This window comes from Pyrus communis, chromosome 9 (assembly GCF_041283825.1).
Source record: "Pyrus communis isolate YQ-2024b chromosome 9, ASM4128382v1, whole genome shotgun sequence".
Taxonomy (NCBI): domain Eukaryota; kingdom Viridiplantae; phylum Streptophyta; class Magnoliopsida; order Rosales; family Rosaceae; genus Pyrus; species Pyrus communis.
The window spans coordinates 25,909,734-25,981,601 of record NC_142573.1 but is presented as its reverse complement, the minus strand read 5'-3'; the positions used below and the strand labels follow the sequence as shown (position 1 = coordinate 25,981,601).

General features: G+C 37.0%; 5 protein-coding genes and 1 pseudogene across 9 annotated transcripts in view; 3 read left to right on the top strand and 3 right to left on the bottom strand.

Moving 5' to 3' along the window:
* LOC137741139 (uncharacterized) overlaps window positions 1–663 on the bottom strand; it is a 1,942-nt gene extending 1,279 nt beyond the window's left edge. The window contains exon 1 of one of the 2 annotated variants that reach the window (XM_088700585.1): window positions 1–663. This exon is cut by the window's left edge and continues 522 nt beyond it. In XM_088700585.1, the coding sequence (XP_088556711.1) occupies window positions 1–522 (522 nt within the window). In that variant the 5' untranslated portion in view covers window positions 523–663. The other variant, XM_088700586.1, reaches the window with a different exon arrangement.
* Window positions 664–2,123: 1,460 nt separating this feature from the next.
* LOC137739819 (Pentatricopeptide repeat (PPR) superfamily protein) lies at window positions 2,124–3,928 on the bottom strand. Its single transcript, XM_068479534.2, has one exon. The coding sequence runs from the start codon at window positions 3,795–3,797 to the stop codon at window positions 2,292–2,294; it is 1,506 nt and encodes a 501-aa protein (XP_068335635.2). The 5' UTR covers window positions 3,798–3,928; the 3' UTR covers window positions 2,124–2,291.
* Window positions 3,929–4,085: 157 nt separating this feature from the next.
* Window positions 4,086–11,947, bottom strand: LOC137739820 (NAD(P)-binding Rossmann-fold superfamily protein). 2 transcript variants are annotated; one of them, XM_068479536.2, is made up of 11 exons: window positions 11,747–11,947; window positions 11,527–11,567; window positions 10,803–10,920; window positions 10,027–10,174; window positions 8,511–8,723; window positions 7,467–7,601; window positions 6,803–6,937; window positions 6,468–6,683; window positions 5,490–5,614; window positions 5,243–5,300; window positions 4,086–4,496 (listed from the first exon to the last, which is right to left on the bottom strand). In XM_068479536.2, exons 1-11 carry the CDS (start codon window positions 11,836–11,838, stop codon window positions 4,386–4,388), a joined length of 1,392 nt encoding a protein of 463 aa, XP_068335637.2. In that variant the 5' UTR covers window positions 11,839–11,947; the 3' UTR covers window positions 4,086–4,385. The 2 variants fall into 2 exon arrangements, with proteins under 2 accessions (XP_068335637.2, XP_068335638.2); XM_068479537.2 differs by having other exon boundaries at window positions 11,539–11,567; window positions 11,747–11,943.
* Window positions 11,948–29,078: 17,131 nt separating this feature from the next.
* Window positions 29,079–38,628, top strand: LOC137740156 (potassium channel SKOR). Of its 2 annotated transcripts, XM_088700787.1 has the most exons (15): window positions 29,104–29,294; window positions 29,420–29,711; window positions 30,487–30,569; window positions 33,463–33,687; window positions 33,902–33,965; window positions 34,204–34,543; window positions 34,618–34,913; window positions 35,277–35,357; window positions 35,820–35,918; window positions 36,254–36,475; window positions 36,586–36,768; window positions 36,897–36,972; window positions 37,061–37,355; window positions 37,611–37,732; window positions 38,202–38,628. In XM_088700787.1, exons 3-15 carry the CDS (start codon window positions 30,538–30,540, stop codon window positions 38,453–38,455), a joined length of 2,289 nt encoding a protein of 762 aa, XP_088556913.1. In that variant the 5' UTR covers window positions 29,104–29,294; window positions 29,420–29,711; window positions 30,487–30,537; the 3' UTR covers window positions 38,456–38,628. The 2 variants fall into 2 exon arrangements, with proteins under 2 accessions (XP_088556912.1, XP_088556913.1); XM_088700786.1 differs by lacking the exon at window positions 30,487–30,569 and having other exon boundaries at window positions 29,079–29,294.
* A 967-nt stretch (window positions 38,629–39,595) lies between these two features.
* On the top strand, window positions 39,596–46,454 carry LOC137740751 (potassium channel SKOR-like; annotated as a pseudogene). Its single transcript, XR_015966192.1, has 12 exons — window positions 39,596–39,861; window positions 41,351–41,578; window positions 41,793–41,875; window positions 42,095–42,695; window positions 43,068–43,148; window positions 43,613–43,711; window positions 44,036–44,257; window positions 44,369–44,551; window positions 44,677–44,752; window positions 44,841–45,135; window positions 45,363–45,484; window positions 46,016–46,454. The product of XR_015966192.1 is annotated as a potassium channel SKOR-like (transcript).
* Window positions 46,455–55,393: 8,939 nt separating this feature from the next.
* MMD1 (RING/FYVE/PHD zinc finger superfamily protein) lies at window positions 55,394–59,630 on the top strand. Its single transcript, XM_068480564.2, has 3 exons — window positions 55,394–55,815; window positions 57,616–57,859; window positions 57,939–59,630. The coding sequence occupies exons 1-3, from the start codon at window positions 55,521–55,523 to the stop codon at window positions 59,434–59,436; spliced, it is 2,037 nt and encodes a 678-aa protein (XP_068336665.1). The 5' UTR covers window positions 55,394–55,520; the 3' UTR covers window positions 59,437–59,630.
* Window positions 59,631–71,868: the final 12,238 nt, after the last annotated feature.

Here is a 71,868-nt window from a genome sequence, read left to right as displayed (position 1 = left end):
GCTGTCCTTTGTCTCCTTCGCTTTTTGAGCAGCCTCGTTCGCCTTCTGAGCAGCGGTGTCCTTAGTTTCCTTCGCCTTTTCAGCTGTGTAATCCGCATACTCACCCACCTTCCCCTTAGCTGCTTCCTTCGTCTCCCTTGCCTTCTCCGCGGCCTGCTTCGCCTTCTCCTCAGCGGTTTCAGTATACTCGTTTATCTTCTCCCCGGCTGCATCGGTGGTCTCTTTCGCCTTCTGGGTGGTGTAGTTTTTATACTCCTTGCCCTTCTCTTGAACCTGACTTTCTTCGTGGGGTTTCCCCACCACAGCTTCCTTGGCATGTTCTAAAGTCCCCGTCACTGCCTTCATCATCGACCCGAAAACACCGGGCTTCTCCTCGCGCTGTGCAAATTCTATTGGCCTCCCCTGGTCATCAGTCACATAAGTAGTCTCCACCACGACAGTCTCTTCCGCCGGTTCATCGGCAGCGAGCCTCGCTGCTGCCTTGGCAGCTGTCTCCTCTTTCATTTGCTTCGACGACGCCATTGAAAACCCACAAACGCACTTCGAAATTAGACACGATTTTTTTTCTTTTCAAACAAACACTTGGAATGCTTTTCGAGTTTCTGACTTCTTTCTTCTTTTCTGTATCTTCTTTTGGTACACCAGAAGGTAAGGTGGCCGTATATATAACCGGTGGAGTTATGAGAATGTGACACGTGGAGATGGGGTGCGTTTGCAGCTGCTACGTGGTTCTGTGGGTCGAGACTTTGACACGTCGATTTGCATGCGGAGTGATGAATGGCAATGAGGGTCTCGATTCAACTATGTGGGGAAAATGGGAAGTGCACTGTCGGTGGATTAAGTTGGGAGGGATTAGGGGGGTCCTTACTGTTTTGTTCTGGTTGCATTCCACGTGTCATGCCAGGTGGCGAATTGGGCTTGATTTTGGCTCTTGGTCGGTTGGTTCGAGTCGATAACGTTTTGGCCAAGAAAAATGCAACTGGTGGTTTTAAGAATCTGGAAAAATAAGTGCAGCACTAGTCGGCCTTGAATAAAGTAGGAATTCAATATAATTTCTAGGCAAGCGTCTAAAGGCTTTAAACACACCTAGAACACTATCTCCGAAATCCACAAGATCGATAAAATACTAAGTTTTATTGATAAAAATCTAAGTCCGCATAAAATGAAAATTTGTAAAAATATTGATGGACATACAGTATTTTCGGGAAAATGATAAAAGTTTGTTAAAAATTTGAAAATTTAAAATATAACTTTATAAACTGTTTGTTTTTCCAAATATTTAATCGATATGTCGAGAATATCGATTAAATCTGATGATTTTAGCCAGTTCTATGAACCTAATCTAGGATTTAGCAATGTGTAGCAATTGATTGAAATCCTTGTACTAAGAATGGGATTGCATTCAATGTATATGGGCCGGCATCGCAGTTGTACTTTCGCCTTCTCATGAGTCCTTGTACTGTAGCTTAACTTAAGCAAGCTATTTACTTTTTCTTTTTAAAGAAACCGTCTTGTTATACGGACAAAACACCTAAAATCTTTTGTAATTGAGACCGATTCCAATATGCCCGAACCGGTTCTTGCCGCACATCAGTGGAGTATGTTCATTTAAGAGTTTCTTAAGCATAGGTTGAAGTTTAAACATCACTCCTCATTTTCATATCTTTCTTTAATTTTCTAATATCCCACAAATATATTAGCCATATTGACGTAATTTCAAACACTAAAAATATAAGTTTTATATACCCCATCAACTCATAATCCTACTGGGGAAAATAACATCCAAGTCCCAAATAACAAAGGAAAATGAACCTAAAACGGTAAAGATAATTAAATTCTATAGAGCTATAAATAATTCATAATAAATTCTATAACGTTAAGTTTTCAACAAGTTATTGCAAGTAATGCAAAAACAGGCACTGGTTAAATAAATTTTATCATCTGTCTGTCTCTGTATATACAGAATCATCATCTTCTACCTCAAACAATAGTTACTCGGATTTGGGGAAGGCTAATCCTAGATACCCTCCATCACATAGATCGTCCGTGATTGGTCAGGGAACTTGTAGTGATCGGACAAACGGAGAGATTTTTCGGCACATGAGATAATACATCACGTATCATTATACAAATGATGAAATACGTGTATTAAAAAATTAATAATTTAAAAAATAAAATTTTTTATCGCTTACATAAAAACACGTAATATACAGCTAGCGTTGCGATCACAATCAAAAATTTCTCGGACAGATGCCCCAAAAGTCTAGGGACTCACAATTCACAACCTCTCTTCACGTCTCTACTGCCCTATTTCTTCTTCTATCTCTTGTCGCCATTTTCTCCCCGTACCTCTGAAAAATATCCGCCAAATCCACCAACCCGACCTCCCTGAACTTCTTCCCCACCTCCTCAAACATCTCCACCCCTTCTTCATTTGAGTAATAGTGCAAAAACTTGTTGTAATCAAATCTAGGGACCTCGAGTCCTCTTTTAATCACCCTCTCCACATACTTGGTGGCTTCCAACGACTTCCCTGCCTTCACCAAACCCCCAACAAAAATGGTGTCGAAATTCACCAGAGGATCCGATCCCTTCCTCCCTCTCTTCCCCAGATGCCCTTGCAATAGCATGATATAAGTGTGCATGTTAGGCTCACACCGTCTTCTGATCATCTCCCTAAACACTTCCGTCGCGTCGCGCGCCTTTCTCAACCTCAAAAGCCCCTTGATCAACCCATGGTACAAGCTAATATCCGGCTTTTCGATCCCTTCCACAACCTTGAACGCCATTGTAACTCGTCCTCTTGCTAAAAGCCCGTAAACCAGTGACGCCAATGTCGAATTATCTGCCTCAATCCTTCTCTTGTGCATTTCCTCAAACACCTCATGTGCTTCCTCTATCTTGCCCCTTTTACACATCCACTCAATCACAAGCCTGTAAGTTGAGAGACCCAAATCCTCCATTCTGTTCACCCTCATCATCTGGAAAACCTTCAGCGCCTCGCCGTATCGATTCGTCTTGAAAAGGGTCTCCATCATCTTCTCAACGGCATCGATATCCGGGTCGAACCCTTCATCCACCATCAAATTCCAAATCTTTGAAGCCTCGATCAAATCACCCACATCGCAAAAACCTTGAATCAAACACCTGTAAGTAAACCCATCGGGCCGAATCGATTCCTTCAGCTTCAAAACCAGAAATCTCGCCTCAACGACGAGCTTCGACCCACACAAATCCTCAACCACCATATTCAAATTCCCCAAATCGTACCCAAATCCAAACCCATTCATGGCGTGAAAGAAATCGACACACTTGTTCAACTCCCTGGCCTGGGCCAGCGTCCTGAGAGCAATCAGAAAAGTCTTGCGATTCACCAAATGACGACGTCCCATCTCATGGAGGGTTTCCCAGAAGAGCTGGATGTTCCTGGACTTGCCGATGACGTCGAGCATTTTGTTGAAGGAGACGGCGGTGTGGGTGAAATCGGGGTGGTGGGACTGAGTGTAGCGGAAGAAGAGGTAGACGGGCCGCCATGAAAGGGGGAAGGAGTTGCAGACCTGGAGGAAGAACTCGTGGGTGAGTTGGAAGGCGGAGGAGTTGAGGTTCGAGTGGAGACGTGACTCGGGCGAATTCTGTTGCTGGTAGAGAATGGTACAGACCCGGAGGAGGTGGGCCGGGTCGACCGGGGATGGAACGGCGGCGGCGGCGGCGAGTTGGGGCTGAGTCGACTCGGTTGTCGTGAACCGGCGGAAGAAATTTAGGATTAGGAGGCGCCTTGTTCTTTGTCTGATTAGCATCCTGCCATTTCTCTCAGGTAGTTTTTTTTTCCCGCGGCCGCATGTTTGTCCTGAATGAAATTCTCAAAAGACCTAAATAACCCTAGATAACTTGTAAATTACAACACCTACCCCTTACTTTAGTCTCATTTCGTCGGGGGAATTTTGATAAAATAACCAAATTTAATACCCTAAATTTATGATAATATTGATATAAAATCCAAATTGTGCGAACATCGCACCCTTGCACAGAATGTTGCTTCATACGTACGGCTGTGATTAGTTGTTCTTAAAGGAAAACAATCAATCTTAAAATCAAATCTCGCGACGAATAATAATTTTTATCGTTCAAAGAAAACACAAATAATCCCTAGAATATGCAAAAAACGCTCTTTGTTTCGAAGCCCAGTTTCAAGTTCCAATAGTAATATAACAACCATGTTCATGTAAAATACATATTTGGTGAAGATTGAAACGCTGCTGAAACGGGTCCAAACTTTATATCGATCGAGTTTAGACGTACATGTATCAAGGGATGTCAGTTACAGAGACCTTCTCAGATCACGAGTTGTTACTCCGTCTCAGCTCACGAGTCACGAGCCTCGTTGGTTACAAGCCAAATTCTAGCTCAGCGCGCTTCAGAACAGAGGTCACTCTATCGAAAAATTCTGATTCTCTTTCTTTAATATCCTCCAGAGTAGTCGATTCATGTTCATCTGCCTGAACAGAAGAAGCAGACCATGTTAGGAAACCGTAAAAAACGAAGAAACAAAATAAAGTTCTAAAGCAACTAACACAACACCTATAAAAACTTGCATCGACATCAGACTCCTTCGTTACACCAGCAAATCACATTACCATGCAGATCATACCATATTATCACATACAGGTAAGAGGATTTCTATTTTACTTTGGTTGCCGTCGGCTAAGAGGTTAACATTCCTAACAAAAGTGGCTCTAGTCTACTGTCAGATGAATGAACCGCCAGCAGCTCGTATGAGAGTAGGTTTAACCGCACTTAAATTCATCCCATGGTGTCCCAGCAAGTCCCTCGTTCGAATTAAGGGTAAATGGGAATGATTTAGGATACATCTCCTTGTGATTCTGAGGAAACTATTACTAACCCAATGAAAATCGAAATTAACATGTCACTTGCAAAAGGGAAGGGTGAACAATTTCAAGCTTATACGTACTAATCGAAACCAAAAACGATTTTGATAGTTAAAGCTTCCACTAGTTTAGATGCCGATCCATTTGACGATTAATTGGGGAACTCAACATCTACCATACAGAAAGAAAAGAACTTCAACAATTTAACATGAATAGGAAAGGCAAAAAATATTGCAGGCAAATGAGAACTAGCATGTACTTGCATTTTATGAACACCAAATTCAATCGAAATAGCTGGCTTCCAGGTTTAACGAAGCACCGATAATGTGCCAAAAGTTGAATATACTCTCACATACCTCTTTAAATTTTAAGAGAATTAGGTTGGATACAGATGCCGGCTTTTCCCTGTCCCACCTGGAAGAAAGGAACAAGAAGTTGAACACTTCAGTGATAAATAAACCTTTAATCCTTCAAATGTTTGTGCTTAAAGAACGAAAGATTCTCTACCAAGTTCATTGTTTCACACAGGTATTCATTTATGAGATTTAAACATGAAATATTATAATCTTGCTGATCAATGGTAATACAAAAGTGAATCCGTACCTCACAAGCATTAACTCATTTACCGATCGCCACATCCCACGTCCTACATCTTTAGCGAATGGCTCTCTTGCACTTCTTCCATGCCACAACTCTTTTGCAATATACATCACTTCCTCAACATCCACCTATTAAAAAGGGCAAATGAGTATTGAAGCATTACTTAGATGCATATTTTAAGAGAATAAGAACACTGAACAGCCACAAAACAATTAATTCTGATGAATAAGCCCATGTTTCTTCTTTCCTCTGCATACCAGTAAAAATCGGTAGAAAGTTGTGCTCACATTGACTATAACTATCCTATCCTACTGACTAATAATTGGCACTTAGAACGGAACATTAAAACATTCGCAGATCAAAAAACCAAAAACAGTGTTTTGGCATAAAATATGTCAGTTGTGACTTCAAAAATGACATGAAATACAAATCCTAGTCCATCGCAGAATTGACTAAAGTATTGATGAGGAATATAGAGAATAATTTCAGAGGACTAAATCAAATTAACGGAGCATTCCATTGATTAGAAGCCCCACAACCATTTGGAGTGGATTCTTGAAATGATCTTTGAAGGCAGCTCATCAATGTCAAGGAACCTTACAAAAGAGAGAACGCTTTATGTCACCATAGAACCACTCTTGGATTCGACATGAGGGTATGCATTATGTAATTTCCATGCTATCAGATTCAACATGAGAGTATGCATTATGTAATTTCCATGCTATTATTACAGGAAGCTTTTAAATGCTAATTCAATAACAAAAACAATAAAGAACAAAGAAAATACTATTAGCCATTCAGAGTCCAACAGCTCCACAGTCCCAACTACACATGACCCAGTTAAGAACAAACCTATATCATCCCATTAAAGTAATCAAAAGAAATCCTAAAAGAAGTTAGAAAAGCCATAGCCATTCCCAAACATTCAACGGTACGGTAACCTCAAAGGAGCGAAATTTAAGGGAGGAGACCTTTCCATACCTGGACATGCAAGGCAGTTCCATACAATGACTCCTCATGTTCAATAAGGCGTTGGTGAAGCATCCGGTAATGGTCAATGTCCAAGTTTACTATAGGCTCTGTTTGAACTTGCAATCCAGCCAGTTGTGTCAAAACAAAGGAGGCCATGACCTGTCCAAATATTGCAGGGATGGTGCCAAGAACAGGTATTATGCGAACCCTGAACCCCGGTAGGATCTGATGTCATAGTAAGAAGACAGTGAATTTTTTTACAACACCTTAAGAAATTTACGACACCTGGGATCTATACAATTCAATGGAAGTAAATAACCAAATAAATTAAACTAAATCATTACCTGATAATCTGAAGGATTTTCTTCCTCTCCAGCTGGTCCTTTGAATGGAAGAAGCTTTGCCTTAGGCTTCTCTAATGAAAATACAACAGTTACGCCACCCTCAATGCCATAATCTCTCCTTAAACGGTGTCGTACCTGTAATTACCAATTTGATAAAGAGATATAAGAGCAATGCAAGAATCCCAACAAAACATCATTATCTGGCAACATAGCATACTAGATTGTCTGACAAGAAAACATTCCCAGGCATTGTTCTGTGGGATAAAGGAAACCCTTATTAATTAAAATAAAGATGAACTGAAAAAGTTGAGGAACCAGATGTCCCTAATATGCTCAAAAGATTGACCAGAAATACATCAACATATTTTAAAGGTATCTTAATAGAAAATTGTCAATAAACAATTGACTAATGCTACATGAATTTTACATGCAATAATTCTGAAAGCCAACAAAAAATGAGAAGCTCTGGCAAAATACAGGTACTTAAGTGTTGGAACAATTTACTGCACAAAGCTAAAAACTATTTCCACTATAAAAAATATAAAAATATATAAAATAAAATCATAGCAAGGTTTAGCAATAGAAAATTGTCAAATAGATCCTGGCGACAAATCATTATTTGTGTTACAAAAACTATTAATTAAATTAAAGTCAAGATCCTTACAGATCGGGATAATGGATCATTTGTTGATTGTCTTAAATCAGCAACGCGTATTCTAGTTGGGTCAGCTCTAGCACCAGCTCCTGTTGCTGATAATACATTCAAACCCCTACGTACACACGCAGCAAGAAGTGCCACCTATTACATATGATAAATCAAGAATTGAAAAATGAACTTTCAGTATTTCCAGAACAAAAAACAGTACTGCTTGTAAAACAACTACTGAAAGATATTTGTTGAGGCTTTCGACAATGTGGGATGCATGCAGTGGGATGAGCTTTGCTCTCCTAAGCATCAAAAGACACTGATGAGCGGTTGAGATTTATCTAAATAAGATTTAGTCAAATCTCAACCACTCGTTCGTGCAAAATGATGTGCAGGAGAAAATCATGTGCAGTGGTATTATAGCAGGAGAGTAGTTATAGATGTGCTTCAACATTTGCATTATTTTAGAAGCAGCTTTGCATTTCCTCGCAAGTACAGCCCTTTAACGGACTATAGGATGCTTATTCATTGATCATAGAGAAAGGTACAAAACAACAAAAGCATATGGCCAGAATGGAAGCATATTAAATGATTTGTCACCTGCGGCATAAATCAATTAATTCATCTGATTAATGCAGTTCCCATATTTTCACATAAAGTGATACATACATGTCTAATTACATAGTATATGCAGAGAAGGGATAGAATCTGCATCCATAAATTAAATGACCAAGCATTTATTTGCAACTTATCACAGGCCCCAAAATCAAATATGTTCCCCAAATACCATATCTGATGGATGAAGCAATTAAGTCATGGTCACCGAAGAATTATTATGAGACTGTAATCGTTGCATATACGATATCAAACTAAGAACTAATGGACCTTCTCTCTAACTGATCTATAGACCTACGAAGATATTCAAATAAAAAAGGAAGACAGTACAGATATTATTAAATTTACCTTACAGATTGTTAGTGACTTATTAAACGAGAAATCAGAATAAAAGGCTAGCTAAAATAAAACATTCAGACTACTTTCAGTTCCAGGCAATAGTGGTACCTTTGTATCAATGTTATCAATGCAATCTAAAACAAAATCAGGATGACCCGCTAGGATTTCTTCTTCAGATGATTCATTGTATAATAAAACTTTTGCATCTATGTGGCACTCTGGGAAGATTGACAAGAAATGCTCTTTCAGACATTGAGCTTTTGGGATGCCAACATCTGCTCTTGTTGCAACAGCATGTCGATTGAGTGATGAAACTGATACCTTGTAATGAAATGAACATACAAGTAAAGATGTTAGAAAGAATTTAGAATAGAAGATTTTAGGAGATGGAGATAGGGGAGAATGTGGAGAAGGATGCTCTCCTAAAGCTAGGCATCCAACACTTCTATGACATTTATATAGATGCTTTTCAAAGACGAAAATAAACCAGTTACAAACACAAGTTGTGGATCTCAGACAGTAATAAAAACACTTCTTACAATCCTCTTCAAGCCAGAGAAAACAAGTAAAAGATGTCTAGCTTGCAATACCTCCAAAAGTGAACCCAATCAAAATAAGAATATGTATGAAAATGAATAAAACAAGATTCTGTGATTAGATTGGAGATAAATTTATTGCAAATTACTTGATTGCATATGTTGAAATGGAACTGCATGAGAGTATCAGATCTCACTTGATAATAAATAATCTCTATTGCCTAGTATCGCCAACAACTGTACAAAATTTGACATAGTTTGTTTGTTTTTTTAGTTTATATCTATATACATTTAGCAGGTAAATGATAAGATAATTGATAGCTGTTACAATTAGAGGACCAAAACCAATTGGATGTGGACAGGCCCAAGATTTTTGTAATGCAAGGTTTCCAACTCCCGATGTGGGATTTTATATCCATAACTCGTGCAGGCTGCAACCACATCAATAATTTTAAGTAGTATAGATCACTAGACAACCACTAGAGCCCAATAGCTTAAGCTACTAGGGAATGGGCCAACAATGGATGTAAAGCTAACACCCCACCGTGCATGCACCTCCTGCTGCAAATTGAAAATTAGGGAAATGCAGACAAACCTACAACTTGAAAATGAACAAAGAAGTTGGGAATTGGGATTGGAGGTTTTGAATGCAAAACCTCCTATGACCAGGTATTCCCAGATTTCTGGAGCCAACATTTTTGCAGAACCTCTTGGGCAATAACCTCATTATATTCCTTAGTCAGTTCATGCTCCAAATTGATAAGGAAGGGAACAACGTTCTTGCAGAACCTCTTGGGCAATAACATCTTTATATTCCATAGTCAGTTCCAATTCATGCTCCAAATTGACAAGGAAGGGAACACATCTCTTACACAAAATCCTTTTCAATACCCTCCTCTTTTTCCTTCTAATTCCCAAACACATCAACATTCTGTTCTGAGCAGCAGTAGTGAATTCAGAAACTTTTTGAGAGATAGGAACCTTTGCAAGGCTTTATTATCATGTTAAAACTAGAGAATCAACCCAAGAAATTTGAAATAGGTGGAGAAGCCCAAGACATGAGTAACGCTTAGGCTTCACAGAGATACCTGATCAAAGTCCACAAGGAGGAGCCTTCCAACCCCTGATCGCAAAAGCATTGATGCAGCATGACTTCCAACTCCTCCAAGACCAATTACCACAACATAGGATGCAGTAACTTTTTGTTGAGGCTCAAGTCCGAAAAATTGAATGTTCCTGTTGAAAACAAAAGGCAGCATGTATAGCTACGTAAACCATTTCGGAAGATCCCACCATGGCTCAAGTCCTATCTTTGCAAAAATCCTTGTTATGTGGAAATGTCATAAAGGATTCTTATGCATATTTAATAATATGCTCTCTTATAGGAAGAATATTCATATTAAGAAATAAATCTAAAAATAGAGTCCAATATTCCCTCTTTTCAGTCCTGTACAGGTTTCGTAAGTAAAGAACGCGAAGAAGACCATACTAGCCCTTTTCATTGAGTATTTTGCCAGCTTTATCACATCTTTGATGAAGACTTAAGATCTATGCTTTTTAAGGATTGCTGATTCCATTTTCTTGCACTTTGTGAAGAAACCCTTTTGTATGTTGAAATAATGCTCTATGGAAACTGTCAAAAATTCAGAACCTAATGACATTTAATATTTAAAATGCATTGAATAAATGGCTACAGAATTTTCCTGGTTTAAATGAATGCTATGAAAGTAAATGTCTTTAAAGAAGAAAGAAATGTGGTAGGTATTCAATAAATCAAAGGATAGATTATGAAACAACTAATCATGTATGATCACTACAGGAGAGAGTGCCAAACAAATGGTTTGCAGGAATAAAGATAATATACCTTGTTAGTTGTTCAGAAACTATTTCATCACTTAGAAGATCTACACCAGCCATCTTGTTATTCCCATTCCCAGGAACTGCACAACAATTTGTTCGTGTCTTGGAAACAGGCCGTATACCTGGAATAACAATAAAAACGACAAAAGAAGGAGAAAAACAAACATCATAGCTACGAACTTAATGGAAGACAGATGGGGTAAGTCAAAATAGAAGGTGAACACAAAAAACCCATGAATTTGGTATCAAAACAGCTGCAATATACATAGACTGCTTTCCAAGCAAGCATTTTTCATCTATTTATGCAGGTGGTTAGGCTCACTTGTGAGCAATAGGGCATTGTTGTAGACTCGAAGAGACCTTTTACAGATTCAATTTTACTCGGCACAAGGTACACATAGCAACGGTAAGTTCTTCAAGCATTTCACTTCTATTATATGTCCTCGAATCATAAGTTGGTGCTGAATTAAGCAAACCAAAATGTCACATGAACCCAACAAAACATTTCAGTCCTACACTCCTACCATAACGTAGAATGAAACATCTTACGAAAAATTGAGACATGGTGCACTGGTGAAACTCCTGCATAAGCCATCACTTAACGATAAAGTGAGAAACTTCACATATTTTTTACTTGAAACCCAATTCAGGCAAAGACCAATTATAACTTAACACCAAGTAAATAAACAGCCTTTCTCTACAAATTAAATAACAATTGGGTAACTTACTATGCAACTCACCTCCCTTTTCATCGCATCCGTTGACAGTCCTGCGGAGAAAGAAGTAGATAAATCAACCCCAGCACACCAAAACCCCCTTTACCAGTGAGTATAATCATATTTGTATCGAAAAATCAATAGAATTTATACCAATATCATCATATTCGTATCGAAAATCAACTCAATCAGCTACTGATAACGGAAAAAAAAACTCTAGTGACCGACTGACCTTGGTCGAAACTTCAAGAGAAGGATGGTGGAAACAGAGCCTACCAGAGCTCCAAATCCGAGCAATGCCAAGCATCTTGCTCTCTCCTCCATCTTCTGCCGCCCTCCCTCCAACCTCTGGTTTTTTCTTATTTTCTTTCGTTTTTCTGGGTTGCCAAACACCCCAATCTCCGGAACATTGGCGGGGAAGGGGGACAGACAGGGTTTTAGGCATCGCAACTCCGGTAACCGGGTTGACAGTGGCACCCGACTTCAAATGGGCTTAGTCTAAAATGGGCCTCGCACTATATAAAGCCAATAGTTTGGTTTCGAACCACACTGTCTTATGGTATGAATTTTGACATTATCTTTTATTGCAGCTCTCTAGCAGAGGCGGAGCCTTTAGATTTTGCTGTTATACTTATGATTTTTAAGATTTTTTTTGTAGCCTCAGGGTCCAACATTTTTACTTTAATTTTGTTCGTTGGGTTTAGATTTGAGATTGATAGCTCCTATGCAGTTCAAGTAATCTATTACTTGTGAGCTTTGAGGAGAATTTTTATTTAGGATCACTGGAAAGAGAGAGGAAGAAATTCAGAGAGACGTGGAGTTTAGATTTAAGGAAAATGATGATAAGGACGACACCATACCAAACCCACAAAACGTCGATTGCTTACCACACAGCACAATAATTTTTGTAAGATCAAGAAAGCGTTTCAGATTGAGACTTTTGAGCCTCTTCTAAGCTAAAATCTTAGCTCTGCCACTGCTCACTAGTACATTGTTGTGGCTAGCCTTTATACAATCATAGGGGAACATTTTAGCAGAAAAGTTAGGAAGAGTATCCTTGGATCATTTTTATTCTGGCATTCGCAGCATTAGTGAGTATACTCGAGGACATCAAAATCTTCACTTACCTTATCATGGTGTGCTCTTACGCAAGATTTTTAGTGTGCTCAAAACACAGGATGGTACATTATGTGTCTCTATACAAGTGGTGAGATTCTTGTGTTAAAAAATTAATAACATAAAAAATAAAATTTTCTACCATTTATATAATAACATATGGTGTACCACTTGTGTTACAGCCAAAGAAAAATTCTCATGCTCATACATGCCACATCAAGGAAATCAAGATTCAATTCAGCCTCTTCAGGTTCCAAGTAGACCTAGCATTTGTGTCGTGTTTTCTATGTTTGTATCATTTTTGTGACATACTCGATATCTTAATGGATCATGTCGTGTAACATCCGTTAAAGTAAACGGGTAATATGACCCAACCCGTTATCCGTTAAAGAAAATATATTTTAAATCAATAAATAATGAAAATTTAAAAATTGAAATTCCGTGAGTAGAATAATTCATAAAAGACAATCGACGGTTAAATTTAAATCTAAAATTTATTGATTATGGTGTCAGATTTCGGAGTTGACACCTTATCGAAAGTTGTAAAGTTTGTCACTACGAGTGATTGTATATTTTTTTTTTTTTACATTTTTCACACTCCTACAATAATTAATATTATTTTGCACTCAAATAAAAAACACTATTCATGAGATTTGGAGGGTTTAAAAAATATAAATGACCACGTAATTATCATCTAAGCATAGAGAATGCAATTACGAGCATTTATATATGCTTTCACATTTTTCAGACTTTTACATTAATGATTATGAATTTTATTTATTTTGAACTCCTCTAAAAATACTATTCATGAGGGTTTGTATGGTTTTGAAAATTCAAACGACGATGTACCCATCCTCAAAGCGTAGAGGATGCAATCACCGCATATTTTTTCACATTTTTCGCACTTGTAAATTAATTATTATAATTTTTTTAATGTGTTTGGTATTTTTAAATTACTTGATATTTTAATTTTTAATGTGCTTATAATTTTTTTTAATATCACTCTTTGCCTATAGTATACTATAAAAATAAATAAATAGATAATTTTTTTAAAGTTATATACAATAATAATACAATATATACATATACATTATGACTATTGTATTATATAGTAAGTTTTTTTAGTAGTTTAAAAAATTAAAATCGTCAATAACTTTTTTCCTTAATATGTCGAAACTGGTTTACCGTATATTACCCTCGTATAAACCTATTAAGGATCCGTTATTAACGGGTTCTTATCATATGACCCAATAACAACTCGATTAGTTATCGTGTTGACCCGAAATTTGTTATTTTCGTGTCGTTTCGTGTCAAAAATTGCCAGATTTAGTTCCAAGGACGGACAAGAAGCGAGAACATGTGCAATGACCTGTCCTTTCACTGTTTTTGCGGACCATACTTGAGAGTTGAGATTAAATTCGAAACGAGCTAACATTCACATTTCGATATGACCCCAAAGGAGGTTGTAAACGTTTAATTGAATGTTTGATGTTGGATACTTGGATATTGAATTTGGAATTTTGGAGGTTGAATTGAATAAATCCCAATATTCTATTTCATTATACAATAAAGAGAAATTTTATTTGAAATCATATAACTTCTTTCTACACCTAACTTACTCTCTACTCCCGCATTATTTTTAATTAAAGAATTAATCTCTCTTTAAATCTAAATTTATTACCTAAAATGTCCTCCCATACCCAATTCAAAATGTTAATTTCTCTTTACACCCATTTATAAAACAAAATTTCAAACTAAGTAGTTTTGTTTTCAAAGAAATTCGAAAGTCAAAAATCTTCTAGGTCCTATGTACCTGCTTGCAAATGCAATTGAAGTATCTAAGGCAAGAAAGAGGAGGAAAAAAATTGACGAAGCTATAGAGCGTTCATGGCCGGCAATGTTGAACACAGTGCTGAACTTCGATTCGTGTTGACTATAAATTATCTCCTAGTTTTCATGCAGGTCCTTTTATTTTGAGGGGACTCCTTGAAGATTTGAGTCCAAAGCACATCACCTAACCATGATTATAGAAGGTTGTTGACAATTGACATAAAAGATGTGGCCTGTAACTTAGGTACTTCTTCAAGGCTTTTGCTTGTTTTATATGTTGTTTATTTAATTCGAATGCTTTGAGAGTGAGATGTTGGTTCATCCAACTCCTCCATCCTTGCTGGAAATACGGTTTTAGCCATCGATAAAAAAAATTGTTTTTCTGTATAAGAGTTATTAGGGTTTTAGTCAGAATGAACGTAAGATAAACAAGGAGTGATGGTAACATTTAATTATAATGTGTGGGTTTATTGATAAATTGTAGTTTTATTATTAATTTCATTTTGTACTTGATGGTACTTATGCAAGATGATAAAACAGACAATTAACATTTAAAATTTAAGTTTGGTGTAGAAAGATGTTATATGGGTTTAAATAAAAATTTCCTACAATAAAACTTCTGTAAAGTCATAAAGTTGGGAACAAACCAATTTTATAATTATAGGAGGTTATTACTTAATAGAGGTGCAGTTAAAAATATTATTTATTAACTTATTTAGCCTTAATAAATGTTATGTTTCCTAGTAGGAATTTTTGGACACCAAATATTTTATTTCTTGCACCTACATATCACAAGCTCAAAAACGTGGTATCAATTAACCACATGGTCCACTAGATGGGACAAATTTCAAGTTCATATTCCATACGGCACGTCCTGGGTAGCTGGTACTCTTTTTGAAAAAAAAAAAAAAAACATGGCATCAATTCTAAAAATTAAAGCATTGTCTCAAATAATTTTAGATAAATATTTTAATTCATCATAAACTTTTATTTGTGCTATTGTATACTTTTGTACTCATTGATAATTATTATTGTATGGAGGTGGTGTTTACTTAATATGGGACCCAAAAAATAAAAACTTATTACAATGTGAAATTTATTCTTATACATAACTGGTGTCAAATTGGAATCAGAATTTTTATGACTTGGGAGTTATTCCTTTATATAATTTACTTTAGAGAGATCTACTGCAGTATAAGACCAAGACCGAAATGTTTCGGTTCAGTATAAATTTGGTACACGCAATGAAATCTAACCGAACCATATAAAAAATATTTGCTTCAGTTTTGGTTCCACCTTTATATTGTACCAAACTGAACAATGCCAATTCTATAACGTCAAGCATGTGAGCTCTAGAATTATATTTAACGAGTTTAACCCTGGAATTTGGGAGTTTTTTTACAAGAAGCAATAGAGTGGTATTCCGTTGAACTTCACAAACAGTTACAGAGGTTGTCAGTCGGGTACATAGCTCCACTTACCAAGAAATTGATCGGAAATAAATTTGTGCAACCAAACAAATTATAGTAAACCCCTATACAGCTACCACAAGCATTGCCCTAACCTACAAAACGTCGCCAACACAAATTTGTCACAAAAACACGACAGATGCAACAAACCTATACCTGCAACCGCATAGGTCATCGTAGAAGTGCAAGGCCACATAAAATTGTCCATGGTGCAAGACCACATAAAGTGTGAAATCATTTAAGTTATTGCTGTTTTGTGGGCTTTTTTTTGGCCCAAACAGAACCACCTACTCAAAGAGACCAAAATTGTACCATTATCAAATGGTACAATATCAATTCAGTGCATGCCCAAACTGATCCGAAACATACCGAATATAATTTTGTTTCAGTTATAGTCTCTAACTGAATCGTACTGTATTGTGCTCACTCCTACAATCAAGAGAAAAAAAACTTTGCATATTTTAAACCATTGGATCTTGAATTTTTTTATTTTTGACCAAAGATCTAACATTTTAAAAACATGTAGTACCTAATACTCTGAGTGTAAAACACCACAAGCGTTTTCTACATAGCAATCCAAGACTAAACAAATAATGTAGTGAAATTTTTTAGTTGTTGAGAGAAAAAAGAGTATAAATCCAAAGCCTTTCCAGTTTTACAATTTATTAACTGCTATAGTAGCATATCCATACATGCATATGATATAATTCTGAACACCAAGTTGGTTCTTGGCAATGAGCTAGGTTAATATACAGTTGCTTAATAACATCGATCTAACGGTTAGTGGTTTGGGCCAACGTGGCTTTCCATTGACAAATTAATGTGTGGTGATCGCACAGCTGTTTCGCGTAGTATTAGGTTGTAATGGTATAGTGCTCCGTCCACCAAATCACTTGGCTTTCAAGCGTCGACCACGCTATACAATGTTATCTATGCAGCCTGTGCTTCAACTCCTATCCTAATTTCCATTGGGAATCACGACCTACAGTCATGTTTTTTGGGTCCAATCCATCTTCTCCTACGATGATTGTAGAAATTCCTATCGAATTTCATTGGTTTGGGGATTCCAATTCGAATCCCCATGGTTTTCACACCCAACGTTGAAAAATTAAATTTTTCGATCCAAAATAAGATTTCAGTTCGAACTTTGCTTCACCCTGACCAAAATTGACCCAGAACGCAGCCGCCAAAAGCGGCGGCACTGACCTCAACTCCAGCGACCTTACCTAGCAACGCTAGGATTTTCTTCAGTTTGAACCCGAGCCCATATAGGCCTGGCTTCACCCTGGTCCACATACCAGCCCTTTGGGCTTTGGTGTCTCTGTGCCTGCAACACACTGGATCCCAACCCTTGGTTGATGCATCCGTGTACCCACCCGCACACGATCCCAACCGTACACCGCGCCGAACCCAGGTCCATTGGGCATGCAGCCCACCCGTGCCTACCCCAGCCCAATTTTGGGCTTGGACCTCACGACACAAATTTGCTCAGCTCACTCGTGGGCTTTGGCCCATTGTTTGGGCCCCGAGTTTAACCGCCTACAATTTTTAGGCATTTTTGGGTTTTATAATTTTTCACCCACACTTTAATCTTGGCCCAAAATCCAAACAAATAATTCAATTATAACTCTAGACATGAAGATCTATTTGCATATTTTCTTGTAGCATATTTCTGTGTGTGCATATATGTATTTGTGTTTGCCTGCAAGAACATATGAACCTGAAGTTCATATTTCTTTCGAAACCCGAAGTTCTAAAAACATGCATTGTTTGAAAACCTGAAGTTTTTCTTTAAAAACATCACCGATAAAAACCCGAAGTTTTTTTCATGTAACTTTAAACCAATAAATGTCTATTAGAACCTGAATGTTCTACTCCTATGTGAATGGATCGATTTTTCTCCATTACACTAATCACATTCTTGACCATTTATTTTTTGATAGGGACATTTTGAATTTGAACAAACTCGACTTCACTGCTTTAGAGGTCTCTGGAAGAAACTTCCTCAAATAGGTCCAAGATGTGATATTCCACCTCACCGCAAAGAATTTGCATCCCACCATTGAAGATGAGACGAAAAACTTAGTTGGCAAAGCTGAGAAAGCCAATACCATGATCTTTATCCGAAAACACATGATGCACTGCAAAATGTGTGGGGCGTGTGTGTGTGTGAAGCCGTCAGGTGCATTAGCATATACTAATTTTTTTGAGTTGACATCCACGTCCTGCTAACCTCATCAAACCAATCTTGATCGAAAACCACAATCGTATTTTATTGGCTGTTTAATTACCAGCCGCCATCAGCACCCATCTTGCTTTGCTCTTAACCATCACCAATTCAAAGTATCACCAATTGGCCAAAGAAACAATATACAGTATATACCTTTTAGCCTATTTATGTTCTTTTCGATGTTTAGCCTTTAATATTATAATAAAACTGAGACCGTTTCGCCTGAAAAAATATATGACATGTACGTACAAAATTATCCCTTTTTGATATAATTAGGTCACCGCCACAGAATATTATTATTTCACGTAAATTATAATATAATACACACGAAAATTTTTGCTATTATTCGAAATTTAAAAAATTGAAATTAGATTTAATCACCACTGGAAGAATCTTTAACACTGGGAAATCATGAAATTACGTATCTCTATGGGGATTTTGATATGGAAATTTATATAAAAGTTCCCGAATGACTTACATTGATTTGATTAAATATTTCCAAACCTCAGAATTGAAGGAAATATTTGTAAAAACTAGTTCATTTGAACAACATCTATGCATGCAATTAATAATTAAAAGGCGGAATCATGCTTGTATGAACTCAAAACAAAACTTTACCCATAAAATTCAAAGTCTAGTAGTTATGGTGAACCAAGACTTAACTCAAGATCTAAGAGAAAGAGTTGAGATTTCTTTATACCTTTGAAGCACCTCTTTGCTTAGTAAAGGTTAATCACCCATGTGAGGGTCTTCTTTCCTTTGTCACCTTGCTCCTTGGCTCCATGGATGTGGATGGAGGAACTTTGCTTCTTGGCTCCATGTCTTCTTGGATATGGATGGAAGAATTGGTTTCTCCAAAAGTCCCCAAAGTTGGAGACCTCTAAGTTCCGACACCAAGGATGGTTGAGGAAGAAGATGAATGACCATGGAAGAATTAGATGCTAGTAAATGCCCCAATGGTGGCCGGCCTCTCTAGAGAGAAAGAGTGAGCCAAAGTTCTCTCATCTTTCCTCAAAGAAAACCCTAATGAAGAAAAGGCTATAAAGTCACATTTATACCTACCTTCATTGGAGTGGCAAACTTGTAATAAGTCCAAAACCCACTCCCTCTCTAAGCATGGTTGGCCACCCTATTGTTAGTGGGTTAATTGCCCAATTTGTTTTAGTTGTCACACAACTTAAACCTTATGTGCCTTGTGGACCAAAACCCTTTTGTCACTACTACAAAAAGGCCTTATAGTGTCAGTAGGTGGTGTCGGTTTAATATAATATAGTGTCAGACTAGACAGTTGCGACACTTATTGAACATGACGTCGGATTTATTGTCGCTTATAAGTGTCATAAACATTTAATGTCGCTTTTAAACCGATGTAAAGAGGCGGATCCACAGAGGGACCTAGAAGGTCCCAGGACCCCTCAGCGATCCTAAAATGCTGCTAGAAATTTTCTGGGAAACCCGTGGACGAGAACACAAGGTCTATGCTGCAGCTTGCAGCTTGCAACATAGAAGAAGGCAACGGGGCTGCAGGGAAGAAGAAAGAAAACATGGTTTTTTAAAAAGTTGGTCCAAAATGCAGTGTTTTGGCCAATTTATTTTATTTTATTTTTTGTTTAAAACTAATGAGACAAATGGTGTCGTTTGTCAATTGTCCCTGATTCCATATGCCTAGCCCTACATAGGCCATCTTTCCCAAGAGTCCCTTTCCTTTCCCTGTTCTGTTCCTCTGTTTTTCCCCTTAATCCCCATCTTTCTTATATTCACCCAAAACCCTAAATTTCTAATCCCACCCAATCCCATATTATAATTACATTACTCTAATATCATACCTCCACTTGTTTCAATTCTCTGAGCCACCACTATTTGGTTCAAAACTCAAGTAAGTTTTTTGGTATTCTAATCTAATCTCAATTAAATTATATTAAATATTGGTGGAGATTTTTAGTCTATTATTGATATGATTGTTGATATGTTTTATGTTTGTATACTCATTTTATAAAGGGTTGCATCGAACATTTGCATATGTATATTTGCTTATTCAGTTGACTATGGTTTTACCGGTTGCAACTATTTCAGTGGAGATGGCATTTTCCGCTATGAATATCATTAAGGGTCCACTTCGCAACAAAATGGGAGATCAATGGTTGAGTGACAACTTAGTTGTTTACATTGAGAAAGATGTTTTTTCATGTATTGGTAATGAAGCTATCATGGAACATTTTCAAACTATGAAACCTCGTCGTGGATGTTTGAATTAGAATTTTATAGCTTGTAATGTTGTTTTGCACATGATTTTTGAATGAAATGTATTATATTTAACTTTTCAATGTTATTTTTATTTATAAATTTTTTGACCTTTATTATTGGGACCCCCCCCCCCCCGAGTTTAAAATCTTGGATCCGTCACTACCAATGTAAACATTTAATGTCACTTAAAACCGACATACATTTTAATAATTTTTAAATACTAGTGTCGGTTTAAATAAAACAATGTCGCTTTAAATAATACAGTGTGTCACATCTCGGCCCGGGGCGGACCACTTCTCGGGCCCGACTCCACTACCGTAACACGATATTGTCCGCTTTGGGCTTACCATTCCCTCACGGTTTTGTTTTTGGGAACTCACGAGCAACTTCCCAATGGGTCACCCATCATGGGATTGCTCTAGCCCCCTTCTCGCTTAACTTCGGAGTTCCTACGGAACCCGAAGCCAGTGAGCTCCCAAAAGGCCTCGTGCTAGGTAGGGATGGGAATATACATTTAAGGATCACTTCCCTGGCCGATGTGGGATGTCACACAGTGTTTCTTTTAAGCGACATAAAATATTGGTGTCGCTTCTAGCCGACACTAATTATTGTTTTTAAAATATTTTAAAGCCTACATCGGTTCTTAGGGACATAGATTTTAGTTTTTTTAAATATTTTGAAACCCAATGTTGGTTGTAAGCGACAGATTGATGATACACTCTCCCCCATGTATTCTTCCTCCTCTCTTGCGTTTTTCTTATTTGTTCTTCCCATTTACAAACCCTCCCCGTGTGTTCTCTCTTGCACCTTTCTTATTTGTTCTTCCAACTTCATTTGTTCCTTCTTCACAACAGTAAGTTTTTCTTACTTGTAATATTTTTATTTTCTCCTCTTATGTTTTATTTTTATTTACAATTTATTTTTGTAGGGAATTTATTTGAGCTGGTTGAGTACATAAAGAATTGATCGACGACGGAATTCTTCCATAATTCAGGTTTTTATCACTAAATTCTTTAAATTTTAAATTGTATGATACACAAGTTTATTTATTTAAAAATTCTAATTTAAGTACTTAGATAAATTTCTACTATTTTTGTTAAATTAATAAATATTTAGTCAAATTAATTAATTTTGTCACTTGAATTGTTATGAGAAAATGGAAATGAATAATATTTATAAGCATTTATGTTAAATTAACAATTATAAATATAACATGAACTTATAATATTTAGTAATATAAGAATATATTATGTTAAATTAATAATTAGAATTTATTTATACTTTCATTAAGTATAACATAAGATTTTGTGGTATCTACTAGTATAAATATTTTAAATTGAAGATCAAGTTCATTCATTGTATTCATATAGGGTCAATGAGTGTAGCTGTAAAAAATCATCTAAATCGGAGTTAAAATAACCGTTAAATCGTGATTTTACGTTTATAACCGTCGAAAAGTTTTGTCTCATTACTTGATCTCTGAGTGTTTGTTTTTTGCCATTTTTGGCGTATGCGATCTCGAAGCATATATAAACAAGTTTGATGGTTGGATTTAGAATACGTATCCCATCAAAACGATAGATTCACTAACACTTAAAATTTATTTATACTTTCATTAAGTATAACATAAGATTTTGTGGTATCCACTAGTGTAAATATTTTAAATTGAAGATCAAATTTATTCATTGTATGCATATAGGGTCAAGGAGTGTAGCTGTAAAAAATCATCTAAATCGGAGTTAAAATAACCGTTAAATCGTGATTTTACGTTTATAACCGTCGAAAAGTTTTGTCCCATTACTTGATCTCTGAGTGTTTTTTTTTTGCCATTTTTGGCGTATGCGATCTCGAAGTATATATAAACAAGTTTGATGGTTGGATCATTGAAATTAGTTTCGTAGAATGCGTATCCCATCAAAACGATAGATTCACTAACACTTAAAATTTATTTATACTTTCATTAAGTATAACTTAAGATTTTGTGGTATCTACTAGTGTAAATATTTTAAATTGAAGATTGAACTCATTCATTGTATTCATATAGGATCAAGGAGTGTAGCTATAAAAAATAATCAAAATCAGAGTTAAAATCACCGTTAAATCGGGATTTTTTGTTTATAACCGTTGAAAAGTTTTGTCACGTTACTTGATCTCTGAATGTTTGTTTTTTGCCATTTTTGAAGTATGCGATCTCGAAACATATATAAACAAGTTTGACGGTTGGATCATCGAAATTAGTTTCGAAGGATGCGTATCCCATCAAAACGATATATTCACTAACACTTAGAGTTTATTTATACTTCCATTAAGTATAACATAAGATTTTGTGGTATCCACTAGTGTAAATATTTTAAATTGAAGATCGAATTCATTCATTGTATTCATATAGGATCAAGGAGTGTAGCTATAAAATGTCACATCCTGGTTTAAACCAACGCAAAATTCAATTATTCCGATGCAAAGTTCAATTATTCCGACGCAAAGTTCAATTATTCAGAGATAGTGTCGGTTTTGACCGAAGTAACGTGTTCATATTTCGACGCTAAGTTTTAATCCATATTCAAACCTCCTTCTTTCCCATTTCTTCCGTGCTTCCATTTCTATCTTTCATTTATGCCTCGTTTACTCCCTCTCCTTCTCCCATTTCAACCTTACTCTTTCCCCCATTTCTGCTATACTCCTGCTCCTTCCACTAACTTGTGCAATGGATAATTCTAGTGAAGATCAACATTCTGACGAACTTCATTTGGAAGAGGAGGAGTTCGCAGCCGGTTCTTTTCTGAATTATTATTAAATTCAATTTTTGTTTTGTGTTTAAACTTATATTTTGCTTAAACTGAAAATTTACATTGCTTTCCTGGTTTTTTTAATTGTTTTTTATTTTTTATTTTTTTTGTATTAATAAGGAACATCTCAACGGAGGCGTGGATCCTCAATTCCTAAATGGATGAAACAGCTTTGTTCATTTGATTCTTCCGGAAAATGCATTAGTGATAATTCTAGTGCTTTTGCAAAATATATAGCAGGGGAGGTTAGAGACCACAGAAATCTCCCGTTTTTGAGTGATTGGCATAAGATTAAGGAAGAAGATAAAGGAAGTTTTTTGGAAGAGCATAAAGGTATAGATATTTATATTTTTACTTGAAAATAGAAGAACAAGTCAATGATAGTAATAATAATTGATTAGCTTGGTTTTTTTTTTTTTTTTTTTTTTAATGGATGTAGGGAAATATTTTTTTTGAAGACGCAGAAATAGTAAAAATGCCTATGATCCGCCTCCGCCATATGACGCTTAAGGTTGTGGAGCATGCGCACAAAGAGTTTAGAAATAAGTTAAAAAAATTTTTTTATACTAACAGAGCAGCGGAGGTGCGCAACCACCTTCTTCGTGAAATGAATCCTGCACAGTGGGTTGCATTGGTGATTTACTAGAATAGGGAAAAACAAGGGTAATTGTGACATCCCACATCGCCCAGGGGAGTGATCCTTATATGTATATTCCCATCCTTACCTAGCACGAGGCCTTTTGGGAGCTCACTGGCTTCGGGTTCCGTAGGAACTCCGAAGTTAAGCGAGAGGGGGGCTAGAGCAATCCCATGATGGGTGACTCACTGGGAAGTTGCTCGTGAGTTCCCAAAAACAAAACCATGTGGGCGTGGTTGGAGCCCAAAGCGGACAATATCGTGCTACGATAGTGGAGTCGGGCCCAGGAAGTGGTCCCACCCGGGCCGGGATGTGACAATTTGGTATCAGAGCCTAACCTTGGTCGCGTGTGTGCCGATGAGGACGTCGGGCCCCTAAGGGGGGTGGATTGTGACATCCCACATCGCCCAGGGGAGTGATCCTTATATGTATATTCTCATCTCTACCTAGCACGAGGCATTTTGGGAGCTCACTGGCTTCGGGTTCCGTAGGAACTCCGAAGTTAAGTGAGAGGGGGGCTAGAACAATCTCATGATGGGTGACCCACTGGGAAGTTGCTCGTGAGTTCCCAAAAACAAAACCGTGAGGGCGTGGTTGGAGCTCAAAGCGGACAATATCGTGCTACGGTAGTGGAGTCGGGCCCGGGAAGTGGTCCCACCCGGGTCGGGATGTGACAGTAATTGCTATGATTTATTTCGTTATCACTCTAAATTTGTCTAAAAAAATTTTGTTTTTTTTCAAGTTGCTGAAAAAAATAAGATCAATAGACAAATGAAAACAATGAACCATACTAGTGGAACCAAATCTTTTGCAAGAGTGCGGCAAGAATTTGTATGGATTGTACATTTTGAAGAAATGTTGTTAGTTTTAAATAATCTATAGTTGTTAGAAATTTTATTTTTAATATGAGGTTTGCTTAAAATTGTTTGTATGAAATTTTATTTTTGATAAAGCGGAAGAAGCATGGAGGCAGATCCCGTAACCTTTTTTCGTGAATGTCATACACGAAAAGATAAAAGTTGGATTGATGAAACTTCGGAGTGTACAGGGGTAATTGATTTTTTCGTGTTAGTGTTTCGTTGTTATTAATTTTTATTATCTATAGCTTATTTATCTGTTTTACGATTGTTTGAATTTTTATTTTTAAAAATTGTAATGCAAGGCAACAATGGAGAGCAGTCTGCAAACTTTGATTGAGTCGGGCTAAGAGGATAATGAAGAACTTAGGAATCGAGTTTATGTTGATACAATGGGTCCTAAGACTCATAATAGAGTCCGAGGATATGGTCATGGGGTGACTCCTGATATGGTGTCCTATGCATCTTCTTCATCTTCTACATCAAATTCCTCTAGGAGGTCATGTAAGAGTTCAATGGCAGTGCTGATGACTCAAAATAATGAGTTAAGAATGAGGGAAGAAAATGCTAATAATTGGATGGCGGACCTAGAGGTTAAGATGGAACAATCAGAGCAGTGGCAGAATCAGTTGATTGCGATGTTACTGCAAAGATTTCAGCCGCAACCACCGAATAGCCCGGGAACCCAACAGTCAGTTTTTGTATATTATGTGGAATGTTAGATGTAAAATATTTGTATATTTTGGCACTATTTTGCTTGTTAATTATTTTTATTAATGTTTGTTTTGGCCTATACTTAAATTTATTATTTTGGTTATATAATTTTTTTTAGTTACAATTAATTGGAAACGAGTGCAGATTTTCAAACAATTTTATTATTATTAACAAAGGTGGTATTGATTAAGAGTGTTACTAGTTTGAATATTTTATTTATTTGATTGTTATCTGATGTCGGTTAAAGGATATTTTATTAGTTCACGTCGCTTGAAACCGACGTTAGCTTAAGTGTCGTTTTTAACCGACGCTCAGTAGTGGCGGATTAAGCGTACAAAGCGACACTGAAGCCCTTTCGTGATGCTAGCATTAGTGTCCCTATTCCAATCCGACATTACATTGTTTTATGTCGGATTTTTGCCAAATTTTTGACAAAAATTGGATTTATTGTCAGTTTTAGCTCTGCCTGGGATAGCCTGTATTGTAGTAGTGTGTGTCTCAAAACCCAAAACTAACTTAAGGCCTAAAACGAACATTTCGTTCTAGATTAATTAACTTTTAATTAATCCTTGCCATATACAATTAAACTATTTAATTGTCATTACTCATTTTCGTTATATCCTTCAATCATTACCTTACACGGTGTGTGATCCATTAGGTTCCTTTTGGCGAGGTAGTGGGCGATTAGAACTCTTCAAATCAATTGTGAATTGAAACTTACTTTCAATTCTACTTTTAGGGATTATACACCTTTAGGGCTTCCACAAACCATGAGTGACACCTAGCAGTATGTCATGGCTACCCAAGCTAATTAGAAGTGGATGGAGAACCTATTTAGTTTGGGATTACAATGCAATACGGTCTTTCTCTAATACAATATTCTTGACCACATTGTTCTCTTACTTATATGATTACCTTGAATGTGATTTGGAACGACTTCTCTCATTCATACTCTGGCTAGAAATTCTTAATCATATCATAGAGTATTCTCCCTTAAATGGTTTGAAGGTTAGAGATCCCTTGTTGCACATTCACTTGCCTTCATGGCTAAGTGGCTTAACACCAACTATGCCGTGGACACCCTGTAACGGAGTGACTTTGACATAGTCAAAGATCAAAGACCTAACCATAAGACAATTATGATGCCTCAGGTTAAATGATCACTTTGCATTATCCCAACCATGAGTTCTCATGTGACATGAGTATGAGAATTCCTAGTTGATCGTATTTAGTGGACTCATTCTCTATTAAGCACTTACATGCTTGTCTTGGTGTCAGTCACATCAATGACTCGAGACCAGTCACTCTCCCTAAGAGAAGACATAGCACGTACTGATCTTAACGGACTTTCAATGCCCAATTAGCAATCCTATGATCAGGAACGTTTAGGATATGTATACGAAAAAGAATGGTCTCATGAATCCAACTTCTTTAGATCACATTGTCCCAATTACATATTCCTTGGACTTATTGTTTAAGCATATAGCATTTATATGAGATAGCTTTAAACAATAATCTTTGCCCTGTATATTAAACTAGATTAGTTTAACATGTGAAATGTTCGTAAAGTATCATTATATGATTGGCTTTAGGGCACATTTCCAACAGGAACACGCTCTTAATTCAGCTGAGGCGTTCACTATATGTTTTGAAGCAACCTGGAAGAACGTGGTATAACTGTCTGAGTGGGCATTTGACTAGTCAAAGATATGTGACTAACGAACTATGCCCTTGCATGTTTATTAAGAAGTGACATTTCAGTTTTGCGATTGTTGCAATTTATGTTGACGACATAACCTTATCAGAACTCCTGAAAAGCTCAAGAAAACTGTCGCGCACCTGAAGTCGGAATTTGAGATGAAAGATCTAGGAAAGACTCGATACTGTCTTGGTCTTGAGATAAAGCACCGTTCAGATGAAATCTCAATACATCAATCAAACTACACCCATAAGGTGTTGGGCCGCTTTAACAAAGATAAGGTGAAGCCTTCGGGTACACCTATGATCGTACGATCACTAGATGCAAAACGAGATCCCTTTCGTCTGAAGGAGGATGATGAAGAGATTTTGGAGTCTGAAGTTTCTTACCTAAGTGTGATAGGCACTTTATTGTACTTAGCTCAATGCACTAGACCTAACATCTCCTTTACTGTTAATCTTTTGGTAAGATACAGTAATGCACTGATATGCAAACACCGGACTGGTGAAGTGTATGTATGTGTGTGTGTGTGTGTGTACATATTGTATGTATCTGTATGAAGCCGTCTGTGTGTGTACATATTATATGTATCTGTATGAAGCCGTCAGGTGCATTAGCATATACTAATTTTTTTGTGTTAACATCCACGTCCTGCTAACCTCATCAAACCAATCTTAATCGAAAACGACAATCGTATTTTATTGGCTGTTTAATTACCAGCCGCCAGCAGCACCCATCTTGCTTTGCTCTTAATAATCACCATTTCAAAGTATCACCAATTGGCCAAAGAAACATTATACAATATATACCCTTTAGCCTATTTATGTTCTTTCCGATGTCTAGCCTTTAATATTATAATAAAACTGTGATCGTTTCGCCTGAAGAAATATATGGCATGTACGTACAAATTTATCACTTTTTGATATAATTAGGGCACCGACACCAAATATTATTATTTCACGTAAATTATAATATAATAACATGAAAATTTCTGCTATTATTCGAAATTTAAAAAATTGAAATTAAATTTAATCACCACTGGAAGAATCTTTAACACTGGGAAATCATGAAATAGACCAAAATATTTATTGAGTATCCTTAAAACACATGGAAAGGATCATAAAGGACCAAAAATATTATTGAAGGAATCTTTTAATAAATGGATTCGTTGTCACTAATTTTGTTTATTTCTTATGTACTATAAGCTATAGCACTAATTTCTGTTGCTACTAGTATTATTGTATTGTGATATTCTTCTTCATTAGTAGGTAAAAAATCTTAAATTTGGCACCTATGAATAATGAGTTTGATACCAAATTTTGATATCATTTAATTGTGTCACTTAACCGAAACTTCCACATGGCCGAATATCTCTGCATAAAACAACATATCTCTTGCCTGCAAATGGAATAATCAGTTCGTCACTTACCGCACGTTCCCGATTCCTCATATGTCAGATCCTAGGTATCCACCATAAACCATTCCCTGTGTGAACCTCTTCTTTGAATTTATAGAGCTACTTTTTTCTTGTCACATCGTATATCAAATTTTATACCAAGGGTTAGACTGAGATAACATTTTCAATAAGCATTGTAATACTAGATAGATAAATGATTTAGAACAAAATTTATAAATTATGTGATGTCAGTAATAAGAAATAAACACGTTAATTAATATTTAAGTAATAAATCAATCATTAACAATCATATCATATAAATTACAAAATTTAATCTAAATACTTGATTTCCTTAGCATTAACATTTTCAATCAGTTTCTATTAAGAAGAGAAGCGTGACAGGGAAAATTATCGATTGGGCACCGCACCTTCAAATGCGGTACACGTCGAGTTATTTCCTCAGATAAAATAATAATAAAAATAAAAGTTTAATTTTTTATTTAAAAAAAACGTAATCTGTAGGAAGTGCATCGTGACGGAAAGAACAGTTGCAAGTATAAATTGCCGAGGGCGCTAACAGATTTTCAAACTCTGATTGCCAAAAGAAGTGCAGACTGCACTTTCTTGTGCGCTGCTTTCAGTCACTTCAAAAACTATATATAGAAAAAAAAAAAAAAAAACCAAAACAAACAATCAGTTTTTTTGAAACGAATTGAGGGCTCTGCAGAGCTTTCAGTTTCTCCAACTTGCGTCTCCTGCTATATCTTTTCCCAACGAATCGCAAAGTTTCCCGAGAAAAAAGGTACTTGGATTTTCTCACTAACCAAACACATCATTTAGCACCACCACGTCCTCCCCGTGACTTATTTTTACATTTATTTTCTTCGCTCGTGATTTTGAATCTGCGCGCGCTTTCCTTCTGTTCAGCGTTTCGTTTGTTGATCGATTTGGGGAAAATGTCGAGGAGAATGGTGGTGGAGGGCCACCGTGAGACGGAGGATGAGTCGTCGAAAGACGGCGGCGAGGAGGAGGAAGAGTATGAGGTGCAGGATCTGAGGGACCGAATCAAATCGTCGCGCGGGAGCCAGTTCGATCTAATCAAGAACGAGTTAGGACTCGGCGACGGGTCTTCGACTTGGCGGCGGCGGTTCAGTCGTCAGAGCCTGATCGACGGCGTCAGAGGGCTCTCCAAAGGACTCGTCATTCATCCTGATAACTGGTACGACGCTTCCTCTTTCAGTTTCTTTTTCGTTTTATTTTTCCTTTTAAATATTGTGTCTCCATAATTATCGGTCAAGTAACGAATTAAAATCGGTCTTATCTGTCTCTATACATTTAACTAAGAGTCTAATTTCGCACGTATCCTATCCATTCATTTCGTTTTGTCTATGATATTTCAAACGTGGATGGCTGGAGTTTTTTAGTCAAAATTTAGTTTTAGATTTATTTTATTACAACGATGTGCTAAACCCTATACTAACACTAGGGGCTATATGAATAAATTAGTTGAACTCGTCATACACACATTCGAACTTGATACATATCACTCAAGTGAAGAAAAATATCACTAAGTCATAATATTAAGTGAAAAATTTAGTTATCAAATTAAGTATGATCATTTTACTAAAACGTTATTAGTCGTTGTTGTAAAAAGTTAAAAATTAAAAGAGCATGTATCTTTAAAATTAGTCTAAATGTTGAGAAATGATGGAATAACGAGTTAAAATTAAAATGATCAGTGAGTTCAAGTTTGACTTACCATATTATCCAAATGATCAATGTTCCATGTCAAATTTTTATTGCATGTAAAATTTGAACTAATTCAGCAAGTGAAATTTGATTTTTAATTATTTTAGACAATTTCTCAAAAGTAATTTTCTAAAATAAGGGCAAAAGTTGTGATTTCACTCTTTTAATATTTAATTGTAAAATTTTATATTGGGTCCCACATGAGAAATCGATTAAATAACATGGTGAGGTAATTGATGGTTTAGGAAATTGAAACGTGGATATGATGATGTCGTTGAAGCCGCGTATGTAGCTGGATGGAATACGACATACAACTTCACTCTCACAGGTCATAAACAGCAAAACCATAAATTAATGTTACTGTCAGACGATGTGTAGTGATTGAAATCCCATGAAACAATTAAAATATTAGGATGTAGATGGAGATTACAATTAAGTCAAACCTAAATTGCTTACTTTTTTGTTTTTGTCAATCTCTAATGACGTTACTCAGATTTAAAGTTTTAGAGAATGCGTGATTGCTTCAAAGTAAGGGCATCTTTGATTGTTTTAATTTTTTGGGTACTAGAAATAGAAGGAAAATATATTGAAAAAATGAGGATTGGAAGGGATGAAGTGATAAACGAAAATTATATGAAAACAAAAACTCGAAGATTGTCATTTTTCATTTGTGTTTTGAGCTTGTCTTTTTTTTAGCCGAGCTCTACATTGTATTGTTCTTTTTCGCCTTGTTGCCTAATAAGAGAGTTGAGAGTTTGATAAGAAAAAAAAAAAAAATGGTTATTAAAATGGGCAATTTGTCTATATTTTTGGAACCAACGAGCTCAAGGCAGCAAATATGGACTTCAAGAGAGAGATAGATTTGAACCATTGGTTTGTGTGAGGTGGGGACTATCAAATTTAATTGGGTAAAGTACAAAAAACTACCTCAACTATTGGTGTCACGATACTTTCATACCTAATCTTTTAAAATTGACAATGTCATACCTCATCTTACGAATTTGTGCCAATGTTATACCTTCCGTTAGCTTGGCGTGAATTTCTTAGTTAAATGCTGACGTGTCTTGATTCATGACTCACTTTTTATTAAAAAAAATTAATAAAATATTATTAAAAACTAAAAAAAATTATTTAATATTTTTTAAATATTAAAACAAAAGTTAAAAAAAAAAAACAAAAATAAACCCTCACTTCGTCCCTTCCCCCCCTCTCTCTCTTCTTCCCCATCTTCATTTTCCTGCTTAATCTTCAACCAAAAAAAAAATTTGAAAACACAGCGTTTTGACTAAAGCAGCTATGTTTTTTTGCTTTGCATGTGCAACTCATGCTTCTTATTCTTTTCTATCTGTTTTTCTGGTGTCAAAATTTTCGGATGGCTCTCAATATTATTAAGTAAGGTCTTCCACAGTAAGTCAGAAAAGAGAGTATGATACCAATATATTTTGAAATAGGAATACTTTTACAATGGAGTCGTAAAATTTGAGCGTAAGACTAATATTGAATGCATTAGTTTAATTAATATCTTAAACTCACAAGTGTTTACACTTATAAGCTTGTCGGTTCTACATTTTGTAAAAAAAAATAATAATAAAAATAAAAACTCTTAGTAGTTATTGAACTCACACTAGTGTAATAATAATGTTATAATATCAAAATCAGACTCCTTCATTCTTTCATATTGGTATCACACTCATTTAAACTATATAACTAAATAAATAAAATAAGTACATAATTATTGAGAATAAATAATTAGATACATAAAGTGGGTTTTGATAAATTAGGTGTAGGTTTGGAGAAATAAATAAAAGGAAAACTAATGAATTCAAAACTTTGAATTTTAACTAAAATGAAAAAAATGTGTTATAAGTGAATAGTATCAGGAGTGACTTTTTAGAGAAAAATGTCTTTAACGTTAAAAATAAACAGTACTATGAGTGTTTCGTTAAGACTCTTATAAATAAATCAGCACATATACTGATAATTATTGATTAATTATTGGGTTTTCGCATATGGTCGATGTAGGATTGAATCTTGAGATCACATAGTCAAGTCGTAGTTATCTATATCTTTCATGAATTTGTCAGCCCAATTTTAAGTCAACTAAAGATGATTTAGATACAATTGGCCAAAACTAAAAGTTGTATCTTAGCTAATGGCAGCACTTAGCCACTTAATCCCGAATTTAGTATAACTCAGTGAGGTTTATAATTTAGTATTGTATTAATTAATAACTGTTTCTCATGCTCAAAATTAATCAATGTCATTTTTCATAATTCACTTCACATCAGTGTGATCTTTATATTTTCAGTTGCGTCGAAAACACTTGTTAAAAATGCTTACGTGCGATAACGTATGTTTATTTAACAAACGTGCCTGCGCGTGAGTGTTGTCAATAGAAGTTTCAACATAATTGGACAATAAGACTTACGTATATTGATGTATGGATGAAATTGTGGAGGATTAGTAGATAACATTAATGGAGTTTTAACGTGAATGACGAAAATGAAAACTTTAAAAACACGTACCAGTCGAGAAAAAAGGAAAAAAAAAGAAATACACTAAGAAGAATAATCTCTCTACCCATCTTTCACTCCTAAACCTTCACAAATCACAAGCTACACGCATCTCCATATAACAATACTAACATGAGCTCCATCGAAGATTTGTGAATACTTACAAATTAATGTGTTTTCTTTGGACTTGTGACAAATGAATGTTTAATGTGTTGTTTTTTGAAGATCTTGCAATGACCAGTCATCAGTTTTTTGTTCTTTCTAGTTTAGCAAGCAAATTTTAAAATTTGTCGGCAAATCAGAATCAAAGAACTTCAAAAACGGCACACAAGTATCGTACACGTGGCATTATATTCAGCACAGCAGCATCGAACACGTAGATATTTGCCAGTTTACTAGTTGAACGTAGTGTGAAAATATAAATCCTATATATAATGCATCCAGTGGCCAAAATGATAAACATTCCTCCTATGTGTTCCGGCAGGCCAAAATGATACCTGCGGTTGACAACGGCCCGATCCCTAGATTAGCTCACAAGTAAAACCTTAACCATTCTAATGAACTACTTCTACATTACATACTGTCATGCATTGCACTCTCCCTCCTCCTGTGTATATATGCACTAATATATATTTATATATACATACTTGTATTTTTGTGTTTTGTTTTTCTTCTCTCTGTGTGCTGAAATGTGAAGACTAAATGCAGGTGGTATCGGGCATGGATGAAATTCATACTTTTATGGGCAGTGTACTCGTCCTTCTTCACACCTTTCGAGTTCGGGTTTTTCAGGGGTTTGGAGGAGAGACTCTTTGCACTGGATGTAGTAGGACAGGTAGCATTCCTTGTAGACATTGTTTTGCAGTTCTTCATCGCCTACCGAGACAGTCACACCTATCGGATGGTCTATAAGCGCAACCGGATTGCTCTACGGTTAGTTTTTATTTCCATCTAGCTGTTTATAGAAAAAAGGATCGTTGTGATGGGTTCTAACCGTACAAACTATGTAGCAGTTCTCAGTACTTACTGGAATTTGTTGAATTTAGTTAAAACTTAAAAAGCAAACAAATGTCCATAGTGATTTTACAAGCCATATATTCCGGCATTGTACTTTAATTTCGTTGCTGATTTAACTTTTCCTTTGCAGGTACTTGAAATCGAGTTTTATCGTTGACTTGCTTGGTTGTATGCCTTGGGATAACATCTACAAGGTACTTCCATTTTCAATTTGTGTGACTAGGCCATCTACACTTTCTCCTATAAAATGTTAATTTGTTAGTGCTCGTGTTTTGCCGATTTATGAGATTGCAGGCAGCTGTACAGAATGTATAAGATCAATATAAAATTGCAAGCATATATCTTGATTTTTAAGTAATAAAGTTTATCTACTATAATGCTTTTAATATGTTCTGCTTCCGTATTCACTTTGTGAAATCTGTTTTGGAATAGGCTTGTGGGAGAAGAGAGGAAGTGAGGTATCTCCTATTGATAAGGTTATGTCGGGTGCGCAAAGTCACTAGGTTCTTTCATGACCTAGAAAAGGATATTCGTATCAATTATCTGTTTACCAGGATTATAAAGCTTATTGTCGTTGAACTCTACTGCACACATACAGCGGCCTGCATATTCTACTATTTGGCCACCACCCTACCTGCTTCACAAGAAGGGTACACATGGATTGGAAGTTTGAAGTTAGGTGACTATAGTTATTCAAGCTTCAGGGACATTGACTTATGGAAGCGCTACACAACTTCTTTGTATTTTGCCATTGTAACCATGGCCACTGTTGGTAAGTTACCCTTTAATTCGTTTATGTAATCAGTTGGAATGTTTAATGCCTGACCAGCACTCTTTCTTTTACAGGTTATGGAGATATTCATGCAGTCAATCTGAGGGAAATGATATTCATAATGGTTTATGTATCTTTTGACATGATTCTTGGAGCGTATTTGATTGGTAACATGACAGCGTTAATTGTAAAAGGATCAAAGACAGAAAAGTTCAGGGACAAAATGACAGATCTCATCAAATATATGAACAGAAATAGACTTGGGAAGGATATCCGTAATCAAATCAAAGGTCACTTGCGTTTACAATATGAGAGTACCTACACGGAGGCTGCTGTTCTCCAGGAAATTCCTGCTTCAATTCGCTCTAAGGTAAGATACAAATAGGATCTCTGTGTACTGTGTATTGATGAATTAGTTACAATAAATTCCATAAGAATTATTTCATTGTTATGCATATTCCAAAGCTATTGATATTATATTCTTTCCTTTTGGGGTACATGTGTGTTTTTTGTTTAGTTCTTTTTATAGAAAACTTGGGTTGTTTTTTTGCATTGAAGACCTTGGTAGAAATTCGTTGGTTTTATTCCTATGCATTTTGAATAAAAGAAGATAACTCACGTATTCCAATATGTATGCGTTATTCCGACTGTTTGTACATCATGGGTTTCTGGTTGAGAGAGTAAGTTTTGAAAGACTTCTTTATCTTTAAAGTTAGTTGTTTCTTCATTGCAGATTTCACAAACTTTATATTTCCCATACATTGAAAGCGTTCCTCTCTTCAAGGGATGCTCGACAGAATTCATCAATCAGATCGTGAGTCATTAATTTTCTATGTACATAATAGATGGACAAAGTATGTTCACTTGAAACACTGATAGTTGTATCTTTCTGATCTAGTGTGCAATGCCAGTTTGTTCGTAGGTGTCATTGGGTGCTAATGTTAACAAGCATTGTCATAGACTATAAAAATCCTACAAAATTGTGCCTCTTCCTCTGTTGCATGGGCATGGTTTTGATTTGGCACCTCATTTGGTAAACAATACATGTGATATAAGTGTACACCATCTTGTGAATATTTTTGCCTGCATGCCAAATAGGACACTGAAAACCAGCGTGGCATCACTTTTATGTAGGTGGTGTAATTGTATCTAAAAGTCAGAAGTTTCATGTGCAGCACCACGTATAATGTCAAGTAGAAACTTCCATGGTCATGGATATATCTGCTTGGATGAGAATTAGTGAAATGAGTTATCCTTATGTTTTTTCATCTTGTAGGTTATTAAACTGCATGAAGAATTTTTTCTCCCTGGAGAAGTGATCATGGAACCAGGAAACGTCGTGGATCAACTTTATTTCGTCTGTGATGGTGTGCTGGTATGATTTCATACTCTAGAGTCAGTGGTGTGTCTTATTTAGTTGGTAATGCCATGTTTGTCATTTCATTTCTTGTCGTCTTAGCTTTTCTACTGAAATCTGAAAATTTGGAAATTGGATCAATGAGTTCATACAAAAATCAACGTACAGTCTGTTACTTGTTTGTTTAAACCTTTATGAAGTTTGTCTGGAAATAATGTGTCGTCGCTTTGAACTATATGCTATTTAGTTCCCAATTATGTATTTCCAGTTTCTACAAAAATCGATATATATTGCTTGTTTGTTTGTTTGTTTGTTTGTTCTACTACGTGAGTAACAAAGCTATTCTTGCACAGGAGGAGGTGGGCATAGGGGAAGATGGAACAGAAGAAACTCTTGAGCTTTTGGAACCTAACAGTTCATTTGGAGAAATCTCCATTCTTTGCAACATTCCTCAACTTTATACGGTTAGGGTGTGTGAATTATGTAGACTTCTGCGACTTGACAAACAATCTTTTACAAGCATCCTTGACATATACTTTTATGATGGGCGGAAAATCTTGAACAACCTTTTAGAGGTAAGTTTTCTGTGGTTATTTATGTTCCTTTTTCTATGTGCCTACAACTGTCTGGAAATATTTTGATTAGATTTACTTATGTGCCCATCGTATGGCTGAAAATGGTACAGGGTAAAGCACCTCACATGAAACAACTAGAGTCAGACATTACATTTCATATTGGAAAGCAAGAAGCTGAGTTTGCTTTGAAGGTAAATAGCGCGGCTTACCACGGAGATCTATTTCAGCTAAAAGGTTTGATCCGAACGGGAGCTGATCCCAACAAGACAGATTATGATGGAAGGTCACCCTTGGTATGAAATGCCATGAAACTCTTATATTAATCATTGTGAATATATCTGTGACTTAGCATCGTGTGCGCGTGCGTATATGCGGGACATGATGATATATTTTGTCTGAAAGGTGGATTTTTTCTCCACAGCATCTCGCTGCATTAAAAGGACATGAAGATATTACACTTTTCCTTATTCAGGAAGGAGTAGACATCAACATCAAAGGTATGTTTACAGCATACCAATCCTTATGTGGCTTGAACTGCTTTCCAATCATGGCACCACAGTATAATGATTCGTTTAACTTTTGTAGACAATTTTGGGAACACACCCTTACTTGAAGCCATCAAGAACGGGAATGATCAAGTTTCTTCTTTACTTATCCAACAAGGGGCCTCCTTGAACATAGACAATGCTGGTAGTTTTATATGTACATCCATTGCAAGGGGGGACGCAGATCTCCTTAAAAGGTTATTGGCAAATGGCATTGACCCAAATTCAAAAGATTATGATCACCGGACTCCACTTCATGTAGCTGCATCAGAAGGACTATATATAATGGCAAAGCTGCTGTTAGAAGCTGGGGCTAGCGTTTTCTCGAAGGACAGGTACAGTTGAAATGTAATTATCTTTTTTTTGAAGAAAAAATGTCATTTATCTTTGAGAAAAGCTCACTGGGACTCTTCCAAAATGTTACTTTTCTACGCTGGTTCCCTAGTATTGTTTGACATGAAGTATAGAAACTTAACCTTATTTACCACTCCAACGTCTTTCACCTGTGCTTCTCTCTTTCACGACAGTTTTTATAAATAGTTACTTTTCTTCTTGCTTTAACAACCATATAATTGTTTTCCGGCCTGCAGATGGGGAAATACTCCACTAGATGAAGGTCGGATGTGTGGGAACAAGAATTTAATCAAACTGCTGGAAGAGGCAAAGGCAGCTCAGTTGACAGAATTCCCTTACTGTGCTCAAGAAATCACAGGTATCGACAAACTCTTATATTTTCTTTGTGACCTTTTAGTTTGTTTTCTTCTCTGAAATTAGAGAGCAGATCTAGAAAGAAAGTTATAACAATAGGAAGGTTTTACACTTCGGTAAGATTTAGTAAACAAACACCAAGGAGAGGACGTTATAGAATGATGAATGCTAAGATTTAATGAATTAATTATGTCTGCACCGATATAGATCATGGACTTGGAACTTAATAACAAGTTGGGGGTTCAAGGATAGGAATTTTCCAACAAAGTCTCCATTGTAGCCAAATGAGGAAAACAGATAAATCGATTTTTCTAGTAAGGGATTTCATCATGTTTTACCTCTTGATGAAAAAGAAGGAAAAGAAACTAGGTTAACATCGCTTGTGAAGGGCCTAATGAACATTCCTGTACATGACATCTTGTACTTACAGTTATCATGATAAGTTGATACGAAATTTCTGTTGTAACGTGCAGATAAAATGCACCCGAAGAAGTGCACGGTATACCCTTTCCACCCATGGGAAAGCAAAGAAGGAAGAAGACCTGGAATCGTGTTATGGGTCCCGAGTACCATTGGAGAGCTCATCAGAATAGCAGGAGAGCAACTGGAGTTTTCATCGAGTAGTTCCAGTATAATATTAACAGAAGATGCAGGTAAAATTCTTGATGTGGACTTGATAAATGATGGTCAGAAGCTGTATTTGGTCACTGAGACACATTTTACGTAAACATTGTTGTCATTCGATAGTTTTATTTTGTATATAGTCCTTGTATGATTTTGTAAAACATCTGCATTAGGTGTAAGCAGAACGACTAAAACGCATTGTTTTTGTGTTAATTTCCAACAGAGAACGAAAGAGTGAAGTGCAAAGACAGCATTTGATTCTTTCGTTACAAGGTGCATTCTGAATTTTAAGAATCCAAGTGACTGTTGGATTGGGACGAAAATGTAGTGGTATGGTTGGTTGTCCTCCTACAAACGAACCCAACCACATCAGCCGAGAGATTCTCACATGTCACTAGAAATATTTTGCTAAAACCTACGACACCTATCACGTGACAATCATGAGTGTTGTATACTTGTAATTTCTCAGAAACAACCTACGACATACAAATAAAGTTAAAGAAAAATTTATCAATTGAAACTTCGTAGTACTACTCGACAGCTCGGAGTGTCACTAAGAAGAAAGAAGAAAAAAAACTCTATTATTGCATTATTTGTTTCTTTCTCTACTAAGGGTCCGTTTGGAGTGCACTCTCCACTATAGAGTTAAGCTGTTCTTTAATCCAATTATTCTACAAATTAAACAAGATCGAGCAACTATTTATTAAGTATCTACTAGGCTATGAATATCAGACAAGCTGCAATTGTATACTCCTCTCTTCCCCTTTTTCGCCTCTTCTTCTCGTCTCTGCAAGAGGCGCTTTCGATTTCTGTAGACAAGGCGAAGAAAGAAGCCGAGGATCAAAATGTTGACGTTGCTTCTAATCCAAGTAACGCAACGGCCCACACGCATTTCCGGCAACTTCAGCACTCAAGAACAACTTGATAGTAATGTTGTTGGGTGCCCGTATTAATCAAGGGTACGATTTTCAAGGGAGAACTCTTCTTTTTGTGTTTTACTAGTTCTTGCTTATAACGCGTGGATTTGAGAGCTCTGCAGAGCTTTCAGCTTCTCTAACTTGCGAATCGCAAAGTTTCCCGAGAAAAAAGGTACTTGGATTTTCTCACTAACCAAACACATCATTTACCACCACCACGTCCTCCTTGTGACTTATTTTTACATTTATTTTCTTCGCTCGTGATTTTGAATCTGCGCGCGCTTTCCTTCCGTTCAGCGTTTCGTTTGTTGATCGATTCGGGGAAAATGTCGAGGAGAATGGTGGTGGAGGACCACAGTGAGACGGAGGATGAGTCGTCGAAAGACGGCGGCGAGGAGGAGGAGGAGGAAGAGTATGAGGTGCAAAATCTGAGGGACCGAATCAAATCGTCGCGCGGGAGCCAGTTCAATCTAATCAAGAACGAGTTAGGACTTGGCGTCGGGTCTTCGACTTGGCGGCGGCGGTTCGGTCATCAGAGCCTGATCGACGGCGTCAGAGGGCTCTCCAAAGGACTCGTCATTCATCCTGCTAACTGATACGACGCTTCCTCTTTCAGTTTCTTTTTCGTTTTATTTTTCCTTTTAAATATTGTGTTTCCATAATCATCGGTTAAGTAACGAATTTAAATCGGTATTATCTGTCTATCTACATTTAATTACGAGTCTAATTTCGCACGTATCCTGACCATTCATTTCGTTTTTACTATGATTTTTCAAACGTGGATGGCTGGATCTTTTTAATCCAAATTTAGTTTTACATTTATTTTATTACAATAATATAGTAAAATGTTATTAGTCATTGTTCTAAAAGTTAAAAATTAAAATAGTGTGTATCTTTAAGATTTGTAAGTGTTGAGAAACGATGGAATAACAAGTTAAAATTAGAAAGATTAGTAAGTTCAAGTTTGACTTACCATTATCCAAATTATCAACGTTACATGTCAAATTTTTATTGCAATGTCGTTGATGTAAAATTTTAACCAATTTAGCAAGTGAAATTTGATTTTTAATTATTTTAGACAATTTCTAAAAAGTAATTTTCTAAAATAAGGGCAAAAGTTGTGATTTCACTCGTTAAATATTTAATTGTAAATTTTTATTTTGGGTCCCACACGAGAAATTGATTAAATAACATGGTAAGAGCAACTCTACTCTTACAAAAATATGCTGGCACCTAGCCCATTTAAACCATCCAGTAAACAGTGATAAACCCCCCATTTAAATCACCCAGTAAATAGTGATCGACCTCAATGAATAGTAATTGGCCAAATGCATCTCCACTCCTAAAAAATGCGTTGACACAAACGATTTCCACCCTACAAAATCCGCTGACATCTAGTCCATTTAAAATATTATTAAATTTTTTATAAAATAATTAAAAAAAATTAGTTATAGTTTAGGATTTTTAACCAATCTTGTAACGCCACGTGTCATTATCCGAAAATACTATTTGTGGATAGATTTCTGATAAGATTTTCAACCAATCCCAACACGCCACATGTCAGTATTTATTTACAATAATTTAGTTAAGATTTCGATCAAATTTTCAACTAATCTTGTCAGTTTTTTGTTCTTTCTAGTTTAGCAAGCAAATTTCAAAATTTGTTGGCAAATCAGAATCAAAGTATCGTACACTGGCATTATTCAGCACAGCAGCATCGAACACGTAGATATTTGCCAGTTTACTAGTTGAAACGTATAGTGTTCAGTTGTTATGTTTAGCCAATAAGTAGCCAATAAATCCTATATATAATGCATCCGGTGGCCAAAATGATGAACATTCCTCCTATGTGTTCCGGCAGGCCAAAATGATACCTGTGGTTGACAACGGCCCGATCTCTAGATTAGCTAACAAGTAAAAACCTTAGCCATTCTAATGAACTACTTCTACATTACATACTGACATGCATTGCACCCTCCCTCCTCCTGTGTATATGTGCACTAATACATATTTATATATATACTTGTATTTTTGTGTTTTATTTTTCTTCGCTCTCTGTCATGAAATGTGAAGAGCAAATGCAGGTGGTATCGGGTATGGATGAAATTCATACTTTTATGGGCAGTGTACTCGTCCTTCTTCACACCTTTTGAGTTCGGGTTTTTCAGGGGTTTGGGGGATAGATTCTTTATACTGGATATAGTAGGACAGGTAGCATTCCTCGTAGACATTGTTTTGCAGTTCTTCATCGCCTACCGAGACAGTCACACCTATCGAATGGTCTATAAGCGCAACTGGATTGCTCTACGGTTAGTTTTCGTTTCCATCTAGCTGTTTATAGAAAAAAGGATCGTTGTGATGGGTTCTAACTGTACAAACTATGTAGCAGTTCTCAGTACTTACTGGAATTTGCTGAATTTAGTTAAAACTTAAAAAGCAAACAAATGTCCATGGTGATTTTACAAGCCATATGTTCCGGCATTGTACTTTAATTTCGTTGCTGATTTAACTTTTCCTTTGCAGGTACTTGAAATCGAGTTTTATCATTGACTTGCTTGGCTGTATGCCTTGGGATAACATCTACAAGGTACTTCCATTTTCAATTTGTGTGACTTGGCCATCGACACTTTCTCCCATAAAATGTTAATTTAATGCTCATGTTTTGCCGATTCATGAGATTGGCGGGCAGGTGTACAGAATGTATAAGATCAATATAAAATTGCAAGCATATATCTTGATTTTTAAAGTAATAAAGTTTATCTACTATAATGCCTTCAATATGTTCTGCTTCCGTATTCACTTTGTGAAATCTGTTTTGGAATAAGCTTGTGGAAGAAGAGAGGAAGTGAGGTATCTCCTATGGATAAGGTTATGTCGGGTGCGCAAAGTCACTAGGTTCTTTCATGACCTAGAAAAGGATATTCGTATCAATTATCTGTTTACCAGGATTATAAAGCTTATTGTCGTTGAACTCTACAGCACGCATACAGCGGCCTGCATATTCTACTATTTGGCCACCACCCTACCTGCTTCACAAGAGGGGTACACATGGATTGGAAGTTTGAAGTTAGGTGACTATAGTTATTCAAGAGGGGTACACATGGATTGGACATTGACTTACTTATGGAAGCGCTACACAACTTCTTTGTATTTTGCCACTGGTAAGTTACCTCTTAATTCGTTTATGTATCTTTTAACATGATTCTTGGAGCGTATTTGATTGGTAACATGACAGCGTTAATTGTGAAAGGATCAAAGACAGAAAAGTTCAGGGACAAAATGACAGATCTCATCAAATATATGAACAGAAATAGACTTGGGAAGGATATCCGTAATCAAATCAAAGGTCACTTGCGTTTACAATATGAGAGTACCTGCACGGAGGCTGCTGTTCTCCAGGAAATTCCTGCTTCAATTCGCTCTAAGGTAAGATACACATAGGATCTCTGTGTACTTTGTGTATTGACGAATTAGTTACAATAAATTCCGTAAGAATTATTTGATTTTAACTGTTATGCATATTCCAAAGCTATTGACATTATATGCTTTCCTATTGGGGTACATGTGCGTTTTTTGTTTAGTTCTTTTTATAGAAAACTTGGGTTGCTTTTTTGCATTGAAGACCTCGGTAGAAATTCGTTGGTTTTATTCCTATGGATTTTGAATAAAAAGAAGATACCTCATGTAATCCAATATATATGCGTTATTCCGGCTGTTTGTACATCATGGGTTTCTGGTTGAGAGAGTAAGTTTTGAAAGACTTCTTTATCATTAAAATTAATTGTTTCTTCATTGCAGATTTTGCAAACTTTATATTTCCGATACATTGAAAGTGTTCCTCTCTTCAAGGGATGCTCGACAGAATTCATCAATCAGATCGTAAGTCATTAATTTTCTATGTACATAATAGATGGACAAAGTATGTTCACTTGAAACACAGATAGTTGGATCTTTCTGATCTGGTGTGCAATGCCAGTTTGTTCGTATGTGTAATTGGGTGCTAATGTTAACAAGCATTGTCATAGACAAAAAAAAATCCTGCAAAATTGGTGCTTCTTCCTCTGTTGCATGGGCATGATTTTGATTTGGCACCTCATTTGGAAAACAAGACATGTGATATAAGCGTATACCATCTTGTGAATCTTTGTGCCTGCATGCCAAATAGGCCACCGAAAACCAGCGTGGCATCACTTATGTGTAGGTGGTGTAATTGTGTCTAAAAGTCAGAACTTTCATGTGCAGCACCACTTATAATGTCAAGTAGAACCTTCCATGGTCATGGATATATCTGCTTGAATGTGAATTAGTGAAATGAGTTATTCTTATGTTTTTTCATCTTGTAGGTTATTAAACTGCATGAAGAATTTTTTCTCCCTGGAGAAGTGATCATGGAACCAGGAAACGTCGTGGATCAACTTTATTTCGTCTGTCATGGTGTGTTGGTACGATTTCATACTCTAGAGTCAGTGGTGTATCTTATTTAGTTGGTAATGCCATGTTTCTCATTTCATTTCTTGTCGTCTTAGCTTTTCTACTGAAGTCTGAAAATTTGGAAATTGGATCAACCAGTTCATACAAAAATCAACATATAGTCTGTTAGTCGTTTGTTTAAACCTTTATGAAGTTTGTCTGAAAATAATTTGTCGTCGCTTTGAACTTTATGCTATTTAGTTCACAATTATGTCATTCCAGTTTCTACAAAAAATCGATATATATTGCTTGTTTGTTCGTTCTACTACGTGAGTAACAAAGCTATTCTTGGACAGGAGGAGGTGGGCATAGGGGAAGATGGAACAGAAGAAACTCTTGAGCTTTTGGAACCTAACAGCTCATTTGGAGAAATCTCCATTCTTTGCAAAATTCCTCAACTTTATACAGTTAGGGTGTGTGAATTATGTAGACTTCTGCGAATTGATAAACAATCTTTTACAAGCATCCTTGGCATATACTTCTATGATGGGCGGAAAATCTTGAACAACCTTTTAGAGGTAGGTTTTCTGTGGTTATTTATGTTCCTTTTTCTATGTGCCTACCACTGTCTGAAAATATTTTTTATTAGATTTACCTATGTGCCCATCGTATGGCTGAAAATGGTACAGGGTAAAGCACCTCGCATGAAACAACTAGAGTCAAACATTACATTTCATATCGGAAAGCAAGAAGCTGAGTTTGCTTTGAAGTTCAGTAGCGCGGCTTACCACGGAGATCTATTTCAGCTAAAAGGTTTGATCCGACCTGGAACTGATCCCAACAAGACAGATTATGATGGAAGGTCACCCTTGGTATGAAATGCCATGAAACTCTTATATTAATCATTGTGAATATATCTGTGACTTAGCATCGTGTGCGCACGCTATAGGGGACATGATGATATATTTTGTCTGAAAGGTGTATTTCTTCTCCACAGCATCTCGCTGCATTAAAAGGACATGAAGATATTACACTTTTCCTTATTCGGGAAGGAGTAGACATCAACATCAAGGGTATGTTTACAGTATACCAATCCTTATGTGGCTTGAACTGTTTTCCAATCATAGTACCACAATATAATAATTTGTTTAACTTGTATAGACAATTTTGGGAACACACCCTTACTTGAAGCCATCAAGAACGGGAATGATCGAGTTTCTTCTTTACTTATCCAACAAGGGGCTTCCTTGAACATCGACAATGCTGGTTGTTTTATATGTACATCCATTGCAAGGGGGGACGCAGATCTCCTTAAAAGGTTATTGGCAAATGGCATTGACCCAAATTCAAAAGATTATGATCACCGGACTCCACTTCATGTAGCTGCATCAGAAGGACTATATATAATGGCAAAGTTGCTGTTAGAAGCTGGGGCTAGCGTTTTCTCGAAGGACAGGTACAGTTGGAATATTCATTATCTTTGACAAAAGCTCGCCGGGACTCTTCTAAAATGTTACTTTTCTATGCTGGTTCCCTAGTATTGTTTCACATGAAGTTTAGAAACTTAACCTAATTTACTAATCCAACCTCTTTCACCTATGCTTCTCTCCTTCACGACTGTTTTTATAAATAGTTACTCTTCTTCTTGCTTTAACAACGATATAATCGTTTTCTGGCCTGCAGATGGGGAAATACCCCACTAGGTGAAGGTCGGATGTGTGGGAACAAGAATTTAATCAAACTGCTGGAAGAAGCGAAGGCAGCTCAGTTGACAGAATTCCCTTACTGTGCTCAAGCAATCACAGGTATAGAGAAACTCTTTCTTTGTGACCTTTTAGTTTGTTTTCTCCTCTGAAATTAGAGAGAAGATCTAGAAAGAAAATTATAACAATAGGAAGGTTTTACACTTCGGTCAGATGTTAATACCGTTTAGTAAAAAAACACCAAGGAGATGACGGTATAGGATGATGAATGTTAAGATTTAACGAATTAGTTATGCCTTCACTGATATAGATCATGGACTTGGAAAATGAATTTTTGTTTTTTCGCTATTGTTACTCGAACAAACAATAATAAGGTGGGGTTCAAGGATAGGAATATTTCCAACAAAGTCTCAGTTGTAGCGAGATGAGGAAAACAGAATAGTGATAAATCAATTTTTCTAGCAAGGGATTTCGTCATGTTTTCTCTCTTGATAAAAAAAAAAAAAAAAAAAAAAAGGAAAAGAAACTAGGTTAACATCGCTTGTGAAGGCCTCATGAATGTTCCTATACATGACGGCTTGTATTTACAATTATCATGGTAAGTTGATACGAAATTTCTATTGCAACTTGCAGATAAAATGCACCCAAAGAAGTGCACGGTGTACTCTTTCCACCCATGGGAAAGCAGAGAAGGAAGGAGACCTGGAATCGTGTTATGGGTCCCGAGTACCATTGGAGAGCTCATCCGAACAGCAGGAAAGCAATTGGAGTTTTCATCGAGTGGTTCCGATATAATATTAACAGAAGATGCAGGTAAAATTCTTGATGTGAACTTGTTAAATGATGGTCAGAGGCTGTATTTGGTCAGTGAGACACATTTTACATAAACATTTTGGTCATTCGATAGTTTTATTTTGTATATAGTCCTTGTATCATTTTATAAAACATCTGCATTAGGTGTAAGCATAATGACTAAAATGCATCGTTTTTGGGTTAATTTCCAACAGAGAACAAAAGAGTGAAGTGTAAAGACAACATTTGATTCTTTCGTTACTAGGTGAATTCTGAATTTTAAGAATCTAAGTGACTGTTGGATCAGTAATCTAGTTGGTTTGGGACGAAAATGTAGTGGTATGGTTGGTTGTCCTCCGACAAACGAACCCAACCACATCAGTCGACAGATTCTCACATGTTACTGGAAATATTTCACTGAAATCTATAACACCCATCACTTGATAATCATGAGTGTTGTAGACTTGTAAGATGTTATCCCATAAACTAAAAGATTATATCTCACTAAAGTAACAGATGATTCTGTACTGCTACTAGTGTACAAGATGAGAGAGAAAAACTCAGGTGATGGATGCTCGAGAGAGTTTTTGACACGCCTCGATCCCGATATTCCCCGAATACCAGGATAGGCACGTGTTGGCCAACACCCGAAGGTGACAAAAGTCATTTATTGAGTGTAAATACTGAAAACAAAGGGTAGATAATGCTTATAAATATAAAAGAATAAAGAATGTGCATTTAAGTAACGTGTTCAGAGTATACAACTAACTAGAACACTAAAATAAATAATATAAAATTGAATGAATAAAAGAATGGGTCTTACGCCGAGAGGACTTGAAGATGCCGATGCGGAAGTGCCTTGGCGTTGGGATTGTTTGCCTCGATTCTAAGTTCTGAAGGGAGCACAAAACAAACATGAGTGGACTAAATTGATATATATATATATAATAAAACAGTTATCAACGTACCAACCCCCAGGTTTTATGAAAACACACACACACACATATATATATATATATATATATATATATATCATGATAAACATAGGTTTTTTGAAGCCTAGCATGTCGTGCAATGTCTCAAATCATAACTTGTATATATAATAATCACTAGTGAATGTCCGATAACCCCCAGGCCCCATGCCGACTCCTTGTCTCTAAGCAGACAGTCAGAGGAAAATACACTTCGAGCCCTATGCCTACTCCTCGTCTTTGAGCAGACAATTAGAGGAAAATATACTTCAGCCCCCATGTCGGCTCCTTGTCCCTCTGCTAAATAGCCAGATGAAACACACTTCAGGCCCTATGCCAACACCAAACCATTGCCCGGGAAAGACTGGAATCTATCCTTACGTCTCGTTGCGGAAAGGGCCACTAAGTAAGTACAAAACTAGTGAACATACATATATTGAAAAGCAACTTCATAGTATAAAGTCATCCATCATCTATACTATAAAGAGGTGTTCTAAACATGTTTTAAATATCATATCGTCATCAATTGGACATTCTATAAGAACACAGGTTATAGGAAAAATAATAATAATTCAAAATAGCATCAGTAAGTATGTTATCTTATAAAACGTTTCATAGAACATAATTGTTAAATCATGCTTTTCATATATGCATTTCTACTATTAAAACATGCATTTTTAGAAGGGATCCACTCACCGTACACCGTTGGTGCAAAGCCGTACCAAAAAGGAATAATGGAATCACTGCTATTAATTACACCTATTCACACAGAGGGTACCTTCAGTCAAACTCTACTCAAACAATTGAATTTGGGAAAATAGACTTCAAAAACGGGTCCAAAATCTCGAAATTAGCCTAGGAGGGGTCCCACTCGAAAACCCAAAAAGTCAACCGTCAAAGTCAACGTTGATTGGTCAAAGTCGATGTCAACGCTGACCGTTGAACGGGTCAAAGTCAACGGATCCGGGTCAAGGATTTTTGGGTTGGACCGGGTTGGGTTTAAGGGGTTTGGATCTAATGGGTTTTGAGGTTTAAATAAATGGGTTTAGGATTAACGGGCTGAAGACCTTAAAAGGAAATGGCCCAAAGGCCTTTAACAAATAATTTAAAACAAAACAAAATAATAAAAAGGACTTGGGCTTGGGTCTGAAACGGGCCTTAGGCTGAAGGCCTAGCCCAGCAGCCATTTGAGTTTTTATAAAACTTAATAAATAGATTAAAGGATTTAGGTTGGGTTTAAAAGGATAACGGGCCTAAGGCCCTAGGTTTGGTACGGCCCAAAGGGCCTGGTTCAAAAGGATTTGGGCTAGAAAACCCGGCCTAAGTTCAAACCATGGGTCGCCGGACCCAATCGAAGGAGAACGCCGGATTCCGGTCGAAAAATTCCCGAGCTCCAATGGAGCTCAAAACTCAACCAAAACATGTCATTCAATATATCAAATTGAAGCCCCGAAAGTAAGGAATCAAGATGTACCCTTGGTTCTCGTCATCGTGGCCGGAGTTGGCCGGAAAACGGCTTGGAAGCCACGGGTATCCGCCGGAAACTGGGTAAGATTCAAATGGATATAACTTCTTCAATACTCAACGAAATTGGATGAAACGAAAAGGAAAGTTGTAGTACTCGGCGAAACGAAGAGTTTGATACCTTGCACACCGGCCAACTCGCCGTGGGTTGGCCGGAAATTACCTCGAAAGAGGCGGTGCTCGCCAAAAAACTGGGAAAATGTCTCCGAGGTGGTTTCTTCGTGGTTTGACGTCCAAAACACAACCACGGGGTTAGAAAAGAACTATAGGGATGAAAAGAGAAGCATTTGGAGTGTTTCGAGGCTTACCCAAAACGTAAGGACGAGGAACTCACCGGAGTTTCTCTGTGCTCCATAGAGACGAAGAGAGAGAGAGAGATGAGTCCACGGGGACACAAAACAGAGGTGGGCCCCTTGGGCACACGATTTAAGATCCAAAAACAATTTTAAAAAGGAAAGTATCTTGCAAACTTAGTGAAAATACAAAAATATTTTTTTTATTCCGTAAATCTCGGGACAGGTTGTTATAGTTTTTGAGTCAATCAATCACTAAAATCAATATTCACTGAGTTTATAATTTAGTTGGTTAAGATAATTTATTCCTCTAAGTGAGAAGGGAAACTCTCTTGAAACCATTATATTATCCCAATGTCACCACCAATCCAAGATAATTGTCATATATTCAACTAGTAATCATTCGTCTGTTCGCCACCACATAGTGTCTCTGATTTCAAGAGAGAAGCTCTCTTAACTGAGTTCCCGAGTTCAAGTCTATCTTTAAATATTCTTTGCATAAAGAAAAATCACTAAAACCAACTTTTAATTTCTCAGAAACAATCAATGACATAAAAATAAAGTTATTGAAAAATTGATCAAAACGATTATTTTTCAAATTATCACGTCGTTATCAATTGAAACTTCCTAGTATTGCTCGACAGCTCGGAGCATCACTAAGAAGAATAAGTACTCTATTCTTGCATTATTTGTTTCTTTTTCTACCAAGGGTCCATTTAGATGGCTTGAAATTTCAAATTACACTGAATTTTCCTAACTTGTTGAAAATTTGACTTAAAAATAACGCAACTCTTCATTGCACTCTCCACTATAAATTTCAGCTGTTCTTTAATCCAATTATTCTACAAATTAAACAAGATCAAGCAACTGTTTATTAAGTATCTACTAAGCTATGAAAATCAGACAAGCTGCAATTGTATGCTCCTCTCTTCCCCTTGTGGGCATTATTTTACGCCTCTGCTTCCCATCTCTGCAAGAGGCACTTTCGATTTCTGGAGACAAGGCGAAGAAAGAAGCTGAGGATCAAAATGTCGATGTTGCTTTTGATCCAAGTAACGCAATAGCCCAGATGCATTTCCGGCAACTTCAGCACTTAAGAACAGCTTGATCATAATGTTGTTGAGTGCCCATATTAATCAAGGGTAAGATTTTTAATGGAGAACTCTTCTTTTTGTGTTTTACTTGTTCTTGCTTATAAAGCGTGGATTAGTAACAATTTCCTACAAATTAGAATCAATTTGTGGTTCTAAAAAGCTGGGGAAATTTTATGCTTGGTATGAAGGGTGGTTTTTTGTTAATATCCAAAGTTAAGGCAAAAACGAAATGAAGAGAAAAAAACATGTAGAAGGAATTTGACTCACTCGAGTTGGGGGATCTTTGGTGATCATTTGACCATGGTTTAGAATTGGAGGTTACAGTGCTAATATATAATTTATGCTCGATTCTTGTTTGCCCACCCACCTTATATTCGCACTCCGCGAATAAAATTCTAAAAGAAAGATTGAAGGCAGAAACATGAAATTCAGACAATAGGACAATTAGTTGGTGAAATTAACTGAATAACATCTTCTCTTAAAATTAATTTTTTTTCAAAAACTTACACTTTGGCCCCTCGCGTTCAAAACATTCAGGCTCAATTGTATATGTGCTTCATAGACAACATTCATCTGTGAAAAGGTGCCCTCAAAGAGATTGAAGACCGTTTGATAACTATTTCGTTTTTACATTTTGTGTTGAGATATATATGAGAAACGTATATGGGAGAAAGGAGAGATGAAGGAGGGTGATGGGAAAGAGGGAAAGAAATAAAGAATGAACAAAAGAAGAATCTCGAAAGTGAAAACAATTCAACAAAGATTTTTGTTTCTTATACATCTTTGCTCACCATCCTTCATCCACTCTTCATTATGCATGAAATAAAAACATAATGCTTAAGTGGTTTTGTGAAGACTAATTGATTGTTTTGGTGCCAAATAGGGATTTTTATCACAATCGTCACCATGATTTGCGAAAAATGTATGTTTACTCCTTTGTGTTTCAAATCGATTAATGTCTTTTATGAATGTTTACGGCACAACAATCAGAGAGAACAATTTTATTGAAAACAAAATAAAGAACACTATACAAGATAAAAATATCAACAGTTTAATAAAACAAAATTTGAACAATGAATTGTAATGAACTTTTTTGAGCATATAGAGGCTTGTGGACTTGTCATTTCTAATATTTGAACTTCAAACATCTCACCACAAATGAAGAAAAATACTACTAAATCGTAATATTAAGTGACAATTAAAACCATGTTAATTTTAATGATAAAACAAATGTTCATTTCCTAAGAAATATGGGTATTTCCTAAAGTGAGTGCCCAAAAAGAATCTGTTCATACTTGATACCCTCATGTAGATGATGTCTAAAATACCCATATCGCATGCTCACCTCACACAAGCCTCAAAGGAAAGAATTGGCTGGTAAAACTTGTAATTATTTCTCAGCAGGAGGAGCATTATCATAAATTTGCTCACACTTCATTTCAAGTGGGAAAATTGTATACCTGAAAGCTCAGAAGGCATAGCCTGAAAGTTATAACAGACAAATGCCCACTCTATAACAAACTTCTTCAGGTCATTATTGATTTTTCAAGAACGCAGAGTCTTGGAGGAGAGAAAGAGAGAGTTAGAGAGAGAGAGAGAGGGAGGGAGAACTAATAGAGAGAGAGAGAGAGAGTTAGAGGGAGAGCTAAAGCTGGAAGCTTGAAACTTGAAGTGATCACCATGTCAATCCCAATCCTTGAAGCTTCCAAGAAGAAGATGCAAAGGCCAAAGATTTTTGGGATGCATTCATTCTGTGATCTTGGTTGCCCGATCAGTCCGATTATACCCTTTGTTACTCGAACAAATAATAACAAGTTATGTCTGCACCAATATAGGTCATGGATTTGGAACAGGAAATATCTTCATCATCTTTTGTTACACGAACAAACAATAACAAGAAGTTGAGGTTCATGGATAGGAAATATTTCCAACAAAGTCTCCGTTGTAGCCAAATGAGGAAAACAGATTACTGAATAATTGATTTTTCTTTTTATCTGTAGATGAAAAAGAAGCAAAAGAAAATAGGTTAACATCGCTTGCGAATGGCCTAATGAACATTCCTATACATAACACCTTGTACTTACAGTTATCATAATAAGTTGATACGAAATTTCTGTTGTAACATGCATATAAAATGCACCTGAAGAAGTGCACGGTATACCCTTTCCACCCATGGGAAAGCAAAGAAGGAAGAAGACCTGGAATCGTGATATGGGTCTCGAGTACCATTGGAGAGCTCATCAGAATAGCAGGAGAACAACTAGAGTTTTCATCGAGTGGTTCTAGTATAATATTAATAGAAGAGGCAGGTAAATTCTTGATGTGGATTTGATAAATGATGGTTAGAAGCTGTATTTGGTCAGTGAGACCCATTTTACATAAACATTTTGGTCATTCCATAGTTTTATTTTGTATAGTTCTTGTATCAGTTTGTAAAACATCTACATTAGGTGTAAGCATAACGACTGAAACGCCTCGTTTTTGGGTTAATTTCCAACAGAGAACGAAAGAGTGAAATATAAAGACAACATTTGATTCTTTCGTTACTAAGTGAATTCTGAATTTTAAGAATCTAAGCCACTGTTGGATAAATGATCTTGTTGGTTTGGGACGAAAATGTAATGGTATGGTTGGTTGTCCTCTGACAAACGAACCCAACCACATTAGCCGAGAGATTCTCACATGTCATTGGAAATATATTACTGAAATCTACGACACTCATCATGTGACAGTCATGTGTGTTGTAAACTTGTAAGATGTTATCCCACAAACTAAAGGATTTTATGTCACTAAAATAACATATGATTATGCACTACTACTAGTGTATACGATGAGAGAGAACAACTCAGGTGATGGATGCACAGGGTTTATAGCTCAATTGTTTAAGATAATTTATTCCTTTACTTGAGGATAAAAACTTCTTGAACCTGCTATATTGTTCCAATGTCAGCGCATGTCATAGATGATTGTAATATATTCAAATAGTGAACAATGATTGTAATATGTTCAAATAGTAATCATCTGTCTGTTAGTCACAGCATAATATCACTGATTTTAAGAGAATCTCTCCCAACCGAGTTCCCAAGTTCAAGTCTTTCCTTAAATAGTCTTTGCATGCAAAAAAGTCACTAAAATCAACTTGTAATTTCTCAGAAACAATCAACGACGTACAAAAAAAGTTAATAGAAATTGGCCAAAACGACTATTTTTCAAATTATTGCATCATTATCAATTGAAACTACCTATTCTTGCTTGACAACTGTGAGCGTCACTAAGAAGAATAAATACTCTATTAGTGCATTCTTTGTTTCTTTTTCTACTAAGGGTCCATTTGGGTGGCTTGAAATTTCAAATTACATAGAATTCTCCCAACTTGCTTACCGCGTGAATTCTCCCAACTTGCTTATCACGTTTGTCACTTTCTTGTCACGTCGTTAAACTGACATAAAAATAACGCAACTTTTCACTACACTCTCTGCTATAAATTTACCAAACATGATACCACATAATTTCCAAGTTAAGTTGTTCTTTAACTCTTTACTATCTAAGCTATGAATACCATACAAGCTGCAATTATATGCTCATCTCTTCCCCTTGTTGGCACTCTTGTTCGCATCTTTTTCTTGTCTCTACAAGACGCGCTTTTGATTTCTGGAGACAATGCGAAGAAAGAAGCTGAGGATCGAAATGTTGTTATTGCTTCTGATCCAAGTAACGCAATAGCCTAGATGCACTTCCGGCAACTTCAGCACTTAAGAACAGCTTGATCATACTGTTGTTGAGTGCCCGTACTAGTCAAGGGTACAATTTTTAGGGAAGATCTCTTCTTTTTGTGTTTTACTTGTTCATGCTTATAACGCATAGATTAGTAACAATTTCCTACAAATTAGAATCAATCAGTGGTTCTAAAAAGCTGGGGAAATTTTATGCATGGTATAAAGGGTGGTTTATATTTTAATATCTGAAGTTAAGGAAAAAACAAAATGAAGAGAAAAAAACATATGTGGAAGGAATTTGACTCACTTGAGTTGGGGATCTCTTGTGATCATTTGACCATGATTCAGAATTGGAGGTTATAGTGCTAATATTTCATGCTCAAGTCCTATTTTTTTATGCACCTTATATTCACACACTGAACGAATTCTAAAAGAAAGATTGCAGGGAGAAACATGAAATTCAGAAGATAGGACAATTAGTTGGTAAAATTAACCTAATAACATCTTCACTTAGAATTTATTTATTTTAAAAAAACTTACACACTTTGGCCCCTCGCGTTCAAAACATTCAGGCTCATTTGAATATGTGCTTCATACACAAAATTCATTTGCAAAAAGGTGCTCTTCAAAGAGATTGAAGGTTGTTTGATAACTATTTCATTTTTACATTTTGTATTGAGATATATATGAGAAAAGTATATGGGAGAAAAGTATAGAAGAAAAAGTATATAGCAGAAATGAGAGATGAAGGAGGGTGATGGTAGAGAGGGAAAGAAATAAAGAATCAACGAAAACAAAATCTCCCAAAAGTGAAAAAAATTCAACAAAGTTTTTTTTGGATTTTTAACTTTAGTTTTCATTATATGCACCTTTCCCTTTACATTTCTTATACATCTCTGCTCATCATCCTTCATCCACTCTTCTTTATGCATGAAATAAAAACATGATGTTGAAGTGGTTTCGTGAAGACCAATTGAATGTTTTGGTGCCAAATAAGGATTTTAATCACAATCGTCACTATGATTTGCGAAAAATGTACGTTTAGTTCTTTGTGTTTCAAATTGATTAATGTCTTTTATGAATGTTGGTGGAACAACAATCAGAGCAAACAATTTTATTGAAAACAAAATAAAGAACATTATACAAGATAAAAATATCAACAATTTAATAAAATGAAATTCGAACAATGAATTTGTAATGAACTAACATTTTTGTGCATCCAGAGGCTTGCAGACTCATCATTTTTGATATTTGAAATTCAGACATCTCGTCATAAATGAAGAAGAATGCTATTAAACCGTAATATTAAATGACAACTTATAAACACGGGTATTTCCCAAAGTGAGTGCCCAAAAAGAATCTGTTCATACTTGATACCCTCATGTGGATGATGTCTAAAATACCTAAATGACTAAAATACCCATATCAGATGATCACCTCACACAAGCATCAAAGGAAAGAATGGGCTGGTAAAACTTGTAATTATTTCTCAGTAGGAGGAGCATTATTGTAAATCTGCTTACACTCCATTTCGAGCGGGAAAATTGTTTACCGAGAGCTCAAAAGGCAGGTCCCGAAAGTTGTAACAGACAAACGCCCCCTCTATAACAAACTTCTTCAGGTCGTTATTGATTTCTTCAGGTCGTTATTGATTTTTCAAGAACGCAGAATCTTGGGGGAGAGAGAAGGAGAGAGTTAGAGAGAGAGGGAGAGCTAAAGCTGGAAGCTTGAAACTTGAAGTGATCACCATGTCAATCCCAATCCTTGAAGCTTGCAAGAAGAAGAAGCGAAGGCCAAAGATTTTCGGGTTGCAAACATTCTGCGATCCCGGTTGCCCGATCAGTCTGATTGGTCCGTTTCGCGACAACATTCGAGTCTTCCTTCAAGAATGTGCCGAGCGTGAAGATTACACTGTGCGGGGAATGCCGATTTGGTGCACTCTTCTTGTGCACGACAATAGAAGCTTGGTTGTCCCTCTTTACACCATTGAAGAGGACGTCAAGACCTCTGAAGAACCCTTCTGTGACCAATGCCGATGCACAGGTTAAAACCCCAATTTCTTTTTCGTATAATTTGATCGTTTCTTTGATTTCTGAATTGGGTTTCTGCAAACTTCTGTTTAGGGTCAGGAATTGGTCGTTGGTGTTCCAAGATTTGCTTATATTTCTTCAATTCCTTGTTTCTTTCAAGTGGGTTCGGCTAAAGAACTCGACTTTCTCTGTTGAATTGTGATTTTTTCTTTGATTTCTGAATTGGGTTTTTCTTTCTTCAAGTGGGGTCTGCTATAGAACTCGAATTTGTGTACTGTAATGTGATCGTTTCTTTGATTTCTGGATTGGGTTTCTTGAGTTCTTTCTCTTAGGGGTATAAATTGGTCAAATTTGTTTTAAGAATTGCTTATCTTTAGCTTTGTTCCCCGGTTTTCCGATTGGGGTTCTGCTACTTTGATGTTGAAAAGTTTGGTTGAAAAATTTGATGCTGGTTGCTGGACGTAGTTGTTGGATTCTGCAGAATGGTGAATGCAGAACCTGGACCATTTCTAACTTCTTCCTTCTTGGAAAGGAAGATAAGTTAGAAAATTTGTCTCCCTATATACTCTAGAAACAATTCCTAATGCTGTCATTTCACCATGTTAATTGAGTTACATTTTTCCTAGAAACCAATGCCATGACTTACAGATTTCTTATCCAATTAGGGATTGTCGTGGTTAATGTAAGTCAAATTGAGCGTATTAGTAACTAAATGAACTTACTACTATCTTTAGCTTTGTGCCTTGGTTTTCCAAGTGGGGTTTTTGCTACTTTGCTGTTGGATTTTGGAATTGGATGTTGGTTAAAGTTTATGGTTGAAAAACTGGATGTTTGTTGCTAGATGTAGGTGGAATCTGCGGAATGCAGAACCTGGAAAATGTCTACACACTTTCCTTCTTGGAAAGTAACCTAAGTTAGACAATTGGTTTCCCACCCTATAATAATTCTTAATTCTGTCGTTCCGTTATGGTAATTGAGTTGCAGTTCCCTTTCCTAGAAACGAATGCAATGACATTGATTTCTTTATCCAAGTAGAGTATTATTACAATTAAATTAAATGTACTAGTAACTAAACGAACAACTTGCTGCTTGGCCGGCTGTTCTTAAACGGGAAATTATGAAGACAACAATTTAGCTTTGTTCCTCGGTTTTTCGATTGGGGTTTCTACTACTTTGGTGTTCGATTTGGATATTTGTTGAAATTTTTTATGTTGGTTGCTGGATGTAGTTACTGGATTCTGCAGAATGCATAATCCGGAAAATTTGTAACTACTTCCTTCTTGGAAAGGAACCAAAGTTAGAAAATTGGTTATGGATTTCTCAGACAAGTAGAGTATTGTTACGGTTAATATAAGTCAAACTAATGTACTAGTAACTAAATGAACAATGTGCTACTTATCTTTAGCTGAGTTCCTCAGTTTTCGAGTGGGGTTTCTGCTACTTTGGTGTTGGATTTTGGAATTGGATGTTGGTTGAACATAGCATAGCAAGTTGCTGGATTAAATTGTTGGAATGCAGAATTCAGAAAATTTGTAACTCTTCCTTTTTGGAATGGAACCATAGAAAATTTGTAATTCTTCCCTAATTCTGTCGTTTGATTTCTTTAACTGAGTAGAGGATTTTTACCATTAGTATAACTCCAATCTAATGTACTACTAATTCACACAGAAATGGCTACTAGGCTGGCTTTTCCCTAAACAAGAAATCATGAAAGGAAAATAATTTAGCTTCTCAGGTCTGCTAGTTGATTGTGCTGTACCAGTGTCATACCAGCTTCTGAGTTCTGCAATCATAACATGTTGTGTTTGTTTAGGTTGGAGCAATCACTTTGTATCGAAGAGAAAGTACCATATGATAATCCCAGTGGAGGATGAGTGGCATAAACCTCTGGATAATGGTATCCTCAATCTTCCTACTCACCTCTTGCATGGCTTAATCCACTGTAATGGGTTTGCTCACTTGGTCTGCATCAATGGACTTGAAGGGGGTTCTAAGCATCTCTATGGCAGAGAGATCATGGATCTTTGGGACAGAATTTGCACTAATCTTCGAACCAGGTAACCCCACATTTCTTGATTTTGAAATTACATTATTGAAATCAGTGACTTGGTTTTGATATTTTCTTCCCTTTGCCAGGAAAATCTCCGTTGAGGATGCCTCTAAGAAACGTTCAATGGATCTACGCCTTCTTCATGGTGTTGCTTATGGACATTCTTGGTTTGGTAGATGGGGTTACCGATTCTGCCATGGCAGTTTCGGTGTGACAGCACACAATTATGAACGAGCAATAGAGATTCTCAGCTCTTTAGCACTTGAAAGGATCCTTCAAGATTTTATTGACATGGACGGGTGCGAAGAACTGAAACAGATAATCCGCTACTACAGAAATTTGAGTGAAACAAAATTGGTCACAATCAAGGATCTTCTCCGGTTTATGCTAACTGTCAAGTCCAGTGTTCCTGGACAGAAGAAGTCATTAATGGGTCCTGCTGAAGTTTCATCTTTCATTGTAAAATCTGCAACCAAAGCAACTCTCCAGGTCAAGCCCTCAATGAAGGAAAAGTCTGCAAAGTGCAGGAAGTTCAGTACCATTCTTGCTCACATGGATAGCAGATGGCCTACAAGAAGACTAGAGTTTGCAGCGGATGTGATTGTGAATGCATTGCAAGAAAAGAAAGAGAGTGGTCATGGTGGGATGACCCGGCAAGATGTGCGAGATGCAGCTCGCTTACATATTGGAGATACTGGCCTTTTGGATTATGTGCTGAAATCAATGAATAATGTGATAGTTGGGAATCACATTGTGTGTCGTGCAGTGAACCCAGCAACTCGGATTTTGGAGTATACAGTTCATGATCTTGCAGATGGGGTTAAGGTCTCGGAACCTGGGAAAGAGATAGTTGCTCAGTCTTTTCAATCAGCAACTCTATTTCCTGGAATTGATGTATACAATGATGTGCTTTATCTATATGAGCACGTGCTGTTGGGATACCCAGAATCAGAGCTAATGGATTTGGCTACTCGAGCAGTATTGGACGCCAAGCACTTCGTGAAGGAATGTCCATTTCGGGATGATGAAGAGCAGTGGTTGACATTCTTTTGCCAACTCTTGCCCAGCTCGACTGATAAGGAAATCGAATTCAAGAGGGGGATGCCGCCTGGTGAAGTAGTAGTTATGCCACTGCATGCAACAATTGGAGAGCTAAAGCGAGCAGCTGAGAGTGCACTGAGAGATACTTATTGTATCACAGAACGGTTTGTGGTCATGGGAATCGAAGGCTTAGAAGAAATGGATGATATGGAGGTACTTTTTGGAGTAGCTGAATCGGGAGCAGAAGTTGGTGTGAGAGGAAGCGGGATAGATTTAGACACGCCGCTGAGGTATGAAGGCGGATCAGACACTTGGATGGTGAGATGTGAGTGCGGGGCTAGAGATGATGACGGGGAGAGGATGGTGGCATGTGACATCTGCGAAGTGTGGCAACATACACGCTGCTGTGGAATTGAGGATGCTGACACTGTTCCACCGCTGTTTGTGTGCTCTGCCTGTTGTGTTTCGCTGGTGCCTCCTAGAATTGAACCCTGTCTCAGGTTCGACTGCTCTGATGCTTTTTCCATTTGCTGCAGACACTGAACAAGGACTGGGATTGGGGTTGGGGTACTAATGCAAATGATTTGTGCTGATTACTAGCAGCCTAGGAATGACAATGCATAAAGGTTTGCGAATATTCTTGTTCCTTCGATAATAGTAACTGTAAATGTCATACTGAAATTCAGTCTTTCAGACAGATAAGTGAACTAATAAAGAAATGTTCAGAGTCTTGCTCATCTATGCGTCTCTCTCTGTCTCTCTGTCTCTCTTTCTCTCTCACTAACTCACACACACGCACAGTTGCATGGTCTGGCGAATGCTGCAACATGATAAAATGCAGAATGATGTTCCGATGGCATGCACGAAGTTCTTTGAGAAACCTTGCATCCTGACTTAATATGAGAGAGTGAAGAAAGACCTGAAAAACAAGAAGCAGGCTTTACTCAGAAAATTTAGTGTTTAATTACTGAAATGACCACAAAGAGTGAGTACTTTCGTTTTTAAGTATCAAGCAAGTGAACTGACCTAAGGCTTTAATAAAAGGGGGCTCTGGATGGTTTTCTCTTTCTTTTGGATAAACTTCTTTCAGGTTTCGGAACTCTCTTATGCTGCTTAGAAGGCTGGATGAAAAGAAATGGGGGAACTGAAGCACTGGCCTTTGTTGAAAATGCTTTGACCTGAAGTTTTAGGCGGTAACTTTAGACAAATTCAATTGAAGGAAAAATGAAATCAGTATAAATTTAAATATAAAATGTAATGCAGTCAGAGAATTTCCTTGCAAATAATACTGCAATATCGATTGACATCTGGTTCGAGTAGTCTTCTTTTACAAATCTCACAGCAACCTTCATTTTTGTCCGAGTCATTTTTTGATTTAGAGCGGGGAAGTGGAGTCTGAGATAGAACCAATTGTTTGTTGGATCTATATGGCTGAAAAACCGACGAAAAGAAGAAACAGATGAAAAAGGAAAACACATTAAAGAATTCGGCAAGAAGGAAAACACATTGAAGAATGTAGTAAAGAAGGAAAACACATGAATGAATTAATGTACCTGAATTTGGGAACAATCAATATGCTTTTTCATGGCATCAAGTGCGACAGCACCCTGATAGACATATCGGTAAATTTTCAATGTTTGGTGATAGCGATGATAACCCAACGCAATGCAGTACTGGCAGGCTGCTGTGTTACAATCAACACAGTATATGTTCCTTTCATTCTTGGGTATATTATGACCTGGACAGTTATCGAAAAAGATTATTTTTACAAATGAATCGAGCCATTTGGGCTTTTGATTTCCATTCTGAACTTCCTGTTTGCTTAAAATTTGTTCCCTCATCAAGTTTCCATCCCTTGAGCCGCTTGAAACTTCAACTACTTCCCTGCTTTCATTAAGAAAACAGTTTACCTACAAAACAAGGTTTTGGGACGAAAAGCATTGTCAGGCAAAGACACAGCTGCAACATCTTTTGTCACCAATGCCTCGATTGCTCACTGGCATTGCAAAAGAAGAGCAGCAATCAGATTTTCTACCCTAGAGTGTCAGGATGTGGGTGAAGACACTTCATCCATTTACGACGAGAGGTCTCATTCACCCTTAATAAAGTATGAAGTTACTTAATGCAAAATGCAACAAAAATAGAGACAACGAGACAATGGTACAAACCACAGCAACCAAAATGAAAAACTAACCAAAAAGATACGAAGGAAGCCCGGGTCATCACTAGGCAACAGTAGCAAGAGCACAACATGAGGGACATCATGCCAAACCATGAAGCACCTAATCTCAAATTGATTATGTAGTAAACGACATTACTACTCTTGCGATTAACGTGGTAGATCCAGAATTTGTCCGAGGGGTCGACATACATGTAAAATTTCACAAAATTATTTACGTTAGTTGTACTATAGTACTGTCAATCTATGATCCCAAAAATTGACATACAGCAATAGAATGAAGTATGCATCCCAAGATACAAAAATCGCGGCCAAGATATGAACTAAAAGTTCTGGAGGGAAAAAAATTTTGTTTCATCACCAAAGGAGTGATATGTCATCAAGTATTGTTAGAGTGAAATCGCTTTCTATCAATGAAAATAATTATAGCAACAATTACGCGTTTAGGGACTACTATTGGCACTCCACTAAAAAGGCGACTGAAGCCAACAAGGCTCCCCGCTTTGCAAGAGTTGTGGGAGGAACGTCTATCGTATGCAACTTTACCCTTGTTTAGCAAAGAGGTTGTTTTCACGACTCAAACCCTTGACCTTTTGGTTACAAAGGAGCAACATATTTCTTTTGCGCTAAGGTTCGCCCACTACTATTGGCACTCTACCCCATAGGGAAATTTTTATTTTTTATTTGTTATTTTTTTAGTTTAGGAGTTAATGTTGGCTTTTCTTGAATGTTAATAACAATTTCCTACTTTTTTTTTTAAGAAAACATCGACGGAATAACAATTTCCTACTTTGTAATAGTCAAATAAGTGTTTCAAATATTTATGAAAAAATTATAACCCATTTGCATCGGTATATATTATGTGCTAATTAGGTTTTCCTAACCAAACTCTTCAGCACATACTTGTCCCCACTTATGATTAATTTATCTTCACCATACAAAATCATATGATCAGAACTGTTCACTCTCTTTATCATCAACTAAAGATCATATCTCTAAAATGAATATTTTTGCAGATGTGACTTTTAGATGATGAAAAAGAGAATGAACGGTTCTAATTATGATATTTGTACGGTGAAGATAGATTAATCATAAGTGGTAGGACAAGTGGTCTCCCAATAGCCAATAGGAGAACATAAGTATTAACCTTACAACAAAACAGATGGATGCATTCTCGTGCTATATTTTGGCGAAAACAAAGTTGTCTAAAAAATCATTAGTTCTTAATAAACTCTACTTATACAGATAAGTAAGAACCTTAAATCATCTAAAGTCTAACTTAAGATCTCTCAAGAACTCTCTTAATGGTCAAATTAGTTGCCATTTGGGTATAAACCTAAAAGTAGTAGGCTTAGAGCTTGAATGCCATTTGGGTATAAACCTAAAAGTAGTAGGCTTAGAGCTTGAATGATGTTGTAGCTTCAATGGTGGATGATTGGGGTATTTATAACGTTGATTGGAGGGTCCTTATAGGGGTTGTAAACCCTAACCCGGGTGTAATCCAATTACAAGAGGAAATCTAGGAAGATTTCTCCTTATTTGATTTGAGTTTGGATTACTTGGAGTACGATCCAAGTCACATTCAATGGGTCTAAATTGCATAATTCTAAAACTAACGGCTAATTCGAACTTGAAAAAACTTAATGACGCTGAATGTGGTGCTGAAGAACTAAAGAAAGATGGAATCTATCATTTGAGTAGTAACACTAATTATTAGGTGTGCTTCTTGGTCTTGAGTTTGAGGCATGAAGTTAGTAAAAATATGAGTGATTTTTTGGTTGAAAGCTTTGGAAAGACCTGTGCCATTTGATTGTCGCCTATGTTAGGCTGAAAAGCCTTTAGCCTTTCTAAGCCTCACTGAGATTTGTTCTACCCTTCCAGGCACAAGATACCTCAAGCTTCGGCGAATAAAAAAAGAAGAGAAAAGAATGGTAACGACTTGAATGATATGAACATAGCTTCTCATCCTCCTCTCATCCTTTTCTGAAGTCTGATTAGATTTGATTGAAACTATAAGTCTTAGGTAAATGTTGTTAGGATGCATGTACGTAGCAAATCTTTTGGTAATAATGCGGACATAATTCTAAAAAAAGCGTTGTATAGCCGAGTAAAGAACTGGTCTGCCTAGGCCTTCTATTGGAAATCAAGAGATTTAAAGATATTGAAATCATGATTTTTGAAGAAAGGAATTAAATTATGTAGAAATTGAAGGACATGAATCAAAGTTTCTTAAAAATAAAATATTTACGTAAAATTAAATGTGACTCGCGTCAAAACTAGGAACAAAGTTACAGCCTAATGAAAGATGAAGTGCTTGAATGAGGTAAACTACTACGAATCTTATGATGACAATCTAAATGCTGGTTGACGCTACTCGTACTTGCAATCTGTAGAAGTTCGTCATTTTGGATGCTTGGTATTCATAGGGTTCGATTTTGTCCAATTTCGGCTGGCCATGATTTGGTTTGGCCGAAGCTTGTTTGGAGAAATCTTACTGAAACTAAATAAATCGAGGTCTAATGTTATGCTTTTCGATCTTCCATCCTTTTGTGGCCACAGTCTAGTCACTTAGGGTGTCTGCATAGTATCATATCCATCTCGGCTGGCCATGATTTGGCCTGGCTGAGGCTTTTTGCATAAATCATACTGATTTAGCTGAAATTGAATAAATTGAGGTCTGACACTATGCTTTTAAAACTTTCCTCCTTTTATGGCCATTGCCTGCTCACTTAGATTGTCTGCACCGTATATCCCATTTGCACAGTCGTATCCCATTTCGACTGGCCATGATTTGGCCTGGATGAAGATTGTTTGGAGAAATCCTACTTATTTAGCTGAAATTGAATAGATTTAGGTTTAACGCTATGCTTTTTAATCACCGTCCTTTGTGACCACAATTTGTTCACTCAGATTGTCTGGATATTGACGTCATCTATCATATCCCATTTCGGCTGGCCATGATTTGGCCCGGATAAAGATTGTGTAGAGAAATCTTACTTATCCAGTTGAAGCTGAATAAATTGAGGTATGACACTATGCTTTTTAATCTTCTTTCCTTTTTGTGACCACAGTTTGTTCACTCAGATTGTCTGCATATTGACATGATCTATCATCCCATTCTGGCTAGACATGATTTGGACCGGTGGACGATTGTTTGGAGAAATCTGACTTATCCAGTCGAAGTTGAATAAATTGAGGTACGACACTATGTTTTTTTAATCATCCTTCCTTTTTGTGACAATAATCCGTTCAGTTAGATTGTCTGCACATTAACATCATCTCTCATACCCCATTTCGGCTGGCCATGATTTGGCCCGGCTGAAGATTGTTTGGAGAAATCTGACTTATCCAGCTGAAGCTGGAATAAATTGAGGTCTGACACTATGCTTTTTAATCTTTCCTCTTTTTTGTGACTACAGTCTGTTCACACAGATTGTCAGCACATTGACGTCATCTATCATTCGGCTGGCCATGATTTGGCATGACTGGAGCTTGTTTGGAAAAAACTTACTTACTCAACTGAAACTGAATAAATTGAGGTCTAACATCATGCTTTCTCATATTCCCTCATTTTGTGACCAGTCTGTTCGCTCAGATTGTCTGCACAATTATGTCATCTATTATGTAGATTTCTTTCCAAAATTTGACTCTTAGGCCCTGTTTAGTACGCCGTATATAGTACCGGATAGGACTATTAATATAGAGACGGGTGTTTAGCACTCTCTCATATTATTGGACCGGACTAATTTAATCTGATCCACTTATTTTATACGGCATATACCCTCTTAGCAAACCAGTCCAAAATGGGCGTATTAATTAGTCGGTTCCCTTTCTTCTCTCTTGCGCGAACTGGGCACTCTCTCTTGCCGTCCCCGCCGCTTGCTCCATCTCCTTCTCTCGCCAGCTGTGTTCTCCCCGTCTCATCTGGCAAGCTCTGTTCTCTCCATCTCCTCTTGGTGGCTCTATTCTCCCTATCACCTTTGTTATTTGATAACACCCACAGAGAGACAACTCGCACCACCACCGCGCAAATTCGGAATGATTTCATCTGGGTTTTAGAACCTTGATTAGGAATCGATAATAGGATTTGAAAATTCGGAAAGGTTTCATACGAGTTTTACGATTCAGAAAGATTTCTTCTGGATTTAAGATTTCATCTGGGTTTTTAATTTCTTTAATTTCTTGGTTTTAAGATTCCATCTGCTTGATGGTGTTTTCAAGCCTCTTTGGGCCAAGAACAGGTAAGGAAATGAGGGTGTTTGTGGGTAAATACTTATATTTGTTCATCGTTAGATTAGATCTAGCGGTGGTTGACCAACATTAGTGTTCGTTTTGTTATTTATCTGGTAGTGTTTGTTTTGGTAATTACATGAACGCAATGTTAACAATAGCTATGGAATCTGAAAGATCAGGAAAGACTAGAGAGAGAAAGAGAGAAAGCTCAGAAAGAGAGAGAGAGAGCTGTAACTGAACTTTATTCCTTCAGTTCTATACTATTACAAGAGATATTTTTCATTATAAATACATGTCAACCTATCTATCTCAACTCATATAATCCAGTGACACATGTCTTAATCTTGACCACTAATATACTCTAACATTCCCCCTCAATCTTATGACTTAGGTAAACCAAGCATAAGATTGGAACAATGAGTGGTAAACAATGGGGAACATAAGCCTTTGGTGAAAATATCGGCAAATTGAGCTTGGGAAGCAACAAATTGCAGAGATATAACACCTTGTTGAACCTTTTCCCGCACAAAATGACAATCCACTTCGATGTGTTTGGCTTTAGAATGCAAAACCGGATTTGTAGCCAAAGCCATAGCAGAGACATTGTCACAATGTAAACTGGGAGGAGAGGAAATGTCAAGATGAAGATCCTTCAAAAGTTGTTGAAGCCAAACAACTTCGGCAGTGGTAGTGGCCATAGCCCTGTATTCAGCCTCTGTCGATGACCGGCTAACAGTATGTTGTTTCTTAGAGCTCCAAGAAATGGGATTGGAGCCTAAAAAGACAACAAAACCTGTAGTAGACCGCCGATCGTTGGGATCACCAGCCCAATCAGCATCTGTGTAAGCGCGTAAGCACAGAGAACCAGGTTGAAAAAAGACACCCCAGCCGATAGTACCACGGAGATATCGAAGAATCCGCTTGACAGCAACATAATGAGAGTCCAGAGGAGAATGCATAAATTGGCACACTTGATTCACAGAATAGGCAATATCAGGCCGTGTAAAGGTTAACTATTGAAGAGCTCCGACAATGCTCCTGTAATGTGTGGGATCGGAATAACTAGGACTGCCATGAGTGAGAAGTTTCTGATTAGGATGACAGGGTGTTAGACATGGTTTACACTCAAGCATATTCGTCCGTTGCAACAGATCATTAACATATTTAGACTGATGCACAAATAAGCCCGAGGAGTGATAGTCAATTTGCAAGCCAAGAAAATAGTGAAGAATCCCCAAATCCTTCATGTCAAACTCTGTGGTTAACTGAGAGATAACAGACTGAACACAAGCATCACTATCACCAGTAAGTATGATGTCGTCCACATATAACAATAACACAACCATATTGATACCATTATGGTGAACAAACATGGAAGGATCGGCATAAGAAGACTTAAACCCCAATGAAAGTAAGAAGGTGGTGAACCTGTCATTCCAAGCTCGGGGAGCTTGTTTGAGTCCATAAAGTGACCTTTGTAATTTGCAAACATAGTCGGGATGATCCTTGTTAACAAAACCCTGTGGCTGGGACATATACACCTCCTCCTCAAGAAAGCCATGTAAAAAGGCATTCTTGACATCAAGTTGTTTCAGTTTCTATCCCTGAGTGGCTGCGAGAGAGAGAATAAGGCGCACAGTAGTAGGCTTCACCACCGGACTGAATGTTTCGTAATAATCCAACCCAGCCTCTTGAGAAAAACCCTTGGCCACCAAACGAGCCTTATATCGAGCAACTGACCCATCAGGATGTCGTTTGACTTTGTATATCCATTTACAACCCACCAAATTTTTATGGGATGGCAATGGAACAAGATTCCAGGTATGTTGCTGTAGTAATGCATCCATTTCCTCCTGCATAGCAAGCTGCCACTGTGGAGACTTAGAAGCTGCAGAGTAAGACGTTGGTTCTTTAACAGAATCAAGATGAATTGTAGTATGATACACCTTCTTCTTCTTAGAAATCCCCGATTTAGACCGTGTCTGCATAAGATGGAAATTCTGAGAAGTCAAAGGAACAAGTTGTAATTCCGGAGCTTGAGAAGTAGTAGTATCTGGATGCAAGTCTGAAACCATAGGAGGTTGAGACAGAGGAGTAGGTGGATGTAAGGATGAACCCACGGCATAATTTGTGACTGAACCAGAGATATCCGTCGATGTGGAGACAAGATCACCTTGATTGAGAATAAGAGACTCAGTAATTGGACTAGAAGTATGGGAAGATGCAGGAACAATGGCCCGAGGTAAGAGAGTGTGATTTAAGGAAGGATGCTCAAAAGAGTGTGAATGAAGACCAGAGAGTGGAACACCTGAGGACAAAGGTGAAGTAGACTGTAGATGATGAAGGTTAGTGGAACCAGGAAACTGACTTTCATCAAGCAGGACATGTCTAGACACAATTAACTTGTGATCGTTGACAGAGTAACAAATATAACCTTTATACTGAGAGGCATACCCCAAAAAAATACAAACAGTGGTTTTTGGATCAAGTTTAGTTGTTCTATAGGGTTTCAAAGAAGGAAAACAAGTACAACCAAAAATGCGTAAGTGAGCAAGTTGAGGAGGTGATTTATGCAAGACTTCAAAGGGAGACTTCATGAGTAAAGTGGAGGTTGGCATCCTATTTATAAGATAGGTTGCAGTGGCACAGGCATGATACCAGAACCTATAAGGTAAGGAAGCTTGCTGTAAGAGAGTAATGGCAGTCTCAACAACATGCCTGTTTTTCCTCTCAGCTAACCCATTCTGCTCAGGAGTATAAGGACAAGACTTTTGATGGGTAATACCCTTTTCCCGAAGAAAAGACTGAAAAGAAGCACCAATATATTCCCCACCCTCATCACTCTGAAGAATTTTAATATGAGCATCAAAAGAATTCAATACAAAGGAATGAAATTGCACAAAAAGACCAAAGACAACAGCTTTATTGATGAGTGGAAAAATCCATGTATACCTAGTACATTCATCTACGAAAGAGACATAGTATCTATACCCCTCAACGGACATACAAGGTGCAGGTCCCCATACATCGGAATGTATAACTGCAAAAGGAAGTGCAGATTTGGAAGCATAGGAAGGAAAAGGAAGTTTTGTAAACTTTCCTTCCAAACAGGGAGTACAAGGCTGAGGTGGTGCAGTACAATGGAAAGGCATGGCAGACTTACTAAGAGCTAGCTTAACTATGTGATTCGTAGGATGACCCAAGCGACAGTGCCACAATGAAGAAGACACCTTTTGACCAAGAAATGCTGCTGGTAAGACCTTTGATTTTGGAAGCACAGGAAGAGGATAAACGGCATGATTACTCAGTCCTTGGAACAATATTCTCTCAGTGATCTTGTCCTGTATACAGAGAGAAAACTCATCAATGATACATCGACAATTATTATCTTTGCATAATTGATGCATAGACAATAAATGTTGAGACAAACGAGGAACATGCAATACAGATTGAAGTTTAAAATTATGAGACTTGGTTGGAAGGTTAGAATTGCCAATATGAGCAATAAGCAAACCTTCACCACTAGCACCAGTGACAGTATCCGCATGAAGATAAGGAGAGGCCATCTGAAGATTAGAAATATCAGAGGTCATGTGATGAGCACCGGAGTCAAGAAGCCAAAACTCTTGTTGAGGTGCAGAAGGAGTGGGAGTGGCTTGAGCTGTCATAGCCACAGGAGAAGAAGAAGAAGAACCACTCATGCCAGAGGACTGACCACTGAAATGCATGCCAGAGGACTGACCAGGGAAATTCATAGACTGGTGTGAGGCCGAAGGCTATTGAGGATGAAACTGTGGAAAGGGTGGTTGATAATATTGCTGAGATGACTAATATCCCGGAGCTGAAGAATTATTTCTGTCAAAGCAGGTTGCAGCCGTATGCCCCACTCTATGGCAAATCTGACACCCATGTTGAAAACAATTGATAGCAGAGTGACCCTTTTTATCACATATTTGGCATTTCTGCAATGGTTGATAACTCTGTGGAGAGAGCATTTGTTGTTGTGGTCCTGATACTGAATGGAAAGGAGGCTGAGGTGAAAACTGATTTCCACCAAAGGACAACTGTTGTGGAAACTGGCCTTGATTACCCTGATAAAACTTCTTGCCTTTGCCTTTGTGTTTGAAATTATTCCCTCTGAAATTATTGTATGTACCGGAACCACTTTGGGAGACAAAAGCCAAGGGTCCAGGAAAAGGAAGTTGTTGAAACTGAGGATAGGGTAATTGTTGCTGTGAAAAAGGTTGTGAGAAAGGAATAGGGAAAAACTGAGGAGGTTGTTGAAGAGGCATATAGGAATATTGTGACTGAGAGCCAACATAGCTGCTAGATGAACCATCCTTAGTACCAGAAATACCTCCAGTGTCATACGCAGATGAAGACTTATGAGCCAACATAGCAGACATAAGAGGAACTTGCTTAGTGACTTCATTCAACGTATCTTCTTCAGCTTTCAATTGAGACCGCAATTCTTTTAGAGAGACCAATGTTTCTCGTCCACGAATGACAGACTTAATAGTGTTATACTCAGGAGGTAACCCCCGCAATGCAACAATAGCAATGTCTTCATCAGAAATAACAACCCCAACAGCAGCTAAATGATCCCTAGCATCTTTAATCCTCTGAAGATATGCATCAATGGATTCAGGACCCTTCCTAATATTCTGAAGATCAATCTTCATTTGAACAATACTCGTCCGAGTCATATTTGCAAATCTTTCTCGAAGACTAGTCCACATTTCCTTAGAACTCTTACACCCAATAACACATGATAAAGCAGCAGTTGACAGGGTAGCAGTAATAAGCGTCATTAAAGCCTTATCATGTATCTTCCAGACATCATAAGCATCAGAATTCAACTCAGTCTTATCAGGACATACAACAGATCCATCAAGAAAACCAAAAATGCCATTTCCTTCCAGCAATAACTCCATTTGAAAATTCCAAGTCACATAGTTAGAATCATCAAGTTTGACAGTGACAGTATTACCCACAGTGGGAATGAGAGACGAAATTGGGGATTGAGTAAGAGCTAATTAAGCAGTTGTAACCATTGTTTAACCAGAAAACACCACAAAGCAAGTAACGCAAATATACAAAATGCACACTCAGAAGCAATCCACAAATGACGCTACAAGCGCAGAAACCAAAATTCCACAATCTAGGGTTTCAGACAATACGGGATCAAGATTATCAAGATCGCAATAACACTTCAGTAGATATGAGAAGAAACAAGATCACCTTCCTGAAGCTCAAAGATGAAAGAATACAGCCGCCGGCGATGAATCGACGAACTCCAGAAGAGAGAGTTCGCGACGCAATCGACAATCAATCACACCAGCAACCTTCAACAACCGACACCAACGACGAGCAATAACGCTAATCAACAACAAACGACGAACGACGAGAACAACACAACAATGCGGAAGCAGAGGATCGTCAATCAATGGTGTTACCCTTGATCGGCTATGATACCATGTTAACAATAGCTATGGAATCTGAAAGATCAGGAAAGACTAGAGAGAGAAAGAGAGAAAGCTCAGAAAGAGAGAGAGAGCTGTAACTGAACTTTATTCCTTCAGTTCTATACTATTACAAGAGATATTTTTCATTATAAATACATGTCAACCTATCTATCTCAACTCATATAATTCAGTGACACATGTCTTAATCTTGACCACTAATATACTCTAACACGCAATAGCCCATCTAGACAGTAGTGATATTGTCAATTGTATCACAAAAGATCGGATTAATGGTTATTTAAGTTACAGTATTTTGTCGACTTATTCATTTTAAACCTTCATTGTTTATCTTTTTTTTTTAGCTGAAGTTTAAGATATTCGACAATCCTAAAAGTAAGACTAATCTTCAGTTGGGCCTTGAAAGGCTAAATGCATTTGATAGCCATCTCTGACTACAATGATTTTGTCAGATTCGTGCCTAGAATCCAAAACCAAGAAACATCCCTAACTTTGAAATTCTACCACATCTCCATAGGAGCACTTGTGGTGGTTGCATTCATCTTGTTGTAAACCATAACAAATGTTGGCATGTAATGGCTTCATGTGCAAGATACATTTGATTTACTCAGAGTGGCGGCTGCCAATCATACGTGGTCTACTCACCCAGTCGGGTGGAATGGGTGCGGTTGCTCTCTCTTAAGATATTCAAGGGAGTACCCTCTTTGTCGGAGGGTAGAAATGTCAATTTGACTAATGGATTTTATTTATCTATTTATTTATTTTTTTTATAATCCTAATCGCTCTAGCAACTTTCCCTATACGCCTATCCCTACGTATTGTTATCCGTGACAACTTTCCCTTGTGTCTCCTTGTAGTCAAACCGTTACCATAAAAATTGTAGACACAGTGCACATAAGTTATATAGTTTACCACTTAAGAAATAATTTCATTGTATGATAAAATACCTATAAAACAGAAAGAAAAACATAACTACGAGGAATCAAGTTTTTAGCAAAATATACAAGTTCAAAAAACACAAGTAGCTAGAGATGCCAAATTGATTTCAACAAATTTTGGGAAATTAGCTCAAGAATTTCC

Coding starts and splice junctions, on each gene's coding strand:
- LOC137739819 (XM_068479534.2), bottom strand. CDS start 3,797: ATGCTAATCAGACAAAGAACAAGGCGCCTCCTAATCCTAAATTTCTTC.
- LOC137739820 (XM_068479536.2), bottom strand. CDS start 11,838: ATGGAGGAGAGAGCAAGATGCTTGGCATTGCTCGGATTTGGAGCTCTG. Junction 8,724..10,026: donor TCCTTGTGGACTTTGATCAG/GTATCTCTGTGA, acceptor TTTCATTACAAG/GTATCAGTTTCATCACTCAA. Junction 7,602..8,510: donor TTGATAACATTGATACAAAG/GTACCACTATTG, acceptor CATATGTAATAG/GTGGCACTTCTTGCTGCGTG.
- LOC137740156 (XM_088700786.1), top strand. CDS start 29,449: ATGTCGAGGAGAATGGTGGTGGAGGGCCACCGTGAGACGGAGGATGAG. Junction 36,476..36,585: donor TCTTGAACAACCTTTTAGAG/GTAAGTTTTCTG, acceptor AAAATGGTACAG/GGTAAAGCACCTCACATGAA. Junction 36,973..37,060: donor AGTAGACATCAACATCAAAG/GTATGTTTACAG, acceptor TAACTTTTGTAG/ACAATTTTGGGAACACACCC.
- MMD1 (XM_068480564.2), top strand. CDS start 55,521: ATGTCAATCCCAATCCTTGAAGCTTGCAAGAAGAAGAAGCGAAGGCCA. Junction 55,816..57,615: donor TGACCAATGCCGATGCACAG/GTTAAAACCCCA, acceptor GTGTTTGTTTAG/GTTGGAGCAATCACTTTGTA. Junction 57,860..57,938: donor TGCACTAATCTTCGAACCAG/GTAACCCCACAT, acceptor TCCCTTTGCCAG/GAAAATCTCCGTTGAGGATG.